This window comes from Saccopteryx bilineata, chromosome 4 (genome assembly GCF_036850765.1).
Source record: "Saccopteryx bilineata isolate mSacBil1 chromosome 4, mSacBil1_pri_phased_curated, whole genome shotgun sequence".
In the NCBI taxonomy this organism is placed as follows: domain Eukaryota; kingdom Metazoa; phylum Chordata; class Mammalia; order Chiroptera; family Emballonuridae; genus Saccopteryx; species Saccopteryx bilineata.
Window position 1 is genome coordinate 174,066,270 of NC_089493.1, and position 61,660 is coordinate 174,127,929.

The following is a 61,660-nucleotide window of genomic DNA, read 5'->3' on the forward strand; positions in this document are numbered from 1 at the left end:
GTCATTTAACTGTACTTCATGAGGGATACATTCTGAGAAATAAGTCTACACAATGATTCTGTCATTGTGCAAGCATCTTAGCAGGCACTTTCACAAACCTAGATGTGCAGGTATGGAGGCTGTTCATACCTCTGTGTAATTAGCTCAACCACCCTTTCTTCTCTGTCTGTTAAATACTCGTCTATCTTTTAAAACCATACCAGAAAATCACTTCTTTTGGGAAACCTTCTCAGATAGTCCCTACTCCTTATTCTGATGTTTCACTTTTCTCACTGTAGATGTTACATGGTCCTGTATTTATTCACTGAGTCTGTCTTCCCTATTAAACGCCCAGACGCTGGGTGGCTGGGGCTGTGTCTTATTTGCCTCCACCCTCAGTTCTTACTTAGGTATTTGGTATGTGGTAGGTACCCTATAAGACTTTGATAACCAGATCCTTCAGAGTGTAACTCTATTGTTATCATTGAACGATAACTTATAGTAGGCTTTAATATTGTTGTTGTTTATGCACATATGAAAGTTAACTATCTGTAATGACAAACATAACTAAAAACCTTATCATTGCTTTATAAAGGCCATGTCATTTGATCCCGGCAACAAGAAGCCTGACTGATGGAATGGCCTCTCTCAAACCCCAGACCCACTCACAGACCAGCACGCAAGTCTCAGAAAAAGCAGGGAGGGGAGGAAATACTAGAACTTCTCCTGACTTTTTTTTTAACATGGATTCTTTTTATTTTTATTTTTATTTATTTTATTTTTTATTATTAATTTTAATGGGGTGACATTGATAAATCAGGGTACATATGTTCAGAGAAAACATCTCCAGGTTATTTTGACATTTGATCATGTTGCATACCCATCACCCAAAGTCAAACTGTCTTCTGTCACCTTCTATCTGGTTTTCTTTGTGCCCCACCCTCCCCCCACTCTTGATATATATTTTTTTAATCTCAAGTCTTTTAAAGTTTTTTTCTTTTTATGTTTTATAACGTATTTGATAGTACCTTGGTGCAGGGATGCAATACACAAATAATAATATATACAGATATTGTGGGGGAGTGTTTAAAATTACTGCACTAATAGAGTGCACAATCCAAAAAAAGTCTGGAGACACTGTGGTAAGTGACACAGCTCCAGGTCCCAACACTTGTGCAAGGAAGATGAAGTCGTCTGTCCCCTGAGTTGCAGGGAGCATATTTTAGAGAGTGTGGGGACAAACCTCTGGCAGGGTCATAGGCCACGTTCAAGCCCCATCTCCCATTTTTCTCCTTCTCGTTTCCCAGGCACCATCGTGGCAGCAGTAGCAGGCAGCACAGATTGAGGGCTTGCTCTGTGCCAGGCGCTGTGTTAAGCATTTTCACACATTACCTTATTTAATCTTTATAATAACTCCATGAGGTAGGCGCTATAATCCTTGATGTACAAATGAGGCACCAGTGAGAAGACAAGCCCAAGGTCACAGCGGCAGAGCCAGGCTTCAGTCCCAGCTGCAGGGGCTCCTGGAATTAAGTAGGGTGGGGTTGAAGGTCAGTTCTGGGTTCAGACACAGACTTTGGTATTTATTAGGAAGGCTGCACAACCGTGCTGTCTCTTCTCAGAGATCAGTGACATGTTGTTGTAATATTAGTCCAACCCTCACAAAGACCCTCCCAGCCAGAGGCCCCTGAAACACGATGCACAGGGACATTGCATTGCTGAAGGATGTTGTACACCTCACAGTACCAACGGGAAACCACTCTCATAAACAGCATAATCCCTCACACCACTACCCGGCCACCACCCCGTTGTGGCAAGGTGCCCAAAGTCATTAGCAGTGTTTAAAGTGAGCTTCAAATGAAAAGCGCAGCAAACCAGTGCACCCTGCCTTCTGATGGTGCAGCCTCACCGAACTGTTTACTTAACGCGACAACTGAGAGGAGGCAGGGAGGGTGAAGTGTCTCCCGAAGAGAAGAGCAAAGCAAGCACCAGAGCCGCTCACAGTGGCTCTAACAAGCGGCGTGTCCGGCAGCCCCCACACAGGTCCTGGGCGGCTCTCCTCATGTCCTGGTCTGCTCACTTCATACCTCAAGATGACCCCAGGGATTCCCGGTCCCTGAGGGTAATGCCAAACAAGGCTCACTGTCCCACCTGGCATCTGTGTCTCATACACTGTTAGCCAGCTTTTCCCATCTCCCAAAGGCCTGTTGGCATGTGACACCATGCCACTGCACCAAGGAAATATTCAGCCAGGAGAGAGGAGGTCAGCAAATCTAGAGTCCCTAGGATGATGACAATGACTTGGCTAAGATCACTGTATAACTCCAGCTTGTGTCTGTCTCCCCCCCCCCCCCGGATTCAGAAGCCAGAGTATCAGGTTCCTAATGTCCTTGAGCAGCTTGGCTGACACAGGAATTCTCTCTTCCTCCTCTCTTCTCCTGGAGGAATGTGGTCTGGCTTAGGGGTGTAGTGGTCGTGTCCCGGGCATCCAAGCTCGGGTTGATTTATTTCTGCTGTCCAAGAGTGCAGCAGACCAAAGACCCCACCGAGAAGGACACGCCATCCTGCTGCTAGAAATAGAATGAGGAAGCATTCCGTCTTCCGCGGAGCCCAGGCTGGGTTTGCAGCAAAGCCTAGGATGAATGTGGATCAAGATCTTCTACAGCGGGGAGTGGGTGAGTTAGGTGGTAAGCAGAGGAGAATGTAAAATAAAGGGATCTCCTGTGTCTGACTTGCGTTGCTTTTTATTAGAGACACTTGAGCTCGTTTTTTTGGTTTTTGTTTTTTAAAGATTTTATTTATTCAATTTTCAGAGAGAAGAGAGAGAGAGAGAGAGAGAGAGAGAGAGAAAGGGGAGGAGCAGGAAGCATCAACTCCCATATGTGCCTTGACCAGGCAAGCCCAGGGTATCGAACAGGTGACCTCAGCGTTCCAGTTGAGCTCATTTTTATGTTTATGGGACCTATCTTTTTGAGACGGAAACATGAAGGCATGGAGGGACAGGGAATAATCTTGGGGGGAAATTCCTTGAATGGAGAGGAGCCCAAAGTGTGAATAAAAGAGATTCTTCTTTTCTTAAGGGGAAAACAATATTTTGGGCAAATATAAATTTCACTTTGTGCAGGACTGCTTAAAGCAACCCTGGCCATAATAGGTTTTCCAATCATTGTGGCAATAAAACAAACCAACAAATAAATCCCACATGTCTCCAAATGCTCCATTGTGGGGCATAATACGGCTCCACTGAGAACCAACTGATACCTTTCTACCTGCTCAAGTCTCAGGGCAAGGTAATAGGATTTTTAAACTGAGCAATGGACGAAGGAATTGATGGAAGGGTGATACAGCAAAGCTCTGGGGGACCTGGAGTCCAAGGTGGCGGCCAGCAAAGCCCAGTGGCTGCCTGAAAACCATGGTGACCTTCCAGCTGGAGTAGCTGCACCTTAAGGATGCAATGGTCCATTGCTCTGCATGGTCCATTGTTCTGCTTCTTTCTGTGAATAGCTCGCAGCATCCACAAGAACAACTGCAAGCCATGATAAAATGTGAGATTAAAAAAAAAAAAATGTTCGCCTGGCCAGATAACTCAGTTGGTTAAAGCATCATCTGGAAGCCCAGAGGCTTCCTGTTTGATCCCCAGTCAGGGCACATACAGGAACAGATCAATGTTCCTGTCTCTCTCTCTCTCACTCACTTCCTCTCTCACTAAAATCAACAAATTAAAAAACTGTTATAAGTCACCTAAGAAGTACCAAGACTTGAGGGACAAAGATCCTAGAGAACAGATGAGCCCCGTCTGTGTTCCCACTTGGGGCATTTGCTGAGTCTTAAACTATCAGAGCAAGAGGCTAACACACCAAGCAAAAGGTGTTTGAAAGGCTCAGCAGGGATTTTAGCAATCTCACTGCACTTGGGAAACAAAAACCGATGTCCAGGAGGAGGCAAGGCAGACAGGGTCCTGAAAAACACCTCAATGCCTCGCACAGAACTCCTGGAATGCCTGACCTAGGGACAGAGGTGAGGAAGAGAGTGAGCAAACCTAATAAGGGCTGAAATGCAGTCTTGACTCCACTGAGCCCCTAACTGGGTTGAAACCAGCTAACTACCTCCTGGAATAACACACGTACCCTTAATGTTTCATGCACTAAATCAGGGGTCAGAAACCTTTTTAGCTGAGAGATCCATGAACGCCACATATTTTAAAATGTAATTCCGTGAGAGCCATACAACGACCTGTGTACATTACACATTATCCAATAAAAATTTGGTGTTGTCCCGGAGGACAGCTGTGATTGGCTCCAGCCACCCACAACCATGAATATGAGCGGTAGGAAATGAATGGATTGTAATACATGAGAATGTTTTATATTTTTAACATTATTATTTTTTTATTAAAGATTTGTCTGCGAGCCAGATGCAGCCATCAAAAGAGCCACATCTGGTTCGCGAGCCATATGTTCCCGACCCCTGCACTAAATACAGCTTGCATACCAAGAAACAGAACCAAGAGGAAGAAGACACTAGAAACCAATCTACAGGTGATGCCGGCATCAAAATTGTCGAATGGACTTTCAAACAACTGTGATAAATATGTTTAAGAAATGACAGCAAGCTGGAGAATTTCACTGTTGAACTGAAATCTATAAATAAATCGGAAGCATGTTCTAGAATTGAAAGGATGCTCATGGATCTGTGGCGTTCCCTCGATGTCTAAGCTTTGGCAGGGGTATTCATCTGCTCTAGGTTGAGAGGGACAGGGGGAGAAAAATTTTCCCAGATTCATAAGATGCCCCAAATTCCAGCTTTCTCCTCTGCTCTCCAAGTAGAACATTGAAGTCCTGGTGAGGAGGTCTTCAAGTTCACTTGAGCAATGATTCTCAAACAAATTAATATATATAAAAAAAAAAAAACCCTTGGAATTTCATGGACATGAATCAGGGCCATTGAGGGAGACAAGAGGCTCAAGGGCTTACTTCCACCTACCGGCTGACATCACTGCCAGGCAGGAAGCTCATCTGGACCTTTTACACCCAACACTCAAAACCTCTTCATAACCTTCTCAATGAGCAGTCAGAGAGCCTTGCCTGGGATTGCTTTGGGCTGGGCAGCCCCACAGTGTATGAGGTTGTTCATTCTTCTTTCTCCGAGACTCCACCTGGGGTTTTGTCTTCATGAATCATAACCCCCTATTCACGTGGCTGTTCATGATCTGGTGCTGCCTGCCTCTCCATCCTCATCTCCATCCACCCTTCCCACTCCACACCTCAGCCGCACCAATTTCCTCCAGATCCTAAGGTACCAGGGCTTGTCTCCAAGGTCTTGGATATGCCATCTTCCCATCCAGAACATTCTTATTCACCCAGCTCTTACCCGCTCTCAACTCATAATTCCCAGTTAGCCTCTGGGCTTGGCTTCAATCTTCTTTGGAGGGGAAGCTTTTGCCAATTTCCCTTCCCCTCAATCTAGATTATATGTCTCCCCTATGTTTTCAATGGTACCCTATGCCTCCTCCATGATAACAAGTATCACCCTGGGTTGTAACTGCCCAGTGGCTCATCTGTAGCTATGTGGAGGTAGGCACCTTGCCTGTACTGCTTACTGGAGGCATAGAGGCTGCAGGTGCCTGGTGGATTCTAGGGGCTTAGTAACTATGATGAATGGCGGGGCCTCTGGCACAGCACTTGTCACATAGGAGCATTTGGGCATTATTTCTTGATTTGAGCACAGGATAGGAGTCCAGAGTCCCCAGAAAACTGCCAAATCTGTCATTAAGTCTAGGATTACAGGTGACAAGAAAGTCACCTCCCTTTCTTGGGCTAGTTTCTCTGTCTGTAAAAGGACAGCATTGGGCTGGCCCCTGAATGGCCCTTCCGGCTTTCCTTTCTGTCCTTCTGCACTTGGGGAGAACACTGTCAGCTAGGCCCCCTGCAGCGAGGATGAGAGAGTCCGGGAGCCCTGAGCCACGGTGCTGGCTGCCCGCTCTCACTGTGAGTCCGCCATCTGCAGCCAACCTAAGACTTGCTGGTGACTTATAGAAACATTCTAAGAAAATGCAATCTTGACTCTTCTGCAACAAGGAGCCCAGTGAGAGAAGGCTTGGGTGAGGCTTGGGATAGCATGCCTGAAGCCAAATCTCAGATAAATAGGACTTCAGTTCCCTGGGTTTAACGTCTCCTAACCTCCCCAAAGAGAGGCCTCATGTCTTAAAGTCACAGCTACTGACTCCAACCACAGTGCTTCTTCCCTCCTCTCTTCCCCTTCCTCTTCCACTTCCACTTCCCCTTCTTTTTCCCATCACCCCCCCCCCTCCCCAGGGTCCCATTTCTTCTCTGCTGAGTCCCATTGTGGCCAAAACAAGTTTAGAATAAATCGCTTGCCTGCAGACTAAACCTTTAAGCAGGCTGTGTGGGTGGGTAGACGGGAGATCCCTCCCTGGGAAACACAAAGCCAAGTCTACATCCACCTCCCCGAAGAACGAATCTATGATGTAACCCTGAGGGTATCCCTGTCTCTCTCTGAATCTGTTTCCTCACCTATGAAAAGGGGGTGTTCTCCAATTGCTCTCTGGCACGAACATTTTCAAATTCTACGACAGCTGTGAAGGCGGTCCCTGACTAACTTCAAAGCAAAGTCCAGAGGGTCACGATCATGGTCACGCTACCGGCTCCACCTTGCTTCACAGTTATTTGACCGGATTTTCACTGCCGTCTAAGCTGAGTTTCCAAATAGTCCCGTGGAACCAATTAAGGGGCAACATGGGAATCAACAATTTAATTTTTGTCTTATAAAACATTTGGCTCCCAGGGTTAGAAGACAGTGTCAGAGAACATAATACTTTAATTAATAAGTACTACAAGCTACTAAAAATGTCCTTTACTGAGACAGATGAGGGAAACTAAAAAGGTCCCAGCTTAAACATCAGGAGTTCCAGATGCTGATCCCTGCTTAGCACAGGCCGTAGTTATGTGGCCTTGGGCAGGCACCTCTTCAACTTGACCTCAGTTTTGCCATCTGTATAATGGTATTGCTAAGTGCTTTATGACTCTGTGCTTCTGAAATTCTGTTAGGTAGAATAAATCTTGCCAACGTTGTGTGGGGCTTTCCCTGGTAGATGTGGGTGGTCTTTCCATTTGTTTGTTTGCTTTTTGGTTTGTTGTGGTTAACGTCAAGGTTTTTGCTTATCTTGCTATGGCCAGTGCATCAAATGCGCAGCACAGGTAGTAAGCTGAGAAACCTTTCTTATAGGTCAGAGCAGACCCTCTCATCTCAGTAGGCACATCAGACACTCACTTTCATTAAACTGTCATGAGCCTGACCTGTGGTGGCGCAGTGGGTAAAGCATCGACCTGGAAATGCTGAGGTCGCCGGTTCAAAACCCTGGGCTTGCCTGGTCAAGGCACATATGGGAGTTGATGCTTCCAGCTCCTCTCCCCTGTCTCTCTCTCCTCTCTAAAATGAATAAAAAAATAAAAAAATAAACTGTCATGAGGTTGATGCTGAGAAGGGCTCACGGAGCTGTCTGAGACCTGTTACTCTACCCCAAGGTCAGGATGCAGGGTGACACCCTGCTCACGCTTCTCACCGATCCCCAGTTCTGTCTTCTAAACTGGAGATGAACCCCACAGAGAGTCTGAGATCTAGTCAGGGTCCCCCAAACTCTTGCCAGGAAAGTCATCATTTAGTGCCCCATTTTCTAAATCCTACACGTGGAAAATAAAACCCAGAGGCATGTGGATTTTATTAAAACATGAGCAAAGCTCCCTGAGAATGATGGAAAAAATGCTCACAAAGTTCCCTGAAGGTCCCTGAGGGTCTCTTTCTGCAGGTATAGCCTTTACACAGTTTAGGAAATGACATTCTTCTAAATATGATACACCTGACATGTATGTACACACACACACACACACACACACGCCATATACATATATTTTTAAGGCAAAAATTTTACAAATTATCAATACTTTTAATTTTTTTTTTAACCACATGTTTCTTGCAAAACAACTCACAACAGATCATAGCATCCTTTGTGTCACGGCACTAAGATAGAGGACTCCACCTGAAATTTTATTTAGTGAGTCCCTGGAGCTGGGCACAAGAGATCTCTCCAGAGCAGCTGACACAGGGGTCCAATTAGAAAGCATGTGATTTGATTGGAATCAAAAGAGACATGGCCTGTGGGTAAGTGGTTGATTTCTCACGAAGTTAAACATAATCTTCACCATATGACCCAGCCATTTCACAACTAGATGCTTGCCCAACAGATACAAAAACCTTTGTCCAAAAAGAGGACTTGTACATGTATATTTGGAGAACTTCATCCAAGTAGCCAAACACAGGGAGCAGCCCAGATAGCCATGTACAGGAGACAGGGTCATCAGACGGTGATGCACACAATGCCACGCTTCTCAGCAAGTTAAAGGACTGGACTGCAATCCAGACATTGGAGGGGAAGCTCACAAACACTGGTGAGGGGAAGGAGCCAGGCCTCAAAGCGTGCATTCTGGATGAGCCCATTTATGGGACATTCCCGAAGAAGCCAAACCAATCAACAGGAACAGGAAGCAGACCAGTTAAGCCGCCGGTGAAAGTGGGGATTAATTGCGAAGGAGCACAGGGGATCTTTCTGAATGGAACTGTTTTATACCATCATTAGGGTGGTGATCTAACAAGCGCATTCATTGTCAAAATTCACCCAGCTGTACACTGAAAATCAGTGCACTTTATTGTATGGAAATTTATTTTAATAAAGTTGATTTTAAAGTGTTTTGTTTTTAATTACCAAGCTAAACAGAAAAAAGTGCGTTAGAGAAAGAAGGCAAATAGTGGTTTGAAATAGGGATCCCACATTTAATGTTAGAAGGGCAGGTGCCCTGAAATACAGGCGCTTTTTTAAAGCAAGTTGCTTCTTTCGTGAGCGCTCTGGATAGTGAGGCTCCAAGAGGAGAAGCAGCGGTGCCTGATTTGAATCCTTGATTGATTGATTGATTGATTGATTGAAAAAGAGCTGCCAGTGGGGAACAGCGAGCCAATGAGGGAACACTTGCTTGAGGGTGACACAGACCCCTAAGCCAGCGCTTCTCAAAATCATCCGTGGGGAAGACTAGGTGTTTTTGTTGTTGTCATTGGTTGTTTGTTTTGTCAAATAAAACAATCATTTATACTACACAGTCTGTCAAATTGCTACGAAGGTCTCTAAACACTGCCCAGTGTATGTGCCGGCCTGGTCATGGACCGTTAGCAAGCACGCACAGGCTGGCCCAGGGGCCCTGACGTCCACCCCGAGCTCCGCCCTGGGGTTTCAGGCATCCCCAAACTACGGCCCATGGGCCGCATGTGGCCCCCTGAGGCCATTTATCCCCCCCCCCCCCGCCGCACTTCCAGAAGGGGCACCTCTTTCATTGGTGGTCAGTGAGAGGAGCACTGTATGTGGCCGCCCTCCAACTGTCTGAGGGACAGTGAACTGGCCCCTCTGTAAAAAGTTTGGGGGCCCCTGATTGAGAGACCTAGGTCCCCTGGAAGCAGAGAGGCAAGAGCCACAGGCAGTTGGGTTATGACGATGGATGTGGCCTTGTTTGCACACAGCGGGTGGTGAGGTCTGAGGAAATGTGCTCAGGAAGGTTTCAGAAAAGGTACATGAGGTCGGCCAGGCCCTGCTGTGGAAAGGCCCATCTGGCAGCACCCGCAGGACGCCGAGGGATGGAGGGACCTGGGTCACAGGACGGCGGAGGAGGTGCTGCAGCCAAGCAGGTGGGGGATGACCAGGACCTGAACCGTCACAGCAGCTGCAGAACTGGAAAGGGGAGTGGTGACCAGAGGGCTAGGAAGGGATGGACAGCGTCCAGCGGCGGACTGCAAAGGGTTCTGGGAACTGAAGACAGGGTCAGAGCCGGTGCTCTGACACAGCAGGAGGCTGGCATCCTGAGCAATGAGAAGAAAAGGAAGGCAGCTTGTGTGTGGGGTCTCCATCTGCTCTGGGAAATAGGAAGTGTCCCTGGGTGTGCCAGGGCCACCTGGGACGGGCAGTCTCTGGAGGGCTCACTCTGCCTGCCTTGGCCTCTGGCCCAGCAATTCTTGACCCTCCGCTGCTCACAGTGCCACCCACAGTGCTGGAAGGGCTGGGACACAGCTTGGGCTTCCATGTGCCATTTTCTGAGGCTGGCATGCCGGCTTCCTCCCACTCATATTCCACCTGTAGCTCCTCCTCACCTCCCAGGCCCAGCCCAGATGTCCCCCTGGCAGAATACATTACCCTCTGGATGCTTCCCTGGCACTCAGAGATGCCAGGGCACACAAGCCACATCACAGGACAGCCGCTTGTATGGTGGTCTGCCCACCACACGGTAGCACCACTGTAGGGTCGTATCCAACTTCTTATTCACCAATCTTTACCACTGAGCCTGACGGGCAGTCACATTCAATGGGCTCAGCAGGTGTGGAGGTGAATGACAGCCCAAGGTCACCTGAGCTTTCTTCCCTCCGCCCTCTGATGTATGCACGGTAGCCATCATTCAAAATTTTCAACTTCTTCAATCCCAAATACTATCAGGGCTCCTCTCCAAGTGCAAAAACAACTGGTCACCCAGCAAGGTGGATTTCTCTGGGTTTAAGCAGCAATGCTCAGAGCAGGCTCACCTTTAAAAGCTGGACGCAGCCTGATCTGACCGGTGATCTGGGAAGTCACCACCTTTTGTGTAAGAATAAGACTCGAAAGAGAAGGTGGGTGATCCTTCAGATCTGCTGGTCCTGTAGTCACTGGCATGACTACAGAAAGGTGGAATCATCACAGACCTGGGGACGCAACTCAGTTTTGAGGGGGGTGGCCCATCCCTGAGGGGCGGGAGTCATCAGCCAGGACAGCCTGGGATTTCCTGCCCGGTAGGAAAACCTACCTGTGGGGTTTCTGTGGGGTTGGTGCCTTGCTAAAAAGAATGTTCCAGGTTTTGAATAGCATCTCTGTTCACACCCTTTAAGGAGAAAGATCTATCCCACTGATTTTCTAATCCAGAGAAGAGACTTCTACAGCTGTGAGAGCAAAGGGATTGAAATCTCAGAGGGAAGTTACAAGAACAATCAAGAAACAGAAATTTTAGTTGGAAGCAGGGATTCCTGGATGTGAAATATTCAGTAGTAAAGCCAGACAGTCCCAGACGAACTGGGAGGGTTGGTCAGCCTAGTTGGAAGGGACCTCAGAAATCATTGCCTAACCCTCTTTCATAAAACATAACCCCACAGAGGGCAAGCAACTTGGCCAAGGTCACGCAGAAGCAGTGGCCGGGTTGGAACTGCAGCCCGGGTCTGCAGTTCGCCCTGTAGGCCCCGCCCTTCGCGGGGGTTTTTGTCAGCATCCTCTGGTCGGCTGCCCTTTTCACTTCCATGACTGCGGCTACTAACCTGGTGCCACCTCAGCAAGGGCTTACCCAACAGCCATAGGACTGCTAATTGTTAGACAGGAGGGATGTCGATGTCTCCACACTCCTGTTTCCATGATGGGAGACCTCTGAGAGCCATCGTGTGTCCTGCAGTCCCTCCGCCTAACCAGTGGCAGGCAGTGTCTCTGGAAGTCTTGATGACCCCTGGAGGCCTCTGTATTCTAAGTCACGACAGGCTCTTGTCCCAAGCCTGGACAAGCGGGTCTGCTTCTTTCTTTCCCCCTTGGGTCCCCACCTATACACAAAATCTCAGAAGGAATAAAATCCTCGTCCTGAGCCATCCTTAGCACAACTGGGCGAAAGAAGAGAGATTGATGTGCAAATGGAAAACTCAGCGATGATAGCGCACAGCTCCTCCCTCCCCCTGCGCATGGCACCTTCGGGTGTCCTCTCCTCTCCGTCCTTGCAAGGCTGAACATTTAGGTCAGAAAGGGTTTCCCCTGCCTACCCCGACTGGAATCAGTGGTCTGAGAGTGCAAAGCCCTGGGATGAGGGGTTCTGCAGACAGGTGACAATGCGTGCTTTCCGAGGGACGATCAGACCCGATGGTGATGGGTGGGTACCTACCCTTCCACTGACTTCCTGCGCAAGTGCTCCTCTCCTAAGCCCCGGGCTGTCTCTTTACAAATGTTGTGTTTTCTTCCTCTCTTTTCTCATGCCTGAATCTGTTCAGGAATGTCACATTCCAGCCTTTCCATGTCATGGTGTTAAACGTCATAACGCCACACATTCCGGAATGTGGCATTTCTAAATGAGTCTGGCAGGAGTATTGGGCATTTGAGAGCAAAACCCAACTCACAGCACTTCATTGGGGGACCCCAAGGTCTGTACCATCAGATAGTGTCTCTCACATTTCTTGAAGGCAATGTGCTATTCCCGGTCCAGCTTGGTGAGTGACACAAGCAGAGAAGTAAGATTACAATAACAATGAGGCTCCTTTCATCACTTTTTAATGTATAAAGTCCTGCTCTCAAATGACTCCCACAATATCTTTGCCAGGGAAGCAAGGCTGGTAAAGTTCAGAGAGTGGATCAGATGCACTGATGAAGGTCAGGTCGTTCTAGAAGCTGAATCGTTGGTGGCGGACATACCTTAGGGCTTTTCCTGCAGTAACATCCAGTGTCCACCATCTCCACCCTCCATCAGAAGTGCACGCACCTGTTAATCCGGAAAGGGGCCCTGCCAGACGCTTCTCTGCAGGGCTGAAGTGCAAGCTTTGAAATAAAGCAAATGAGGATTTAAGTGAAGGTTAAGTCAAATAAAGTGTGAGAGATGGCGAGTGCAGGGGCTGAGACCCAGAGCTTTGGAGTCAGTAGTCCTGGGTTCAAGCCCCAGATTTGTCACTTGCTAGCTGTGTGACCCTGGGTAAGTCATATCACCTCTCTGAATTTCAGTTTCCTGATCAGCAAAGTGGGGATAAAGTTAATCCCTGTTTTATAAGATCATGAGGAGTATTAAAAGTGATAATGTATGCAAAGTAGCTCAGTTTAGCACCATGCCTGGCAGAAAAAGGCTCCTTTCAAAATTTGCTGAATAATGAACTGAAATAATTGGCAAGGTTGAGATATGGAAGGAGACTGGCTAAGTCTGAAGCCAGCACTCCGAACTTTGATGAAATCCGAGCACCTCTTACCAGACAACTGAAGAGGCATTCTAGAAATAGCTGGGGGGGGGGGGGGGGGGGCATTGCTCCTCAAAGCCCCTTCCAAGCCTGAAGCACCATGTGGCTCGTTTGCTTGTTTTTTTCAGAGAGGAGAAGCTTGGGAATGGGAATTAAACTTCCAACCAAAGATACATCTCTACACAAGGGAAGGAATGGACTAACAAAAGATTATTGGGGTAGATCTAGCCCCATTCTACACCCAAGATGGACCACTGCTGTCTCAGGACTGAGCGTTGTGGTATGTCTGGGGAGCAAGAGCCCATAGAGAGCAGCTTTATGAGAAGACTGAGGCCCAGAGAGCTGAAGCAGCTTGCTCAAGAGGACACAGCCAGTCAGTCACAAAGCCAGGGCTGGAACCCAGGTCTCATGATGACCCCCCTGCCACCAAGACCCCAATTACGTGACTGGCTTTCAAAATCATTGAGGCACAGAATGAGCTCAGCACTAAGCTTTCAAAATCCTCGTAGGCCCTCCCACAGTTTCTCTTGAAGACAAAAATCACTCAGGGAGAAAAAGGTATTAAAAAGTCTTCGGAAATGGTAGAGGAGGTGTACCCTCTGCCAGGAGCTCCTAAACAGAAGAGTTGGGATGCAGGTTTGATCAGGAATCCCTGGTTTGTCTGGACTCCATCGCTTGTGCAATTTTTATGTTTTGGTTCTCGGATGGCTCTGGATGGTGAAGTGTCAGGTTTATGAGCCTGATGGCCTCTGATAAGTGCATTCCACAGGTCCCTGCAGCAATGCCAAAGGCGTGCAGGCCTCCTTGGGCCGCACCTGGGGTTTGGACAAACAGGTTGCTCCAATCTCCAGTTGAGTTTATCATTAGGAGATGACCCACCCACCCCACCCATGAATTCCAAGCAAAGCTCTATTCTCACTATACTTCACAACTAAGTCACGGGCCTGGCTGGGCAATGCATTCTGGGACAATGGCTCAGAAATGCTCAGATGAAATTCTTTGCCTCTAGATTGAGGGAATTGAGGCCCAGACAGAAGCAGCTTATCCAAGGTCACACTGGGCTCAGGGTGAGAGTTTTGGCTATTTGGCTTAGAATCTTCTTTGACCTAAAGGCAGTAGCCTGCACAGTTCCGATCACAGAACATCTGACAAAGAAACCAGGGCACCAAGTCAGCGGCAAGGAGGAGCACCCAGCAGACCCCGAGTAACAAGCTGCTAGCAGCACCTGGCGTGCAGAAGGCTTAGCCCCTGATATCAGGTATCCTAGGGCGTGCAGCCTGGTGTTTGCATAACCTGAAGCCACACCTACTTCAGACACTCACCAAAGAAGTGAGTCTTTCCCTCTTAGTGTCTCTCTGTATCCCTGAAGCGAGATGTCCTGACCAGGTGTGTCACCTAGAGAAGGGACACCCTAGTTTGTAATAGGAGACATGAAATTTCAGTGCAAGGAAAGACAATCCCCAGTTCTGGAGCTGAGTGGCATTACCAAGGAATTGTCTCTTTTCTGGATAACTTGCTTACACAGTAGGTGTGGTTCTCTGAGAACATATGTTTCCGGAATTGAATAATTTCTAGACTAAGTCTAGAAAGCTTGTCCTGAGTCATTTGTTGTTGGCATTTGAGTTCAGGGTTGAAGAACATTTGGCTCAATTTTTTTTTTATTTGTTTGTTTCAGCAGTCAGGGGTAGGGTCCTTCCCAATTAGAGTATTTGGAAAGACAAAAACCAAACACAAACAAAACAACAAACCATCTAAAAAATTAACACTTGGATGTGGGTAGGAACAGTGTGCAGAACCATGAAACAAGGGCTGATCCCTGAAGTCACCTTCGGAGCTGCTGACAGAGGAGAACTTCGTTTTCCAGAGAACAAAGACAGTACAAGCACCTCTATGAATCAGAGTGTAGTAGCTACCTTCAGGTATCAAGGAACAAAGCCTTGAGATTTTCGTGAGAAAATGGTTTAAAACAAATCCTCGACGTTTGAAAAGAAAAACAGGTGTATTTTTCAGAGAATCGAGTAATGTTCTCAAATGGAAAAAGGGGGTTTGACACCTGCCCCACCCCCCACCCCAGGACTATGCTGACCAGCTAGCCAGGGCAATGCTGACCTCCCTACTAGAGACTGCCCAACAGGTGAAGGACCAACCGCAAAGGAGCCTGGGAAACAGAAGGCACTCAACAAATGTTTCTTTTACAAGTAAGGGCAAGAAAGAGGATTTATATAAAATTTGAAAGTTTAAAAAAAATCATCCTATTCAAAGCTTTGGGGAGAGGTAGGGGGAATGAGTACTAGTCACCATGAAGAGCTAATACGGGTCCCAATGACCATAGTGCAACTAACATGTATGGAGTGCCGTCTACGTGCGGGCTGCGGGTTAGGCATTTCATATTAACTTCCTCAGATAATCCTCATGAAAACCTCATTAACAAGTAACTGTCAGTGGCTCAATTTCACTGGTTGGGTAACTGAGGATTATGGAAGTTGAAGAACTCGCCTAATAAGTGGCAGGGCTGGAATCAGGAGCTAGGCCACCTTACTTCAGAGCCTATTTCTTAAATCATTCTGTTCTACTGCTTTGCCTGCCAATCCAAAGAGCTTCTTACAATTTCGTTAATTTGGGGCCTGGAAAGAGGGTATGTTCTTTTCGTATATTAGCAGGATACAAACTCCAAACTCAGCATGTGTTGCCGAGTGCTGAAGTTGGGCTCCTGACCTAGTCCAAGGAGGGCTGGCTTTCTTCATTTAATTTAACAAACACAGGTTCGTTCGTTCAAATTCATGTCAGCACCTGCTATGTGAGAGGCTCTGTACTCAACATGGGAAAGGCAGAGAGAAGAGACACAGGGTCTACCCCCAGTGGAAGGAAACAGACCTGTGATAGAGTCCACACTTCAGCTTGTTAGGTGCAGTAGTAAGTGCGCATGCGCGCTCCTGTGAGCACCTGAGCCAAAGACACAGTAGCATGATGGTTGTGTAAATTCACAGATTACTGTATACAGTAGGAGGGGCCTGAGATTGAACTCTGGCTCCTCCTCCATTTAATGAACTGAGAGCCCTGGACAAGTTTCTTAACTTTCTAAGGTTCAGTTTTTATCACTTTTAAAATGCTGACAATAGCTCCCCCGCACCCCACCCCCGCCGTTACTGGATGAGAAGATAAAGGTCTGCTCTAACACACAGCCTGACACATCCTAAGGGCTGCATGAATAGGAGCCATCAGAAAAGATTGGACTAGGGACTCAGGGATGGCTCTACACCAGCCTGGGCTGGAAGGAGGGGCAGGAAGTGGGTATTTCAGGAGGGGAGACTTTGGAAAGCAGGAAGAGGTGAAACGTGCTTTCTATACTCAGGGGAGAGAGAGGTTTGCTATGGCAGAGAGAACCAAGAAGCTAGAGGTGCACAAAGTGTTAAGAAGGAGTGACAAGCTGGATCGGGGACTCTGAGCACGAGTTTGCAAAGGCAAATGTACAAGGAGTTCATTGCAGCATTGTTTGTAGTGGGAATGAATGCAGACCTGAATGAACGTGCCAACACATCAATACAGAAATCAGTAAGTAAAAACCACTCAGTATTCATAAAAAAAAAGATTGTCTAAATAAATTATGCCATAGCCATATAATGGAACACTGTATATTTTTTAAATGATACGTATCTCTACATACTTACAAGGAAAGACACCTACACCATCATGTTAAATGAAAATGTCGATGGCAGAAGGGTATGTTGAGATGATCTCAAATTTGTAAATTCATGAGCAGCAGTGTAGAGAAATTTTCACCAAGTTATTTCTAGCGGTTGCCTCTGGGGAATGGCATGGTGGCGAGGTTGCTGATGTTTCTCCCCTATAAAAAGAGGTATTATCTGGGTATCATTTTTATAATAAAAATGGTTTTAAATGTTAATGCCCCAAAGGAAGTTGAATGGGATTAAAAAAAAAAAAAAGAGGCTATCAGGAGGTCATTGGTTAGCCATAAAGAAGCAGGTTCGGTGGCAGCACGGTGGCATGGAGATTAACAAAGGAGAACAATGAAAAGTGGGCTCAACAAATGGCTGCATTTCTTTGCCTGAATGCCAGGTGGAGGAGAAGAAGCCAGAGAAAAGAAGAAATGGGGGGGGGGGGGTAGCAGGAGCCCCAAAGGAATGTGCAGGGAGGTACAAGGAAGAATGAGATCCATCTGGTGAAAGAATATATTTAGTGACGAAGGAAGGAAGGAAGGAAGAAGGAAGGAAGGAAGGAAGGAAGGAAGGAAGGAAGGAAGGAAGGAAGGAAGGAAGGAAGGAAGGAAAGGAGGGAGGGAGGGAGGGAGGGAGGGAGGGAGGGAGGGAGGGAGGGAGGGAGGGAGGGAGGGAGGAAGGGAGGAAGGAAGGGGAGAGGGAAGGAAGCAGGGAAGGAAACAGGGAAGGAGATGGTAGTTAACACTTGAAAGTTCGGAGAAAGTGTTGGGTGGCCTCAGACTTATCAGTAAAGCAGGCAGAAGGCAGGGTGGAGTGGGTAGTGTGAGCTCAGGGTGGAAGCTGGAGGGGATTAGAGGACCCCACTTCTGACTACACTCAGGAGGGATGGCAAGGAGGCCACCCTCATTACCCCCAGCTGAGGCGCGCCCAGCTGGTAGAACAGGGTGACCCTCCCATTCCTAACTCCCCGTTCCAGGTTTCCTGGTGCTAACCCACCCTCGGCCTGGCCCGCTGGCCCCAAATCTTTGTGTTCTATCACCTCCCTGGGGATGTGAAGGTGAGGAAGGGCAGAGGGTGGGTGGCCGGTAGCTGCAGCTACGAACAATGCTGCTTCCGGGTATTTTGTCCCTGGTGGAATAGGATTTTTTTGTTTTGTTTTGTTTGTTGTGGTTATGGGAGGGAGAATGGTGGAGGCTTTCTAGAGTATTCTAGTAGTGCCTGAAGGCTCTCAGAGCCGGTCTGGTCTTTCCTCACACCCTGGGTCAGCTGGGGATTAGCGGACGTGTGTCCCCATTTCCCTGAGACTGCAACCAGAAACTTGTTAGTATTAATAATTGCATTATTCTCAGCAAATGGTATTTGGAATGTGGAAGGAGAGAAGAGGAGGGGAAAGAAGAGGATGTGAGAAATAAGAACAGGGAAGGGGACTCTGAGTGTCTAGATCTCAGCTGGAGGTAGAGAGGTAGGTGCTAAAGCAGAAGATGTGTCTGCCCTGCAGCAACTGGCTTGGGTTGAGAATAGAGGAGGAATTTCAGTTACTGCCTAGGCCATGAGAGGAGGTAGGAATCTGGGGTTTCCCTGCAGGGACCCATCCTGGTCCTCTCACAGTGGGAGGCTCGCCCTGGAGGATGAGTGACAAACTCACAGTTAACACTCCATGTCTCGGGTAACCTTGTGGTCTAGGGGAGCGTCCACTTCTACCAGCATCCACACCTACTTGGGGGAGTGGGACAGGATGGCCCCGCTGGGCTGGGCTAAGTCAAGGTCTCTGTCAGATCAAGTTTAGTCATCTAGTACTCAAAAGGCAGCGATATTGGACCTTCTCTGCTGTTTGGAGAATCAGAAGTCTCTGGGCCAAATACAAGCAGAAAAGACCTTGAAGGCACAATGCTATTCCAGAATACCAGCGCTGGAAGGAATCTTAACGATCATCCAGGCAGAATTCAGCCCTTCCTCTTCCCTGTCTCTGTGACACTTCTCTCAGATAACGTGCTGTATTATAATTTATTGGCATACATCTATCCAAAAACAGCACCTATGTTGCATTGCCAAAAAATGGGTTCTAGCTCAGGAGAGATATACTGAATGCTAGTCTTACCCCCTCATTTACTGAAGAGAAAAAGAAAAAAAAAAAGTGAGTCCAAAAACCTAGAGAGACACTCCAAACTTGCTTGGGCTAATAACATACTGGCCAAAGGTTTAGCTCCAGGCTGCAGTGTTCAGGCCAAAACATGAAGGCTTTCCACAGTGCTCGGGGAGCTGGAGAGAAGTTAATTCCAACAGTGTTTCCTGTGCAGGACAGCCTGGCAGCTATGTCTTAGGAACTGCCTCATAAGCAAAAGAGATTTATAAGAGTATCCGGCCACGGAGGCAAGTCCCCCAAAGATGCTCTAACTTTAAGGCAATGTGAATGAGGTAGCAGCTTTCCTTTAGGTATTAAGAAGTGGTCCCATCTCCTCCCCAAGAGTGGCCCTTTAAATCTTCGTAGATATGTTCAGAAAGTACCTTAAGTAGAGTTAGGTGAGTGGCTGAGTAGGGTATCATGGGCAATGAAGGTTCAATCTTTGGATTAACCCTTCGTGCACACACCCTTTAAATTGCAGGTGAAATCCTCCTGGAAAAGTATCTCCCAAAGGATTTCCTCAGAACACTAGTCCCCACATAACATTCTTGAAAAGAAAACTTGGCTCTAACCAAGAGATCGCTAAATGTCGCATTCTACACCTGCTCTGAGAGAGTCACCATATTTGTTAGCACAGTAAAGGCACTGAGAAATCTTGCAGTGAGGAATCAGGCTCAACTTTGTTCAGCTCAGCATTGCACATCATCGTGTCACCAGGGAACACTTTGTTCCATGCCACACTCAGGACAATGGCTTTCGGGCTTCCTTGTTACAGTAGACTTTTAATTTCTGGAACTTGAGGCAGCAAGCTTGAAATCAGTCATATGGGCCATGGGCCGGGGCGGATCTCGTGTTTAACAACAGTCAGAATTGCATGGTTCTCTCAGGACCCCTCAGTCCTGAGCTGAAGGTGGGCTTGAACTTGGCTCTGCCCTGATTATGCTTTCTTATAAATCCCCCACACCAAGTCCCCACTTATTCCAGAAAAGTCTTCCATGAAATGCCTTGTCATCACACCACACATCTTTGCAACCAGTTGACCCCACCCTACAAGACATCATGCCATTCACTTAGCTCAACGTTCTCCCCACCAGGCATCATTACAATAGTGTGATATGCGGCTGAAGCAAAAAGAAATTTTGCACACCCTGGAAATTGTTTGGTAACACGCCTGCAAATGATTTAAGCCACACAAGCTGAGAGCACTGGTCCTGGAACTGGTATTCAAAGAAGTAATCTAGGAGGACTGTTAGGAGGAGGCGTTGACACAAGATTATCTCAGGTTGGCCCTTATTTTTCAGAGGCATGGAGGGCTGGTACTTTCTGAACTTATCTGAGGGCTGCTGGACCCCAGAGAGCCAATGTCTGATATGCTCTGAAACAAAGAAACAGAAAGTAGCATATATTTGATATATCCTATCAACATAAGAAATATCCAAATCTGTAGAGAATTTTTGTGAGTTTATTTGAGCCAAACTGATGACAATTCCTGGGAAGCAAAATCTCAACAGATTGAGAAAATGCTCCGGAGGATGGCAGTTTTCCCACTTATTTTATGCATTGATGGAGGAGAGGTAAGGAGGGTTACATGAAACCCATCAGTGGTAGGGAAGGGGGCGGGAGAAAGAAAGTGGGGACATCTCTAAGACTGGAGAAAAAGGCAGTAGAGTAACACTTCTTTTACGTTGGTGGGAACAGGATAGTATTTACAACATGTAGATGATATGTGAGCAACAAGATAATGAGGGGTTTTGTGGTTGTGCTCTGGGGCCTGCGGTTGCGCCCTGAGGGGGTCAAGAAAATAAGATTACGCTGAGGTTTCAAGGATACATTATCTTAGATGCAAAAAGACAAGAGACAGAGTCACTTCAGGTCAAGATTGACGTTTGCAAAGGAAGCTACAGTTTAGGACGTGACGACCGCCCTGACCTGCTCTTGGTGAGGAATTTTTATGTTCAAACCAATCCAGGAGATAACTTTTGATCTCTGAGTTTCTAGGAAGGACCTGCTATGCTGACCTCCCTTGAGTTTGTCCCTTTTAGCATGTGACCTCTATTTTTTGTCCACAATCCCATTTTCTTCTTTCCAATCATTTAAATATTTAATTGCATGCTTGTGATTTTTTTTTATTTTTTAAAGCAACCTACCAGAAAATTATGGTAACCCTTAATTAATTCTCATTAGGGAGATTATGGTGCGTGAAAGGACATCAGTCAAGAGCAAAGCGCCTCCCCCCCCCCCCCCCATATTCTCTTCCTGGCTCTGCCACTAGAGAAGCAAGTAGCTTCACCCCCGAGGCTCAATTTCCTTAGCAGCAAAAAGCTGAGTTGGATTAGGAAACTTCTGGAAACTTTTTAAAGCCAATGTGATTCTGATTTCTAAAGGGTTCAAGAAATAGTTCTAAATTAATATATAAAAAGAAAATGAAGGATTATGAACTGTTAAAAAAAAAAAAGAAAGAAAGAAAGAAAGGAAAGAAAAGAAGCAACAGGCCAAAATGGAGTCACTTTTGCTAAGCCAGGTCACCAAACCAAAACTTAATAATTAAGCTAATTAACTAACTTAATTGCAGTTGAAGCCTTTTTAAGGACTGGAATTTTAAATCCATCAGTCTAGAATCTTCTGATCAATACTGATGAGGTATAAAATCCCTGCCATTCCCCTCCTCCCAAAAGATGACCTGATTTAATTTTTTTTTTCTTTTTGCTAGTACATAACTCCTCTTCCCCACTCTCCTGTCCACAAAAACTTTCCAGTTTGTATAACTTTTAGGACCGCCCTGCTTATTGCTAGATGGGATGCCGTTAAATTCATGAATCACTTAATAAAACCAATTAGATCTTCAAATTTACTCGGTTGGATTTTGTTCTAAGTTCTTTGTCTGTTATTACCTATTGAGTCTCACAGCATTCCTATGAGCTAGATGTTATTATTATCTGGTTTTATAGATGTTGAGATACAAATCTGTTTCAGAGGTTAAGGGACATGACCAGGATGATATTGACAGTAAGTAGTGAGACTAGGATTTGAATCCTGACTGTAGAGCTGATGGATTTTCTAAAATATTAAACTTAAGAGTATAGTAACAGGTGCTGGTGTGTGTATCTTTTTATGACATGAGAAATGTGTGAAAGGTAAGTCTAAGAAAGAAAATACAAATACCTAAAGAGGGAAGATTTCTAACAGGGGCTGACACAATAACAAAACTAAATTGTCCAGCCAGAGCACAGATTGGAAACTGCATTGCGCATGCCCCAGCAGCCGGACAGGTTCGACCCAGGGTTGGTCAGTTGCCAAAATGGTGGGTCGGTTTGGAGCTGGGTTCAGGAAGGAGTGAATTAAGCTGCAGGGTGATCCCCGGAGGGAGGAAGCTGGTAAGCATCCAAGGGGAGGTGGTCAGAGCCTGACTGTGAACACTTGGAAGCCTTGCACCTCCCAGCTATTTGGAAGCCTAGAGGTCATCCCATTAAACCTCCCACCCAGAGCAGGAATTCCTTTTACAACACCCTGGTGGGTGTTCACACAGCCTTGCCTGAGCACTGCCTGAGATGGGGCTTGCTCTGATGGTCAGACAGCCTTTTCTATTGCTGTACACCCGAAGATAAAAGAAATCCATACTTTCTAGTTATTTTTTAAATTAAATGTATTGGGGTGACTTAGTTAATAAAATTATGTGGGTATCAAATGCACCATATTATGTCATCTGTATGTTGCACTGTGTGATCACCACCCCAAGTCCTCTCCTTCCATCACCATTAATCTCCCCTATATCCTCTTCTGCCTCCCCCAAAAAGCTACTTTCCCTTTAATGAGACCAACTATGAGTTATGGCGATTCCTGTATCCACGGCCACAACACAGCCGCCTGGCCCATGCAGGTTCACATTGGATTCAGACAGACAGTAATGAAAGAACAGAGCCACGAACTGGTGGGCCATTAGCTTTAATCCTAGCTTGCACCTGGCAGGCAAGTAAAAACACACACTGGGCTCCAAAACCCACTCATTCAGCGCTCACAGAGCTACTGACTTATCCGAGTTTCCTAGAATCAAAGGTTTCTATGCACAAACTCTGCACAAACTGGCTTCTCACTCAGCACTCCACCATCTTGGCTACTTCTCCTGGCCTCCACATGGCCTTTCTTTGCTCTCCTCTCTAATGCTAATCTCAGGAACTGAGAGAGCAAGCTCCCGGTCTGCCCCACTTTATAGTGCAGAAATCAAAACCTTTAATCCAATATACAAATAAGGAAATCTCTGATACAAAGTCACTTATCTGAGGCATGATGGTATTGTACCACCTCACATCAAAAAGGGTGGGAAAGGCTTAGTCCTAAAACCAAGCCCCAGGCTATAAGGATCCTGCCTTCCCACAGCCTGCCCCCAATACACATTAATATAATCACGCCCATTCCAAGCAAGAAGGGCAACTAATATCACCTGGGCAATGGGCTTCCATGTGGGCAGCACCATCTTTAACAAAGTGAGCATAATATAGTTTATCTGCCCAACACTACCACAGGCTCTGGTTCTGCCTCCAGGGGACCCAAAAATGACATGCAACCCCCTTTCCTATGATAGGCTTCAGAAATTAGGAGACTTACTGTTAGGCAGATAAAATAAGTGACTTTTTATCAGAGACTTCCTTGTTTGTATATTGGATTAAAGGTTTTGGTTTCTACATTATAAAGTGGGGCAGACCCGGGAGCTTGCTCTCTTGGTTCCTGAGATTAGCATTAGAGAGGAGAGCAAAGAAAGGCCACGTGGAGGAGACCAGGAGAAGTAGCCAAGATGGCAGAGTGCTGAGTGAGAAGCCAGTTTGTGCAGAGAGGAGATGGGGAACAGAGGTGAATAAGGCTAGTGAGCTAGAAACCTTTGATTCTAGGAAACTCGGATAAGTCAGTAGCTCTGTGAGCGCTGAATGAGTGGGTTTTGGAGCCCAGTGTGTGTTTTTACTTGCCCACCGGATGCAAGCTAGGATTAAAGGTAATGGCCCACCAGTTTTTGGCAACGTTGTTTCATTACCGTCTGTCCGAATCCAATGGGAACCTGCATGGGCCAGGCGGCTGTGATGGTGGCCAAGTATACTGGCTTTACACTCACAAAGTCTTCTAGCACCAGAGACTGGCTCCTGCTGACATTCCTCGTGGTCAGGTCTTGTCCTATCGTCATGTCAGCCGCCATCTCGTTGGCATTACCAGACCAGCCAAGGCCCATAACTTACCTTGGTATCTGGCACAGAACCTGGCTCATGGCCTGCCATGTGACAGTAGGCACAGTGTGGTTGATTATTTGAATAGAACCAAATGAAGAAACTGAAAGAGGAAAATATGGCAAAAAAAGGAGCCAGGCATCACCAAACTACGGCCCGCGGGCCGCATGTGGCCCCCTGAAACCATTTATACAGCTCCCGCCACACTTCCGGAAAGGGGCACCTCTTTCACTGGTGGTCAGTGAGAGGAGCACTGTATGTGGTGGCCCCCCAACGGTCTGAGGGACAGTGAACTGGCCCCCTCTGTAAAAAGTTTGGGGACCTCTGGAACTTAGACCCTTCTCAGAGTTGCTTAGACAGCATCTAGATTTATCTCCAGATTTGGGCCCATTTTCCAAACCTTTCTTGGGAGGAGTCATTTTTCCTACATGATACCCTAGGACACACAGAGACACTGATCCCTGCTCAAGACCTGAAAGGGGTGTTTTAGGGATCAGCATTATGACCCCACTGCTGAGCATGGAGCCTGGTCCACAGCAGTTACCAGATAAACACTCAACAAATGAATGAGCTTATTGTACACCTACTGTGCATCAAGTTCTTATGTGTATGACACCTATTGCCTGATTCAAACCTTACAACTCCATGATCAAGATGTTAATATGCCTATTTTACCGATGAGGAGACTGAGAATCCAAGAGATGAGGAAATGTGCCCAAAGGGACTCAATTGGTGCATGGAAAAGCCATAATTCAAACCCAGACTTTATTTCTAAAGCCCATGCTTTTAACGGCATCAGACTGCCTTCAATGGCAAAAAAAAAAGGAAAGACAGACAGGGAGGCAGATAAAAAGACAGATGCTGGGGGGAAAAAGAGCATGTAAAACAGCCTTGTAAACAGTAAAACTCTGCAAAAAGGAAGCTTTGGGACCAGTGTGAGAAATAAGGGATGGAAAATTCCAGATTCTGATGTTCCTGCTTGGCATGCAGAAACTGTTTGGGGCAGTGTTTCATAGCTCTGGGGCTCCCTGCACACACAGACACTTGAAGACACTCGCCTCTTTCTCTGGCTGCAGGTTGGCAAGCACAGTTTTGCCCTCCTCCAAGTCAAGAGACTGAGGCCGGGCCAGCCAGCAAAGTCCACCAGGTTGTACCTCGCCCCTTTGGCATCCTCTCCTCCATCCAGGCCTTGCCCGTTTCACTATGTCCCTTGAACACCAGCAAGGACACCATTATATGGCTTTTGTCCCAATTTAAACCACAAGGGTTTTAATGAGCCTGTGCCCAGCTTTGTGCTTGCCACCTGCCCTAAAAGAAGTCATTGCTGGTATCCCCTATCCCCGCTGTGCATACGCTAATGAGGAGGCTGAGGCAGGGAGGCCACTTTGCACAGGGTACGAGGCCAGTCTCTACATCAAGTGCTCCCCAGCTCCTTCCCGTCGGTGTAGCGGAGAGCTCTGGCTCACAAAGTGACCCAAACCTCATCCCTTCTCTGTGTGCTGCTGGAAACTGCCACAGCTCTCCACTGTGTTTAGAATATGCACTAAACTCCCACGAGACCCACCAGATCTCCTGTCCCAGTCCTCAGCCCTGTCTCGTGTCCCCAGCTCCCGCATTGGCCAATGTTCAGAGCCTCCAACTTGTTCCCCCACCTGTCACAAGTGCACGCTGGTCCCACTGTCCAGACAAGGTATCTCCTGCTGCTCCACGGACCAATACGCCTCCATCTAAACCTCAGGCCCTCGAGGCAGTCATCACTCAGCCCTCAACCAGGTTGCTCCTGTTGTTATAAGCCCTGAAACTACCTCTAATCCTTCTGTGCATATTTTCAACTATTTATTGAAAATCGATCTCTCCTAATAGAGTCTAAGCTCCATAGATCTGCTGTGCTCACAGTTCCCTCTTCAGGGCTATAGAAACCAATAGAAGAAATATTTGAGGGTATGTAGGCGTTCCGGCCAGATGCTGGGCCTACCGGGCTATTTGCCTCAGGTGACTGGCTTCTGCTGTCTAAGCCTCAGTTTCACCAACTATCAAATGAGGTACCCAGGCTGGGTAACTTTTGAGGCCTCTCGCCTTGCTAACGTTCTAGGTTCAACAACTTGAGAACTCTTCCATTGTTGTACCAGCAAGATAATTTTAGAGCAATCCCACCCATGAAGGAAGACCCTGGGAATGTAACTCCCTCCCAGCGGTATGGGCTGTGTTTACAAAACAAATCCAAATCATCATAAATCATTCCAAGTGGAGCTGCCTGGGTTGAAGCAACAAGACAAAAATACCTCTGGGCACAGCTCCTCCGGGCCCCCACCCAGCCCAGGAAGAGCGGAGCCAGCCAGCACCGTGCCCTCCACCGAGCAGTGGCCTGGTTCCCCTGTGCACTCTGAGCCACTCTGTGGAACTTCTCTCCTACCCTTCAGACTTCTCATCCCTTCTAGTACCTTCAGTGTTCCAGTACCTGGCAGAGAGAAAATTACCTAAGAAGACAAGGGGCTGAATCCCAGGTCAGCCACCTCTGAGATACGTGTAACCTTCCATAAATGTTTTCTTTGTTCTGATCCAAGCTTTCAAATGGGTGTTCTAACATCTGCCCAGATGACCTTGCCGAAACACAGGGTGGAGCGGGTTTGAAAACCTCAAAGGGCTATATACATGCAGGGATTACTTTCAGCCACTGTTTCCTACTTGGTCACTGACTGAAACATGGCCATCAGGAGTCAACATTTTGTCTCTAAGGGAATAGAAGGCTTGGTCCTCAGGTCAGTGACTCCAGCATCATCTAAGTAGGAGGTGGTTGAATCACCCTACCAGCTCAGCCAGCGTATAAAGGTACATCGAATGCAAGCCTGCCACAGTTTCTGAGTCGAGGTCAGGGGCCTTAGCGCTAAGCCAAACTCAGTCCCAAGAGATGCTGCTGAAGACCTCTGAATCCCTGTGAGCCTGGAGCTTTGAAGTTGTCACGGCGTAGCTAGGGGGTTCAGCTCATGCGCTCTGATGCCAGATAGGCCTTGGTTGAATTTCTCTTAGCTGTTTACCAGCTCTGTCAGCTTCCACTTCCTCTCCAAGGAAACAGAAGGAGTTGATTGGCCTCAACATTAAAAGTGATGATGCATTTAAAGCATTTAGCTTTGCGAGCATGTCCCAGCTTAGGCATGCAAAAAAAACATTATTGTTATTGTCATTTTTATTGCAGGGCCAGAAGCCTGCCCATGTTGGCAGATCTTCACCTGTGCCCACCTCCATGCACACCCTGGTCTTCGTTCTATTCCCCAACTTTTCTTTCCACTCCCTGCCTCGTCCTTCCTGTTTTCCTCTTTCACAACCCTGCGAGACAAATATTTCTTAACGTAGTTTGGTTTACTCAGTGTTGCTCAGGATATACCTCTGAAAACAAAAGTTCTGGACAAAGAGGTCTTGGTCAATGAGTGTACCAAATGCAAGTGTCGTTATGGAGACATTAGGGCATCCGGTAACACGGCACTGGAAATAGATTCTCAGACTATGGGATGTTGAGATTTTTGGACCAGGCTTGGTCACTAATGCCAATTGCAACTTCACATCCCTGAAATCTTAGTTTTCTTACCTGTGAAACAAAAATATATAATTTCTTTTTATTTATAAGCCTTTTTCTTTTTTCTTTTTTTTTAAGTTTTTTAATTTTTATTTATTCATTTTTAGAGAGGAGAGAGGGAAAGAGAGAGATAGAGAGGAGAGAGAGAGACAGAGAGAGAGAAGGGGGGAGGAGCTGGAAGCATCAACTCCCATATGTGCCTTGACCAGGCAAGCCCAGGGTTTCAAACAGGCAACCTCAGCATTTCCAGGTTGTTGGGCAGATAAAATATATTATGCTCATTTTGTTGAAGATGGTGCTGCCCATGAGGGGGCTGTCGCCCAAGTGATATTAATGTGTGTTTGGGGCGGGCTGTGGGCAGGCAGAATCCTTGTAGCCTGGGGCTTGGTTTTGGGATTAAGCCTTTCCCACCCTTTTTGATGTGGGGTGGTATAATCCCATCATGCCTCAGATAAGTGACTTTGTATTAGAGACTTCCCTATTTTGTATATTGGATTAAAGGTTTTGATTTCTACACTATAAAATGGGGGCAGAACGGGAGCTTGGGCTCTTGGTTCCTGAGATTAATATTAGAGGAGAGAGCAGAGCAGAGAGAGGCCACGTGGAGGAGGCCAGGAGAAGCAGCCAAGATGGCGGAGTGTTGAGTGAGAAGCCAGTTTGTGCAGAGTTTGTACAGGAAGAAGGAAGGAGATGGGGAACAGAGGTGAATAAGGGTGGTGAGCTAGAAACCTTTGATTCTAGGAAACTCGGATAAGTCAGTAGCTTTGTGAGCACTGAATGTGAGTGGGTGTAAAGCCAGGAGCCAAGGCCAGGGCCACCATCACAGCAGGCCAGCCCATGCAGGTTCGCATTGGATTCGGACAGTCGGCAAAGAAACAGCGGACACAAAAACTGGTGGGCCATAGTCTTTAATTCTAGCTTTGCACCTGGCGGGCAAGTAAAAATACACACTGGGCTCCAAAACCCAGTCACATTCAGTGCTCACAAAGCTACTGACTTATCCGAGTTTCCTAGAATCAAAGGTTTCTAGCTCACCAGACTTATTCACCTCTGTTCCCCATCTCCTTTCCTTATCCCAGATACAAACTCTACACAAACTGGCATCTCACTCAGCACTCCACCATCTTGGCTGCTTCTCCTGGCCTCCTCCACGTGGCCTTTCTCTGCTCTCCTCTGCTCTCACTTCTAATACTAGTCTCAGGAACCAAGAACCCAAGCTCCCACTTCGTCCCCATTTTATAGTGTAGCAATCCAAACTCTTAATCCAATATACAAAACAGGGAAGTCTCTAATACAAAGTCACTTCTCTGAGGCATGATTGGATTGTACCGCCCTACATCAAAAAGGGTAGGAAAGGCTTAATCCCAAAACCAAGCCCCAGGCTACAAGGATTCTCCCTGCCTTTAGCCCACCCCAACACACATTAATATCACCTGGGCAATGGCCTCTTTAACAAAGTGAGCATAATACATTTTATCTGCCCAACAGTGGGTTTTGGAGCCCAGTGTGTTTTTACTTGCCTGCCGGATGCAAGCTAGGATTAAAGAAGATAGCTCATCAGTTTTTGGCTCTGTTGTTTCTTTACCGACTGTCCAAATCCAATGCGAACCTGCACGGGCCAGGCTGCTTTGATAGTGGTGGCCCTAGCCATGGGTACTGGCTTTACACAGGTTGACACTTTATCCACTGCGCCACCATAGGTCAGGCTATAAGCCTTTTTCTTAGCTAGACAAAACCCCATTCCTCTAAGCCAGGGGTCGGTAACCTTTTTGGCTGAGAGAGCCATGAACGCCACATATATTGAATCAAAAATCCTAGTATGTCCGGAGCCCCTCCTTGGGGCGGCTTGTCAGTTTTTGGAATTCCTCTGTCTCAGGGTCAATAGTCCAGTAAGGGTGAGGTCTGACAGATAAGCGGAACATCAAGAGGGCAGTTTGGAATTTACATATCTATCACCAGTGCATTACGCATTATCCAATAAAAATTTGGTGTCGTCCCGGAGGACAGCTGTGATTGGCTCCAACCACCTGCAACCATGAACATGAGCGGTAGGAAATGAATGGATTGTAACACATGAGAATGTTTTATATTTTTAATGTTACTATTTTTTTATTAAAGATTTGTCTGTGAGCCAGATGCAGCCATCAAAAGAGCCACATCTGGCTCACGAGCCATAGGTTCCCGACCCCTGCTCTAAGAAGTCTTTTGCAGAAGCCCAATATATAAAATATCTAACTGAGTGACTGCTCTAAATATAGGTGGAAATATAATTTATCAGGCTCTTGCCCAATAGCCTTCCCAGACTTCACACCATCTTGCCCCTTCCCCTCACTCCCAGGGCAGCTGAGATGTGAGCGCGCACGCGCGCGCGCACACACACAGCCACAGGCATCTTGAAACCCTGTGTACATAACTCTTTGTGCCTCAGTTTCCTCCCCTATTGAATGAGGACAATATCTAGTCCTCCTCACAGGATGGTGGTAGGAATTAAATAAAGTAATGCAGATAAAAGCCCTTGGCACAGTACCTGGACTAGAGTAAATGTTCACTAACAGCTCAGCATCACTATTATTACTACTGCCACTCAATTGTGATGCTGTCAATCAGCCAGAAGCCTTAGGAAACAGTGGTCTTGAGGTGCACCATACAAACATGCCCATGTATAGAGATAGTAAATTACTCCCCCACCCACCACCACCCCCACCACCATCTCATAGACATAAGAAGAGAAACGGTGTTACTTCACAAGATGGAAAAATTCTGTTTCTACTGAAAGCTGTGTTCTGTAAGACAGTGTCTCAATATTACTTTCACTCCTTGATTCCTTGGGCAAGCGTTTACAGAGCTCCATTCTGTGTGCCAGGGTTGGTGCTAGGTATATAAATAAAAGAGACAAGTAATAGGAAGAGAGAACTCACAGTCACAATGCCAGCCAGTCTGGGTTTAGCAGCTGGTGACCCGGGCAGACATTCATCTAGCAAATATTTATTGTGCAACTACTATGAACCAGGCAGCCTGGTTCACAAAGAAAGACCACCCCTGGCCCCTGTGGAGTGCGGGTCCAGAGAAGAAGGGCGGCATGAACTTCAGAAAAACAAAGAAACACAGGACTTGAGGGTGTGGGAGCTGGAGTGGGGGAAGGGAAGGCAACCAGAATTCAGAGAACAAGATAAGACTCCTGCAAAGTTCCAGTCAAAAGAGCGACAAGGGTGTAGCCCCAGGTGAGGTGGGGCAAAGGGAACAGCATGTACAAAATTATTTATCCAAGAGATTTCCAAGAACACGACTGTTTGTTTCTATTAACTAGCTCCTGGGAGGACAGAGACACGCTTTACTTTTTTGGGAACCAATTTTTTTAATGTCTTAAATAAGCTCTTTTATAAACAATTATTAAGGGGACATAGGACATAAGCAATATGATTTCCTTTTTTATATTGCTTTTAGAGAGAGAGAGAGAAACATCGATTTATTGTTCCACTTATTTATGCATTCACTGGTTGATTCTTGTGTGCTTCCTGACCAGGGATTGAACCTGCAAACTTGGTATATTGGGACAATGTTCTAACCAGCTGAGCTACCCATATGGCTACAGTATGGTTTTAAAAATGATCTTAGCATTAATCTTTTCTTCATGTGTAATAAACAGGTTAGGGTCTTTTTCCATAGAACTTTGTATTCTGGGAATTTTATTTGAAAAAACAAAACAAAAACGTCATTGCATTTAAGGGAACCTGAGCATGACTTTGAATACAGTGCACAGGAAAGAACTAAAGATCTGATGACCCAAGTTTAGATTCCAGATTCCGACTAATTGAACTTCCTCTCTCTGAACCTTTTTATTACAATAGGGAACAGCACATGGCATATGGATGTGAAAGTGACCTGTGGATGTTAAGACACAGAGAAACCATTTGTATTTATGTCAATAACTTCCTTTCTTTGTTTTTGTTTTCCTTGTCCCTAGGCATAATGAATAGGATAATATTTGTGGCTCCTGTATGAGTCGTGTGAAGACGGAAGGCTCCATATCTAACAATGGCATTGTATTTCTCTTGGGCTCATGTGTCACTGCAAAATCTCTGTACAACCTGTCAGAAAATCCCACCCAAGCCAAGAGCCTTCTTGAGCTGATGCTAAGATCCCAGGTGAGTAGGCTGGGCTCTCGCCTCTGCTTAACGATTATCCCTGTGAAGCAGATTTTAGCTTCTAGGAACCTGCTGTCCGTCCCCCACACCTTGGCATTGTTATGCTTATAGACCTTACCTCTGTCCTGCCCATGGTCCTTGCCTTTCCATCCCAACCACCACACCAGCTCTTTCCCCACCTTTTGCATTCAAATCCACCACTTCTACCATTTGTCCTTAGATAAGTTAAAATCTTCATGCCTCATATTTTATCCTTTATCCACAAAAAGGACCCGATAGAAAAAACCACCCCATACAGTTACTTTCAGGATTAAAGGTGATTGTGCATCGTAGGGACTTCATACAACTGAAGAAATGGTCACTACTCGGAAAGTATTTATTACTGTTACTGTTCCCTGTATTTTCTTCCTCCTTCTCTCTCTTGCTTCCTTCTTGCCTGTTCTCACCCTTTTCCCTCTTCCCTTCCACTTTCCCTTTCCTTCTCTTTCCTCTCTTTTCTCTTCTAGTGCCCTCATGTGTCCCCGCCTCCCCTCACCCTGACAGCTTCCCCAGCCATGAGTCATGGGAGTTTGCTCCCACACTGGCTCCCAAAAGGCTCTGGTTGGCACAGGCGGGACGCAGGCCCAGGGTGAGAGGCGGCAGCTGCCAGGGCCAGGGTTTACCAGAAGAAGCAGCCTGGTACTTGACTTTAGGGTACTTCTAGGACTTGAACATGCATTTGGGGGCTGTCAGCCATTATTTTGGGAACTATAAGAAGCTTAAATTCCCTGAGGGCTGGAGGGGATAAATGCTGTATTCTCATCTTTGCTAAAAGGGGAGAAAGATTAATTCTGGTCATTTCAAGCTATTCTTTTAATATCTGGGAAACTCTCCACAACGTCCTCTCCCAACCTGCACACGCCAGGACTCCCGGCTCGGCCCTGATACTCTTCTCTTCTTTTCCTTCTGTCTCTCATTTCTTCCCCAGTTTGAATTTGGCATCAGACCTGGACAACTACTGACTTGTTACCACTTCTCTTGTCTTCTACACTCAGAACTCCTAAAGGACCATCCTCTGTCTCAATACACTGAACTGTCTTAGCTCTGTGTGTGTGTGTGGGGGGGGGGGGGGGGTTGAGAGCATGACCCTATGACCCCTGGGGGAGAGGAACTGGCTCATAATCTTGTCTAGGTCCCCAGCCCACAGTAAAGAAGCCAGGGTTCCCAACAGACCTGGGAACCCCTGCAGCATAAATCTAAAGTCCCCCGCACAGAGCTAGGACAGATGTAGCCAATGCCATGGCAATGAGTGTGGCTCTGATTTGATCTCAGGTAGACCCGGTTCTCACTGATGTGATATCTGATTATAATTTGGCTTTTTTAGTGAAGAACAAGGCGGTTCCTCCCTGCCCTGCTATGAGAAGGCTGTGCTCTGTGGACAGCTCATTCCCCCACAGGGAGTGCCTATTGAAAGATAATATTGCTTTTGGTCCTTCTCTTCTCCCCCAACAGTTGAAGGGGCCTTTTGTTTTGCCGTCCGGCTGGTTTTAAGCCTTTGTGGCTCGGCCAGCAGACTGAGGGGCAGTTGTTTTCAGATTTCAGCACCAATCTGGGGGAAGCAGGTTGGCATCTTGTTGAACGTCCCATTCTTCTTGAACACTTTATGAACTAGTCTCCATCCCCACAGAACTAGACCCCATGTGATCACAGGGGTCCTTAAAAGTGGAAAAGGGAGGTGAGGAGGTCAGAGTGATGCCACGTGAGAAGGACTCAACCCACGCTGCTGCCTTGGAAGATGGAAAAAGGGGCCACAAGCCAAGGAATGCAGACCAGCCTCTGGACAGAAATGCAGCTGTGTTGGCATCTTGAGTTTAGTCCAACGAGGCCTGTGTCGGACTTGTAAGCTACAGAGCCATGAGATGATTAATTTGTGCTGTTTAACAAGCCACTAAGTTTGTGGGACTGTGTTACAGCAGCAGCAATGGAAGACAACCATGCCATGCACCTGTTTTGTGCAAGGATTGGGCTGGAAGTGGTTTCTGAGGCTTTTCTACCTCTGACCTCCTCTGAGTTAGGGCTCTGTATTAACACACAAATCTTCCTAAAGCAGGGGAAGGAACACAGAAATAAGTGGTAAGAAGTTACTTGTTTCTGGCACATAATAGGGAACCAGCCCAGGGCCAGAATCTCAGCTCATGCCTATCTACCCTCACCTATTATCCTCCTTGGCCCCCCAAACTTACTTGTCTAGGTCCTCAGCCTAGTAAGCAGAGCTTCTTCCCCTCCAAGACCCGTGCTCAGGCTGGTGGCAGCTCGCTGGGTCTGGAGCCAGCGAGAACTGGAACATCCGCGCATTGATCCACACACCTTCAGTCCCTGCAAAGCGGCAGAGTGACCCTTTATTTTAAAACATGAGGAATGAGAAGAAATATGAAGCATTGAGAGCGAGAAGCAAGGACTTCCTCCTCCCACTCTTTCTCCCTTCCCCCCACAGCAGCTCCATTTTCTGGCTGCATTCCCGAACTTAAAACAGAACCCTGCCAAAAGAACACGCGAACCTCATCAGCCCGAAGCGTGGTTTCAGATCGTATTTTCAGGAGTCGTGGGAGATGTGGGTGGGAAGGAGTCAGCCAGGTGTGGGGACTGATTGTGACGAGCAAGAGGCCATTACTGGGGAGCTAAGGTAGAGGAGTCTTAGTATGGACTACTCGGGAGAGGACTTCAGGGAGGGGACTGGTAACTGAGGCTTCTAAGCAGAGAGGGAGGGGACATGAGGCCAGCACCCCTCTCCGCTGGACCTCCTGGAAAACTTGGGGTGGGGGGACACCTAGCAGCAGCGGGCTTGGAGCTCTCTGCAGGAAGGTGCCTACACAGCCTTTGTCATTAAACCTGGAAGGTCCGTGGGAGCACAGGGTGACAGTTCGTCCAGGCTGGGAAGTCACCACCTCCTCTATTTTTGCCTGAAGCATATGCCCTCACCATTCTTGGCATTAATTTTTTTTCTTTAAATGATTCCACTTTTTCCTTCAAGAAATTAATTTCTCAAGAGACATTTTTTTTATCAGTATCTGTGGGAGGAGCTTCTAAAGGCTCACCCTTTACAGTCCTCCTCTCTCTCCGGTCACGTGGGGAGATGATAATCCCATCCCCACCACGCATGCTCCCTTGTGTCAGGTGGAGCTTCATGATGTTTCTGGCCAATGGATTGTGGAGAAAGTGATATGTGTTTATTTTTTATTTCTATAAAATATTTGTATTAACTTTTCAAAATATGTTTCAGGTACATAGCATTATAATTTGACATCTGTCTATATTACAGAGCGACCATCACCACAAGTTCAGTTGCCATGCATCACCATATGGTTGACTCCCTTTATCCATGTGACCCATCCCTCAGTTCCTTTCTCCTCTGGTCACCACTAAGATGTGTGTTTATTAAATAAATAAAAGTGATTCTATAGCTTTCCTATAGTTTTATACACTCTTCAGATGTATACATAGTCTACTGATGCTTGGAGTACTGACAGCAAATTGACTGTAGTAGTTTTACCTTTGGGTAAGCGCCTGAGATGGAGAAGGGGAAGGGGGCAGTGGTAAACAGGAACTTTAAACTTCCCTGTATTGTTTTCAGTCTTCAGGAGGAAAATAGATTCATACATTACTTATAGAAATAAAAATTATTTTCAAGGTGTACAGCAAAATTTGAAAAGGAAATATTATGTTGGAACTCTATTTGGAAGCATCTGAACTGTCAAGCTAAGAGGTTGTGCTTCGAGGGAGGTGTGTGAATGGTCGTGATCATCCCCAACGCCTCCTCCAAGAGCAGGCACAAAACCTGCATGAAGAGACAGACACAAAGTGACCAGAAGAGAATCTGACCTCAAGAGAGTGGTTTGTAAGTGTTAGCTGCTAGCTGCTACTATTCCCCTCTTCCTACGCCTGCCACAGGGGCCTTCCTCATTCTCATGAACAGGCCAAGTTCTTTCTGCCTCAAGGTTTTCATACATTTCTATCCTTCCTTCCTTCCTTCCTTCCTTCCTTCCTTCCTTCCTTCCTTCCTTCCTTCCTTCCTTCTTGTTCTCAGCCTTCAGAGATCAGCCTACATATCAACAGCTCAGTGACGGACGTCTTCCATGGCCTGTCCCTCTAAGTCCTCCCCCAGCCCACTGCATGTGTTTCCCTCGAAGCACCCTATTGAACAGCTTCAGAACACTCATCACAATTTTTAATCACGTCTGTGGTATTTTTTTTTATTTTACCTGTTAATTATTTTTCTCCCTGCTCACAAGTATATAAACATCACAAAGGCAGGGACAGACTGTGTTCACTGCTGTTTCCCCAATGCCCAATGGAGTCTCTGGCTAACATAAAGGAAGAAGCAGCAGTAGTAATATATTAATAATAATAGTAATAGCTACTATTTATTCAACACTGAAGTGTTGAATGTTCTGTCATGCTTTACATACATTAACTCACTCAAATGTGGATTTTAATATTGTTCTCATTCTACAGATGAACAAACTAAGGTATGAGAGAGTGATAAAACTTGACCTAGGTCACATAGCTGCTAAATGTCGGAACTGGGATTCTAGCCTTTAGTACATGACAATGTCTTATTGAATGAAGAATTGATTAACTAACACAATGCTGGTTTGTGTGGCAATCCTGGTGTTCTTAAACACCAAGTATAAATAGTGCAATTTGTTTTAGAATAAATGAGAATGATTAGACTAATTGATACAGTGTTTATAGGGAGGTCATCACCCCCAGGAGGAGAAGGCAGCTATTTCTCATCAAGAAGCAGTAAATCAATCTCTGTGTGATAGGAGTGATGTCAGGCCAGCAGATGGGGAGCAGGGTGCACTGGCAGAGACGTGGGGAGCTCACCCAGCTCCAGACCACATTACCTGGTTTTTTAGAGAAGGCTCCCTGCCAAGCCCCGTCAGGGCCAGAACGTTGAAAAAGGAGTTCTGGGAACAGCAGGGACGTGGCAGCCCTGAGGACAATGCCAAGGAAGTAAGAAAAACCAGCCTCTCAATCAGGCAAGAGATTTCTGTCCTGTCCCGTCCTTTAGAAGCAAGACCTTCCTGGAAGCCACATCTTACCGAATCTTGTTAGATGGGTCCCGGCGGCTGCCAGGAGTGACTCTGCCTGCAGATGTCAAGAGGAAAAATAATCATAGGAGAAGCAGCTAAATTCACCGGGTTCTCACCACATGCCAGGGACTGTGTGAGGGTCTTCAGGTAAATTCTGTCCTTTAATCTCATAGCCTGATAGGTTCCTTTAACACTCATTTTGTCAGTAGATCTTTATCAAGGTCCTGCTTACCTCTGTTGATGAGGTAAGCACTGTTTTTCATTCTGTTTTACAGATGAGGAAAGAGACTTGGAAAGATTAGATAATTTACTCAAATCAGATACTAGCAGCATTAGAACTTGAACTCAGGTCGGCCCAATGCCAAAACCCTCCTTCGTCACCTGTACTCCAAATTATCTTTGAAATGTGAAACGAGCATGTATCTCTCTCTATGTGTCAGGCACTGTACTGTAATTAGTATTAGAAATCATTCAATGAGATTATATTGCCTGGCCCATAATAAACGGTCAGTAAATATTAGTTGTGCTATTCTACATATTATATGTTCATATATTGTGATGGTTAGTTCCATGTGCCAACTTGGCTAGACCACAGCACCTGGATGTTTGGTTAGACACATCTAGGTATTGCTCTAAAGGTTATTTTTTAGGTTTGGATCACATTGATTTCAGTGGACCCAGTAAAGCAGATTACCCTCCATACTGGGTGGGCCTCATGCAAGCAGTCCCAGGCCTGAAGAGAAAAAGACTGACCTCCCCCAGGGGACCAGGAGCTCTCTCTCCAGATGGCCTTCAGACTCAAACGACAACATCAACTCTGACCTGGATCTTCCTCCTGCTGGCCGGCCTTCAGATTTTGGAATTGGCGACTTCCACAGTCACATGGGGCGGTTTCTTAAAATAATCTCACTCGCATGCTCTCTCTCTCTCTCTCTCTCCATACACATTCCCTTTATATATATTACATCCTATTCATCTGTTTCTCCAGAGAAATCTGACTACTAAAGATCTATATAATAATGGCAATCATTGGACGAGCAGATAAAAGCTGGGCAGGTCTTTATTAGCAGGAAGGAATGCAGACTGTTTGAATTCTTCTAGAATTCTTCAAGGGATCCTCCCTTGCCAGTTCTGTAGCCCCATGCAGGATGGGTGGTGACAGAGGAGGTGTCCCCGTCTAAGAGCCAGAAACCCCATAGGCTGGTCCCCAGGGCAGTACTCATCCACCAGCCATGTGACCGGGAGCAGATCTCTCTCACAGGTGTCAGCATTAGTGCCCTCCCTACCAGAACAGTGATGATAATAATTACTGAAGATTATTGCAAAAATCGATCAGGTAAGCCCAGCTCACAGTCAGAACTTAACCTAATGGTTCAAGGGCCAGAGAGCCAATGACTCAGTTGCAAATCTTCATTCTCAAGCCAAAGGCTTCTCTCCAAGGCAAAAGGTCTGGGAGGCGGATGAAGACTAGGAAGAGAAATTAATTTGAAAAAAAAAAACAGGGAAAGCTTCAGCAAGATTCTAATCAGAGTCAGGCAGCCAGCAGAACTGAGAAGCATTTGTCAAATGTCACTCGGAACTCAGACTTGATGGATCACTTTCCTGTTATCTTAGGGTTTGGGAGAAATGAAATACATTTTTATATGACTAAACTTGGTCACCAACACGTTCTGTGACACTGAGCAAGTCATTTAGTATTTCTGAGTCTCAGTTTTCTCTTCCATTAGAATAAATTTTAAATAAAAGAAAGAACCCTACCCAGGTCACTCTATTGGTTATAGCATCATCCTGATATGCCAAGGTTGTAGGTTCAATCCCTAGTCAGGGCACATACAGGAATCAACCAGTGAATGCATAAATAAACAAAACAACAAATCAGTGGGGGGGGGGTTTCTCTCGCTCTCTCCCAAATCAATAAATAAGAATTTTTTTAAATAATAAGAAAAATAAAGAAAAAGTCATACAAAATCAGTTTCCCACACTTCAGGAACTAGACGTCTGGGATCCTGATTTTGCCTTTATAGGCAGCCCCACAATCACTGTTACTTACGTAATATTGTCCTGTACGTGTATTTGTATTTGTACATTTTAAAAGGAAGTTCCCTATCACCTCATAAATGTAAAACATGTGTTAATAATTTATAATGAACACATAATTGTTGAAACTCTTTAAATCCTCGCCACGCCGAGCCCAAGCACGTCGCTCGCCCAGTCTGTGGGAATCGCTGGCCACAGTGCCACGTCCCTCCAGTGGAAAGACCCTGTCCCCGCAGTGTCGCTGATGCTCAGGGAACCTTCCTGGCCCGATGTCAGCCTGGTAACCTCAGCACATCCCTGTGCAGGTGTTTACAGGCTCTCTCGTCACCTCAGGCAGCCTGTCTGCCCTGCTCAGAGGCTGTACGTCCCTGTGCAGGTGTTTACAGGCTCTCTCGTCACCTCAGGCAGCCTGTCTGCCCTGCTCAGAGGCTGTACGTCCCTGTGCAGGTGTTTACAGGCTCTCTCGTCACCTCAGGCAGCCTGTCTGCCCTGCTCAGAGGCTGTACGTCCCTGTGCAGGTGTTTACAGGCTCTCTCGTCACCTCAGGCAGCCTGTCTGCCCTGCTCAGAGGCTGTACGTCCCTGTGCAGGTGTTTACAGGCTCTCTCGTCACCTCAGGCAGCCTGTCTGCCCTGCTCAGAGGCTGTACGTCCCTGTGCAGGTGTTTACAGGCTCTCTCGTCACCTCAGGCAGCCTGTCTGTCCTGCTCAGAGGCTGTACGTCCCTGTGCAGGTGTTTACAGGCTCTCTCGTCACCTCAGGCAGCCTGTCTGCCCTGCTCAGAGGCTGTACGTCCCTGTGCAGGTGTTTACAGGCCCTCTCGTCACCTCAGGCAGCCTGTCTGCCCTGCTCAGAGGCTGTACGTCCCTGTGCAGGTGTTTACAGGCTCTCTCGTCACCTCAGGCAGCCTGTCTGCCCTGCTCAGAGGCTGTACGTCCCTGTGCAGGTGTTTACAGGCTCTCTCGTCACCTCAGGCAGCCTGTCTGCCCTGCTCAGAGGCTGTGGCTGAGTCCGCAGGCTGCATGGCCGGGGTGTGAGCAGCGGCGCAGACATGCCTCCGTGTGTCAGCCTTGTCACCTCATCAACACTGTCACCTCACATCTCCAAGACTCAGTGACTTCATCCTCAGCATGAGGTTAATTTTTCTTCACTGAATAGAATCTGGAAAAAGAAAAGTTACAAGAAATTTGAGTGAGAAAGGTTAAGATGGTAATCCAGGGAGTCAAACTCAAGGGAAGAATTTGTCAGTTGGAAGAGACAGGAGCATGATCACTGTAATACAATTCCCTCCATTTGTGTTATTCAGTACAGGTATGATGGCCACACCGATATTTATTCAGTGGTTACTATTATGTTGAGTGCTTTTTAAGCACAATTTCATTTCATCTTCACAATCATTATTATTCCCACTGTACAGATAAAGAAATTAAAGTTTCAGTGAGATTACTTGTGTCGTCCAAGGACACAACTAGAAAGTAGCAGAGACTTGAACTTGAGTCTGTCTGACTCCAGGGCCCATGCTCCCATCCTCAAGGGCAGGGGTTCCTGAACCAGGCATCATGATCACTATTTCTCAAGCTTGAGATGACCACCCACTCTTCCCATAGGCTCTGTTGCTCGTCCCGGGACCAACTGAATATGATTCCTGGTAAGACTGCAGCACATGCCATATCTCTTTTGCAACCATCAACTTCCTTTGAGCCGTTCCCTTCCTATCTTTCCCTTCCTGATCTTCCCTGCGTGCATCACCAGATTAAATTACCCTGAGCACAGCCTTCATCACTGTGTTGCAGCAAGCCAGCGCCCCACCCCTTCCAAGGAGTGACAGTGGCTCTGGGTGACCTACGCTACAAGGCACCAGTAACGCCTGCTGGTTTCTAAACAGATTTCCAAGGTGGTGCCTCAGGGCAGAGTGTCTGAGGGCGTGGGTCAGCTTCAGCTTCATTAGACAATTGCTCTCTGCATAGCATATCATGTCATTTAAATAAGGTTAAACTTGGCCCTGGCTGGTTGGCTCAGTAGTAGAGCGTCGGCCCAGCATGTGGAAGTCCCAGGGTCGATTCCTGGTCAAGGCATACAGGAGAAGCACCCATCTGCTTCTCCACCCCTCCCCCTCTCCTTTCTCTCTATCTCTCTTTTCCCCTCTCCAGCCAAGGCTCCATTGGAGCAAAGTTGGCCCGGGTACTGAGGACGGCTCATGACCTCCAGGACCTTAGGCGCTAGAATGGCTCCAGCCAAAATGGAGCAACACCCTAGATGGGCAGAGCATTGCCTCCTGGTGGGTATGCCAGGTGGATCCCAAACAGGTACACACGGGAGTCTGTCTGACTGCCTCCCCGCTTCTAACTTTGGAAAAATATAAATAAATAAATAAATAAATAAATAAATAAATAAGTAAAATAAGGCTAAACTTGGGGAACCAACTAACAGGATGGCACTGGGCATGGAGTTGGGAATTTCAGCCTTTCTCCTGGCCTGCCACTAAGTAGCTGTCTCTGGGCCTCAGTTTCCTCATTGGAGATATGGAAACGACCAGCCTGCCTTACAGCAGTGGTGGGGATCCAAAGAGAGTTTGGGAGCAATACTTACATACGCATATACAGTATGCATGAAGTGAGCAGGTCAACAAACCCATGTGAGGAATTATGATTAAAATCAACACCTCTTTCTAGCATTGGGACCCACCTTTCTTCCCTTCCTCCCTTTCCTGGTTCCTGGACTCCTTTAATGCTGATCTCCTGTTCATGCTATTTTTATTTTGTTTTCCCAGTTCTTCCAGATGTCATCTTCTCTCTCTGCATCAATGCAACTTAGAGGGGGTCTTTGGACCCCAAATCCAACTCATTGCCTTTTCTATTCAACAACCTGGGCTTCTAATACAGAGTGACCTGCAGTAGCCACTGGCATCAACGGACTTGCAGCCTCTGGGGTTATTTACATTATGTGGTCCCTCATTAACTCCCTACCTCTGCCCCAGAGATCTCTGGCCAGCCTGGGACAGAGGACAGTTGAAAGGGGCAACATCTCCATTGTTACAACTCGGAGGACTGCTGTCCTGGGACAGCCTGGGCACCTACTACAACTGCCCCCACGAATGGGAAAAAGATGGACAAGCCAAGGACTAGAGCCATAGATCAAGAAGATAAGGGTTCTGAATGCAGTATTTCTTGTCAAGGGCCAAGACATGTGCATGATGCAAGGTGTCTCTGCCTAAGCCCCCTTTCCACCCTAAATGAAGGAAATTAGAGTGTCCCCTTGCCCCACAGATGGCCGTCCCGGGCAGGAGCCATGGGGCTGTAGCCTCCTCAGCAAACTCAAGAGCATTAGGTTTTTAACTGCATTCCAGGGACAGTGGGTCAGAGCTCACCTGTCCCAGCTGGGCAGTGGTTAGAAATTTGACAATAAATAAATGCTTTAGCCTAGAAGAGCTTAACTCTGGGCTTCTAAATTTAATTCTTTGTGCTTCCTGCCACAAATCTTCTCCATCTCTCCACCTTCTAGAAATTAAGACTGCCGATCTTCCACAAAGCTGAATTCTAGGTGTTTCTAATTAATGAACAAATTTGTCTGTGCAGCATAGCGAGGCATGACCCTCATTTAGGAACATTAACACACATGAAAGAACCTCATTGGAATGAAAACTCGCATCCCAAATGGTTGGCTCTTTAGTCCGATGTGTGTTGAGGATATAATTTGAATTGCAAAATTTGAGGTTAGCCATGACTTTTCTGGAATACACAAAATATAAATCAAGGCCAATTAGAAGCCTGAGTCATAAGTCCTTTGTGTGGAAATATCAAGGGTAATGATTTCCAGACTTTAATGTGCATAGAACCACCTGGAGGACTCATGTTCATGCAGATTCTGGGGTCTTCTTCCAAACCTACCTACCCCGGGGGTGGACCCGGGGATCTGTGTACTTAATCAGCTCCTGGATAAGTCAAAGCTTTGAGTTTGAGCCACCCAGTGGGAGCTCAGTGCTAGGTCTGAAGGCAGCATCCTCCCGTGCCTGAACGCAGCTTCCCCGGAGCTTATAAAGCTTAGTGGCAGTTCCCGGCCACTGCTGAGTGGGAGGCCATCTGGGCAGATGTCCTTTTTAACCCAAGGGTTGGACCCTCGGCTCCTGTGCCTAAGAAACTCGCCCATGAGTCCCCCAGATGTCTAACATACAACCCCCTCCTAGTCAAAACTCAGGTTCAAATGCTACTCCTATTATATGGGTGGAGGAACAGAAGACAACAAGCAGAGAGGACTTGCCCAATAGCACCTGCAGCCCAGAAGGGCACATGGGCAGACAGCCTGGTCTTCACACCTTTTGCCAGTGGCTGCTCAGCCCCTGGGTCTCCACCTAATGGCCCTTCCTCTGAGAGTGAGCCTGAGAAGAATCAGGGCTCCCTCATACCCTGACCCCTCCTCGGAACTAAACACAATGAGTAGCTGTATCTTACTTCTCCATGTTCACCTTCTCAACTAGACAGTAGACTCCGTGAGGCAGGGACTATTTTGTACGCTGAGATTTCCAGCAGCTAACCCAGTGTCCAGCAAATTTTCATTGACAGACAGAGGTAACAGAAATGTGTCCTACATAGTGGAAAATACAAATAGTGAAAAAGGAGTAGCCATTGGCTAGGAACCAGTCTATCGCTGGGGCCAGGGAAAGCCAGGAGCTCACTTTCTCTGGGGTCCCAGAGTTCAGGATTGGATCACACTCTCTGACAAGCCTTTCTACTCATATCAGTCTAAGTATTGTTAAATTTTAATCTATGAGCCCTAGAGGATGGAGAGAACAGACTTCTACTTCTCAGCAATGGGCTGGGGGTCCCTGAGGCCACCCAGCTTTATGGTTTCACATCGCCCTCTAGTGACCAGTATTTGTCACTATGGTTTATGATGTAAAACAGCTTAAGCTTATAGGGCTGGCTTGAGTATAACTATGTAGTACCTCGCATACATATGAGACGTATTAAATCTATTGAGATGTCACTTAGCCATCCAACAGCTACTCACCCAGTGCCTAGTATGTGCCCAGCACAGTGCCAGGTGAAAAGATATAACAGTGAGCATGTTGGATCTACTCCCTGCCCTGCGTATACCTTACCAGGGGCAGTGGGCACTCCGTAACCACACAATGTGGGGTACACTGCCACCATGACAAGGGCTGGGAAGGAAATGTACAGAGTGTGACTATAGAATACAGACCCTCCTGAGGAAGGCTTCCCTGAAGAAAACATGCTTATGCTTGGGTTTGAAAGACGGGGAAGATTTAACCAGGCAGAAGTGAGGAGGGCACAGGAGAGAAGGAAGGGTCAAAGAAATCTAGACAAGAATTCTAGAGTGAGGAGGCCAGGCACATGGTGTGGAGAAGGGCACACAGAGGACTGGAGAAGCACGTGGCAATGTCACCCCATCACTTTTGTGTGAATGTGGAAACTGAGGCCCAGAGAGGCAACGTGAGTTGCTTGTGTGACAGCTGGGTGGTGATAGAGGAAGCATGGCCGGGGTGGCCTGGTGGACACCACAGGATAGGGAGCTGCGGGGACAACACGAGGCAGAGGCACAGAGTGGCCTGTGGGAAGGAGGGGTGCACACGGCTCACGCAGCCTGACAAGAGCTCAGGAAGCCGCTGCTGGGAAGTGTGTGAAAGGTCACCCCGGCCTCCCTGTCCACTTGACAGGAAAGAAAACAGGCCCGGGGGATGGCGGGCCACCTAGCAGTGAATGACACAGCTCCTTCTCCTTGTCTGGTACGCTCTGGTCTGGAGGAGTTCACTGTTCTGAGATGCTCCAGCCTGCTTACCTCTACTCCCCACCTCCACCGCCTACCCCACCCAGCCTCAGATAAGCTCATTTCATTGAGGAAATGGTCCTCTCTCCGCCTGTGACTACTTTAGTCCTAAGGTTCATCTGCCATCAGCCTGGGGCGGGGGCTTCAGGAGCCACATGGATGAGCTATGCATCCCACTGGACCCTGCTCTCCATGCCACTCCATCCCAGACCCCAGCTTCTGCCACCCTGAATTCCTGCCATGTGCCTTGCGGCTCTCTCTCCCCTTAAAGCCTGCCCACAAGCTCTCTGCCCCCAGGTCCCTCTCTCTTTCCTCGTCTCCCAGCCTGCACAAGAGCCGCCCATTCTCCAGGTCTCAGTTTAGGCACCTTCCTCTGCCCACGCCATCCACACCCCTCCCCCGCAGAGCTTCTCTTTTGCGCATGCTCACGGAGCACTGACCACATTGCTTTCTGCCTGCTTGTTTCCTTGTCCATTTCTCCGGCAGACTTGAACACGTTGGCAGCAAGAAGGTGCCCAGAACTTTTCCTTAAATAAGTAAGTGAAGAAAAATAAAATTACAGCTGCTCTTCAGTTTACAATGGGGTGAAGTTTCCATAAATCCATCGTAAGTCAAAAATGTATTTACTACTCCTAACTTATTAAAACATCATGGCTTAGCCCGACCTGTGGTGGCACAGTGGATAAAGCATCGACCTGGAAATGCTGAGGTCGCCGGTTCAAAACCCTGGGCTTGCCTGGTCAAGGCACATATGGGAGTTGATGCTTCCAGCTCCTCCCCCTTCTCTCGCTCTGTCTCTCCTCTCTCTCTCTCTCTCTCTCTCTCTCTCTCTCTCTCCCTCTCCTCTCTAAAATGAATAAATAAATAAATAAATAAATAAAAATAATAAAATAAATAAATAAAACATCATGGCTTACCCTAGCCTACCTTCAACATGCTCCAAACACGTATATTACTGGGACATAACGCCATCATAAGTCAAGAAGCATCTATAATTGCCATCTTCTTGTTCTCACCAGAAGCGGGAGTTGTGTAGGTGGTGGGTGTTGTGTAGACGCGATGGGACGCAAAAACAAAATGCAAAGTTCAAAAATCACTGGTAACGCTGGACACTGCAGAGAATCGGTTGTTTACGCCTGTGATCACGTGGCTGACACTGCCCTGCATCATGAGAGAGTACAGTACTGCATACTGCTAACTGCATGTTGCCTTCACACCACAGTGAAGTCATAAAAAATCATTAAGAGACGATCGTGAGCCAGGGACCACCCCAAATCCCCTGCTTGTCCCCGCCCTGCACTGCGTTTCTCATTCCCATCAATCCCTTGTCCTCTGGCCTTGTTATGTCTAAAGCGGCTGGCTTACCGCTAGTTGCCAGAACTGAGAGAGAGAAAACAGTTCTGTCCCAACCCAGGCAATGACTCGTCAACCTTATTACTTGTGGCAGCTCCTTGTGTCCCCCTAACCTCCCCAGGGAAAGCGGAGCAATATGGAGCTGTCCACATTTCAGACTTCCTAGACATCCTATCTGCCACCAACACTTGTTTTCCTGGTGACTAGGAAGGCACTTGACAGTTGGGTTTTGTTTTTTGCCAATTTCCACAGCATTCTGAGGTGTGGATCTCTCAGGGCGAGCCTAGGAGCCATCACAGACCCTGAGGCCCAAAATCCTGTGCAAAGTAGCCCCTCTGTAAATCAGTTCATTCTCCAGCGTGCATGTAAATGGATCTTGCTGGTTCTATTCAATCTATAGCCCCAGTCTATCAGGGCCTATAATGTGTCAGGCTAAGGGAGATGCTTGGCTCAGTGGAAAATACGTAGTCTGGCTCTGTCCCTGCCTTCTGCAGAGATAACATTCTAGCATGAAAAACAGAGCTAAGCAACTTATTACATGATTATTCAATGACAATTGAGATGTAGGCAGAGGAGGAAAAATGCAAGATGCCAAGAGAGCACAGCCTGAGTGACCTGGTGTCACCTGGGAGGGTAGGGCAGCTGCCCTGAGGCTGTGACCTTCCAAGCAGGTGTTAGCTGGGCAAAGCAGGGGAGGAGTGTGCTATTTCAATGTGTGTGCATGAGCACATATATCTGTGGGTGCATGCAGCTGTGTGTTAGCATGTTTTTCATAAATGTGCTGTGTGTCACATGTGCACATATGGCCATGCACATGCGTGAACACATATATGCTGTATATATTGCATGTGTGTGCCATTAGTATGTTGTGCCCAGGTGTGCAGGTGCGTGTGCGTGTCCCAAGTACACACGTATCTCTGGTAGCATCTGACAGTCTTCAGCCTCTGGGCCTCCTTCCCATCATAATAAGTCATCACTGTGAAGCAGATTTCTGGGCTTCTCTGGACGGAGCAATGGAGCACTGGTTCTCCAACCTGTTTTAGTTGGCAGGTCATCTCACCAACAGTGACAGCTACTCTGTGTTAACTGTGCGGCCCTCATTGGTCATCAGGACAGACACTTAAAGTGTGTTCTCTCATTTCCTGCTCCAGCAACCGCAGGAGGCAGCCATGGTTATTGTCCCATTTTGCAGGAGATGAAAGAAAGACTCAGAGAGAAAAAGGGTCTTCCCTAAGGTCATTCAGCAAGTTAGCTCTGCAGCTGTGTCCTCTCACCCTAGGACAAGGGACATGGCAGGGCAACCCTATGGCAATGCCCTACCATCACTGAATGGAAAAGGTCTTCAGTGAAACCCTGTCTCCATTCAGGGTCACTTGTGTAACCCTGGTAAAGTCCCTCCCTCTTTGTGGCCCTTGAGAGTTTGCAGAGCTCTATGCCATTCTACAGGGTAGCATGGCTCCACCAGCAACACACCTCAGGAAGGTTACACCATCTCTCAAAAGCTGCTTCCTCATCTCCAGATGAAGCTAACAGTGCGCACTCCAGACAGTACTGTTGTAGGGACTGAGTTCATGCACACAGCGTCCAGCCAGGGACTGCCTATAGACAGGCTCAATACACAATCGCTGTCACTGACGCTGAGGAAACCAACCTGGGTTCAAATGTTCCTCCTGCCTGCTAATGATCATGTGACCTTGGTAAAAATTTCTTAGCTGTCAAACTTTCCTCACTTGTAAAATAGAAATAGCCTGACCTGTGGTGGTGCAGTGGATAATCGTCAACTTGGAACGCTGAGGTCGCCAGTTCGAAACCCTGGGCTTGCTTGGTCAAGGCACATATGGGAGTTGATGCTTCCTGCTCCTCCCCCTATTCTCTTTCTCTCTCTCTTTTCTAAAATGAATAAATAAAGTCTTTTTAAAACTTTTTAAAATAAATAAACAAAAGACAAAGACTTTTAAAAAATAAAATAAGTAAAATAAAATAGGAATATAAATAGTACTAACTTCATAGGCTTAGCTGAGGAATAAATGAGGTAATCCACTTAGCACAAAGTGCCCTGTGCAAGTGTTAGCTAATATTATTTGCATATATTGTGCAATATTATAAACAAGGATTACTTGGGGTCTAATTTTGTTCCAGTTCAGGGTTTTAAAAGGAAATGCAAGGGTGCACCTGGTTTAGCAGGTTTGCTAGATATTGGAATGTTTGTAGAATTCTTTTTTTAAAACCCAGACCTGGCTCATGGGTCAATGGAAAGTCAGTCTGCTCTTGGTCCGAGGCTGGAGCGCAGCACAGCTCATTCTGGTGCTGGCTCACAGTCTGGTTAGGTTCAAGGCCATGGCCATGAGTAAGTGATGCCCCTCGCCAAAAACTATAATCATGGTCACATTCTAAATATTTATACTGCAAAAAACCAAACCTGCCCATCCTTCAGGGGTCACAGGTGGCACTCACTCAATGGAGTTCATTCATTCATCCAGCTCAGAATTATTGACCACGCACCTCATGCCCGGCACTGGCCATTGCTGGTGGCTGATGAGATGGAAACCTGTGGGTAGTTTCAGTCAATTAAGGAGAAGACTGAATCGGGGTCCTCAGGGACGGTAACTGCTGGTCTCAGGGAGAATGGAGGCCAGTGTGGGTCATCTCACAGTGGGGTCTGTCCAAGCTGGAAAAGGCCCTTAAGGGCCATCTCAGCCAATACATGCATTTGACAGGTGGGGAAGCAGGAGCTCAGAGAAACAAAGGGGACCCCTGAGATTGCATCCTGCTCTCCTGACTCCTAGGTCACCACCGTTCACAGTGCGTCCCTCCCTTATTCCCAGGATTTCAGGCCCGCCTTCCACAGAATAGAGGGTTTCTGAGACGTCTGAGCTCACAGCCTCGAACACAGTGGCAGTAGGAATAAAAAATCAGCCTCACTAATAACAGTGTTTTACCATTTACTAGGTAATTACCTGATGACAGCTACTTTGTTAAGCATTTTATAGGCCCATCAACCCAATACTCAAAATTACCTCATTCTTACTCCATTTTACAAAAGAAGACACTGAGGAGAAGGGATTGTCCTACAATCACACAGCTAGAAACAAATAAGAAGGGACACAGGAATCTCTCTTGAGCATATTGCTTTCTTATGAGGAAGAAAAATATTTCCTAGACCCCTTTTAGAAAATCCCTGTTATCTGTCATTAGCCAGGACAGGCTCACGTGATCATGAGAGCCACTATAAAAGTCTGGAAGAGCAAGATTCCAGCATTACCAATCATTACACAGCAAGGAAGATAGGAAGGGAAGGGCTGTTCAGTGGGTAGCCCGCCTGCCTTGCAGCCTAGTCCAGGGAATAAAACAGGAGAAAAGGCACAGGAATACAGGGGGAGTGAGTTAGCCACTTCCATTACACCTGTGTAAGATATTGTTCTCATAAAGGACAACAGCCGCGCTAATTCCTGTGGGTCGGAGGGAGAGTCTACAGAAGAGCAGGATGCTCATAATTCTAGTTAGTTCCCCACAGACAAGGCAGGCAAGGGAAAAAGCAATGGAAGCCAACTGCCTAATGGCCCTGAGCACCAAAACTGACATTGTACGGCCTCGTAATAACCCAGACCCAGGGAACAATTGGTCACCGACTTCCCCCTTGGTTCGGTAGGTTATAAATAAAGCCTCAAGTGAAAGAAAACGAAGCAAAATTCTGATGAGAGGGAAATAAAAGCTTTTATTTAGAAAACACTTAGATGGGCTATTTTGTAGTGCAAAGTCAGCCCTCCGGCCCTGGTCTGCATCGGGGATTAACCAACTTTTTCTATAGAGGGCCAGAGAGTAACTACTATTTTAGGATCTGCACACTATGCAGTCTCTCTAGCAACTGCCGCACTCGGAGTAGTGTGGAAGCAGCCACGGACAGTATGTCAACAAATGAGTGTGGCCGTGTTCCAATAAAACCTTATTTATACAAACAGGAAAAGGACCAGATTTGGCCCACAGGGCTGTAGTCTGCCAACCCCTACTCCACATGGCAAGTTACATAAGACCACAGCCTAGGCTGGTGGTCTCCCAGGCGGGGGCGCACGGGGCCTGGCAGGTCCTGTAGAGAAGGGAAGCAGGCCGGGTTGGGTCTATGGCAATGTGAGGAACACGTGACTCAGAGAAAGGGGCAGTTGCAAAAACCAGTGTTGTCAGAACCTCCGATTTTTTTTTTTTTTTTTTGAGAAAACCAGAAATGCCGAGAGCTCCCAATTTTTAAATATTAGCAACCAGTTCAAAATAGTAAACCTGATGCAGACCAAACAAAATCCGTCTGAGGCTAGCACAGCTTGCGGGCAACCAGTCTGTGACCTCTGGCCTGAAAGATCATCCCTTTTTTTGTTGGGTTGTTGTGTTGTGTTTTTTTTTTTTTGAGCAACACGCTATGACAACCAAGTACACATGACACATTTGAGTGACATGATCCAGGAAACTTAACAATAAAGTCAGTCTGACCTATTGGGAATGGAATGCATAACCACTGCCTAGTGGCCAGGCATGTGTGGGAGGCTCACGCCAGAAAACATGGCCATTGGCCTGTCTGCACCGTATTTCTCTTCCTACCTCAACAATGCCCTGCTTTCTCTCCACGGTGGTGGCACCCGCCGGTGTCCTGTGACATCAGGCACTGGGTAACCTTCCTCATATAGAGCTTCCCGGCATACCTCAGAGGAACTTTAAGGTCGTGTGTACAGAAGTACTTTGCAAACCATCAAAACCACATATACATCAACTTGACTGGCTTCTGGCTTCCATGGCCCCAAACACTAACTTAAAAGCTCCTATAATGAGAAGTTCTGTAGAGAAAGGCTGAACACTCCCAGCACCATGGCAAGCAGGACGGACACACAGCAGAAGGACTCGCCCAGCTTTCCTGGTGGCACAAGGGCCCTTCCGCTGTGTCTGACACTGCTCTGAGGAGGCCTGGCCGCCCCCTAAGTGCCCCAGGCTGCAGACAGCTCAGCGTGTGCCACCTTCTCCTTGGCTGTCTTTTAGCTGGTCAACTATTCCGTGACTTCTTTGCTCTTCCCACCAGTTCCTGTAAACCTGAGGCATCCCACATACTGTGCCAGGAGCACCTCTGTCGCCCAGCTGAGCTCTCCATCAACTTGCTGTTTTCTGCCTGCTGTTTGCCCAAGGCCTGAGCTGACTTTTCTCACCTCTCTGTAAAATACCTTCTTGATTCCCTCAGCCATATCTTGGTGGGAGTGGGGGTGGGGGACGAGAGAACAGCACAGAGGAAGAGAGAGAGAGCAACAGTGCGAGCGTTCTAGCTGACCGGTGGTTCAGCCTTATGTCCACAGACTCCGACTCAGTTCAAATAAGCCGCTGGGTCAGCTGTTTTCCAATCCTTCTCCACTTTGTGCTTTCTCAGGCAGGAGAATGGAGGGGATGCCACAGGGCGGGCCTGGCTCACAGAGCAGCTCTCTCATATCTATTTGATATATTGTAGTCCCACATAAAACTGTCATTGAGGAAACGACCCCATTGCTAAAAAATTTAAAAAGGCACCATGCCCAGATTAAGACTTGTATATTTGCGCCTGACCAGGTGGTGGCGCAGTGGATAGAGCGTCGGACTGGGATGCGGAAGGACCCAGGTTCGAGACCCCGAGCTCACCAGCTTGAGCGCGGGCTCATCTGGCTTGAGCAAAGAGCTCACCAGCTTGGACCCAAGGTCGCTGGCTCCAGCAGGGGGTTACTCGGTCTGCTGAAGGCCCACGGTCAAGGCACATGTGAGAAAGCAATCAATGAACAACTAAGAAGTCGCAACGCGCAACGAGAAACTGATGATTGATGCTTCTCATCTCTCTCCGTTCCTGTCTGTCTGTCCCTGTCTATCTCTGCCTCTGAAAAAGAAAAAAAAAAAGAATAAAAGACTTGTATATTTGCATATGGAAGAAGTCTATAGATTAACGTGAGGGAGAAGTCTATAGATCAGCATGAGTGAAGTGAGATTATTTGGCAAAGGGCAACTCAGGAACAATTGGACTTAATTTTTGTTCAAAATAAAAATAGCTTTACTGAGTTCCCTGTGGGGGAAATAAAGTCTTCACACAAATCAAATGATCTACTTTGTTGAATGAAGAACAATATCAAGGAAATGAGTACTACTTTCTAACCACTTAAATATAAATATCAGTTTGTATCTGCCCAGGGGTGATATGGGGGACCTTATCTAACCTTTGATGCTGAGAGTAGATTATGAAGCTTTTCTTGAAGCGGCTATGAGGCCCTGGTCATCGCTGCTTAGTGGATGGACCACCTGCCACCTGGGCACTGCAGGGGATTGTCAACAGGGCGAAAACTCTGGTTGCTCCGTTCAGCTTTCTCCTGTGTGGTCTACACATTTCTCCTGGGAAAGGTAAACCCCAGGTCTTATGGGCAAGCCAAGGAACTAGGCTGGCAGGGCCTTCTGATGTGGCAAATACAGGGAGACACCAGCGTGAGTAAAGGGATGTGTCTGTCAGCTGAGCTCATGTCTGAAAGCCCTCACACACCCCAGCTGCTGACTCAGCCACCAGCTCAAGCTGTCCGGATTTGCAGGTGTGAACCCTGACCAGCTCTGAAAGAACAGAAAGGGAATTAATCAGATCATTTTAGAATCGGACGTTCTCAGACTTTCAGAAGCAGAGCCTCTCAGAACCTCACCCTGAGGAGGAAACAGGCTTTGACATTGCATAATAGTCAGTTCGTGGGCTGTGGAGGCAGACACACGGGAATTCAAGACCCCTCAATGGCTCTGGCTAAGAGGAAATTTACTGGAGAGGGTGGGGCAGCGCACAGAAGGGAAGAGAAGAGAAGGTTTAGGATGAACTCAGAGCAGATAGCAGAAGTTACCTGGCAACCGGACCTGGAACTTGAGCCGTAATCAACAAGTCCTGAAATTTCTGCTCTTGAATGATAAGCTCAAGATTCCAAGTCCTGGAGGAGGGAAACGCCAGTTGAACTTTCCCTGGTCTCACCAGGGCGATTGAAAGAAACCTACAAGCACTGTAGGGAGAGAGGAAGACATCTGATTCATCATTCTATCAAGACCATAAACAGTGAGAATGAGAGAACCCCCAAAGGGAGATCAGGGGCTCTTGGGAAGTAGGAAAGCTGCCTGGGACTATAACCAATGAACACGTATGACCACACACCGCAGGGCTGCTCAAGGGATTGGCAGTGATGACCCCCTAGAGGGCTAAGTACATTGCCTGGCACACAGTAAGCCCTCCATCACCAACCGTGCCTTTCATTGTAAATCATACTGCTGCCGAAACCCCTCCACAGAACGCCCACCCAACAATTACCTCTAACTGAGACCCCTGCACTCTGGGAATGGTGGTCCTAAGCTACCTTGAATGTAGAGACCATTTGACTGGGGAAGTTTAGAAGAGTTACTGACCACCAGTACATCCCATACCACTGGGAGGCCAACAATATCCAGATGGCTCACAAAGAGACTGCCACATGGACTTCATCCTCTTCATTATTCTGATAATGTCCTCTCTGCCGTCCCCCTCTCCTCCCATCCATCTGAGTAAAGTACTGGGTTCTGGCAGCTTAGCCTCATCACGCCCTTAGGTCAGGAGAGGAGAAACAGAAATTCTTAACAGAGATCAACTCAGCGACCTTATCGTCTCCTTCATATTCTCAGACGTCAGGAACAGACTCCTTGGATTTTCATGCCAAACCTCAAAAACTCATTTGCCAGATAAGAACTGCCCACCTCTTCCCTGCTCCCAACTACTGCCCTATAAAGCTCTGCTGTAAAACTCTGGTTTCTGAATCATGTTGACTTAATTGGACACATAGTCTAACTTTAAAATCAATTATGCAGAAAGGGGAGGATAACTAGAAAGTCATCCTGCAGTTGTCTGGCCGTTCAGAGCCAACCCTGCCCTGAAGGCCGTCAGCTGGGCTGATGGGTGCAGAGCTAAAGCATTGGCCCTGAGCTCCCTTTCATTTCTGCTTTGATATTTGGAGGGAGTATCAGGACCATGAGTCAGTAACATACATCTTCAGCTTGTATGTTGAATGTTCAGCTAGCTTTCTCCCTCTAAGGCGGCCAGTTCCATCATTTGCTCATTCAACAAACATATCCTGAAACCCATGAAGAGCCACTCACAGCCTGAGGAGTTAAGTAATCACCTCAGCTATTATTTATGGAGCGTCCCCGATGAGCGGGGCACAGCTGTCCTGTTTTATCCGCACTGTTTCCATTCATCACCACAGCAGCCCTGTGGAGTGTATATCACTGTATTCCTTTTGTAATAACTATTGCTGCTGCTTGACGAGCTGGAAAGATTTTCAGTACCCTGCAATAATTCTGCTTCCATTTACCTTGCCTGTGATGCTCCTTTGCCCCCAGGAAAAGCAAATGAATGAAAAGGAGTTGGCTGGAATTGGGCTCAGGGGGCAGGGATGACCCTATCAGAAAGGCAGTCTCCAACCCTCGGTCCTTCCCCTTGTCAGGGCAAGACTTCACCTGAAATATGAGGTGGATTGACAAGAAAGTCCAGTCTCTGTCTCTCTGTTCCACCGACTCTGGTTCCCAACCAAGTCTGAGCCAATGATAGCTCCTGGAGGAGAAAGGAATAGAAAATAGGGGGGTGAGGGTTATCAATGGCTGCCCTGAATCCAGTGGTCGCCCTTGGGCCTGAGGACACCACCCGGCTCCTCAGCTCCCCCTCCAGAGCCCAGGACATTGTTTCTGTGGAATCTGCCCACCAGCGACTCTCCCAGCAGGACCAGCTGTCCGGCTGTGTTTAAACTGTCACCCGGCCAAAGCAACTTGGTGGCACGCCCAAACTCCAACCCAGCAAACACACCAGGTCGGTAGCCCGCGCCAAAACTTTTTAAAAACATAATTTGAACCAAACAGCCAGTCAATTTAAAAATACTCCAAGCAGAGAGCCAATGAGATTTGAAAATAAGAAAAACTGAAAGTAAACAGTAAATTGATTTATTCACTCATTCATTATTGAAACTTTGCCTTTTTCCAGGGAGGATTTCAGATGTCAAGAGGCAAATTACGTTTTAAAAAACAGTATAACGTATGTTCTGCAAATTTTAATGTCATAAAAATTCAACTTGGATTATCATTCAAATCATAGTGTGCTTGCATATGTGGGTGTGCATGTGTGTGTATGTGTGTGTGTTCATGTGTATATGTGTATGCATGTGTGTGCATATGTGCACGGGTGTGTGTCTGCCCATCTGTGCTTGTGCCTGTTCACTACTCCAAGGGTCTAAATGCGGGGGTTTCCTTCCCTTTTGCTCCCAAACATTAAAAGATGTCATATCCCTGTATTTCCCCCTTGATTTATGCATTCATTCCTTCAATATTATTTGCTGAAATCCTATCAGGTGCTACCCACTAAGCCAGATGTTTTGATACAGTAGCCAAAAAGCCACATAGAATCGCTGCCCACACAAAGCTTACAGTTAAGACAGCTGGTGACCAGCAATGTATGCCCTGGAGCATTACCAGCCACGGGCCCCCAGAGCGGGAAAGCACTTAGGAGTCATCGAGACCAGGGTTTTTCAAAATGCATATACCAACCACACAGTTTTTGCCAGATGCCAGTATCACCTTCATAGATTTCTTTAAATGGTCCCATCATCAGGAACACATGTCTTTTATGAGAAAACCCTACCTTGCTACTGTAAATGGAAAACCAGGATGACTTGTCATTAAAAATAATAACTAGCCCTGGCCGGCTGGCTCAGCAGTAGAGCGTCAGCCCAGCGTGTGGAAGTCCCGGGTTCAATCTTCAGCCAGGGCACACAGGAGAAGCGCCCATCTGCTTCTCCGCCCTTCCCCCTCTCCTTCCTCTCTGTCTCTCTCTTCCCCTCTGCCAGTCAAGGCTCCATTGGAGCAAAGTTAGCCCGGGTGCTGAGGACGGATCCATGGCCTCCACCTCAGGCACTAGAATGGCTCCAGTGGCATTGGAGCAACAGCCCAGATGGGCAGAGCATCGCCCCCTGGTGGGCATGCTGGGTGGATCCCAGTTGGGCGCATGCAGGAGTCTGTGTCTACCTCCCCACTTTTCACTTCCGAAAAATACATAAAAAAAAATAGTAGCCATAAAAATCAACTGAAAACAAAACAATGTGACTAAATTCTCATCTAGATGGACAGGTGCAGCTAAGGAAGGCTGAGTTTGAAGTCTGCTCTCACTTCTTCATGAAACAGTAAGATCAGAAGGTGTTTAAAGGTGTTAAAAATACATCCATCAACACTACGCTGAGACGTTCACCTTTCCTTAATCAGAAAAATGAAACGGTGCTCAATTTGCCACGACATGATTTAATTGTTTTTAATGCTATGATCATTAGTCACAGAATTAGAGAAATTATGATCTAATCCAGCCTTCATTTTCCAGAGAAAGCAGAGCCCAGAGACAGGTGGCAACTTGTTCAAGGACACACAGCACATGAACGGCAGACCAGGTACCACACCCAAAAGCATGTTCTGTGACAGTGGCCTGCAGCTCACCAAACTGCCGTTTATATTAATTCTCCTATTTGCTCTTCACCAGGGTCAAAGGCCGGTCTCGATCCACTCTATTTAGGATGAGAAGAAACCGAACTCCACTTCCAATGGGCAGACCCGGCTATCCCTCTCATTAGCACAGATCAAAATGTTTCATTTTTTTCCCCATTTTCTCCAATCACTCATTTTCCATGTGTTATGGCAGTTCCTGTACCAGAAATACCAACTAAGATCCCAAGTAAAACCTAGAAAGTTTGTAGAGACTTCTAAACATTCAAGATTTTAAATAGGATCCTTAGCCTGACCAGGAGGTGGCGCAGTGGATAGAGCATCAGACTGGGATGCAGAGGATCTAGGTTCGAGACCCTGAGGTCGCCAGCTTGAGCGCGGGCTCATCTGGTTTGAGCAAAAAGCCCACCAGCTTGGACCCAAGGTCGCTGGCTCCAGCAAGGGGTTACTCGGTCTGCTGAAGGCCCGCGGTCAAGGCACATATGAGAAAGCAATCAATGAACAACTAAGGTGTTGCAACGCGCAATGAAAAACTAATGATTGATGCTTCTCATCTCTCTGTTCCCATCTGTCTGTCCCTGTCTATCCCTCTCTCTGACTCTCTGTCTCTGTAAAAAATAAATAAATAAATAATTAAAAAAAAAAATAAATAGGATCCTTAAACAATGTGCTAGGATAAGGAATTCAGGGAGTGGATACCCAGACCCACCCAGTAAAGACCCTTCATCCTATAAAACTCTCAGGGGCGGGCATTCTGGGCTCAGCGGCCCTGGCTGCTTATTGACTATAACAGTTTACATTAAGCCTACGAGAGAGAGGAGGGGAAAATCCTCTCTCCACCGAGAAGGTCACCTGCACTGTGCCTGCCTCCAATCCACCTCAAAGAGCAGTGTCCCGCCGTGGTCCCAGGAAACAAGCAGATGTCGGAGCACTCAGAAGCCATCAGCGGCCCAGCAGGTGCATCCCAACGCCTTGCTCAGCTGCTTCTCTGGGATGAGGCTGGGATTTCCGAGTTCCTCTCCCAGCACAGGAGGGAGGGAAAGGAGGATACGACAGTCCATGGAATCTGGCCACTTTCTCCTCTCTCCTTTGAGGCTGGCACAGGAATATTTTAAGGCCCCTCTGAAAGACTGAAGTTCATGTGTTATGGTGACAAGTCTCGAGTCCAGCTTCTCCCTGCCCGAGAGAAGGAAGCCCACTTAACCCCCCAGGGTTTGCTGTACCCGTCCCGCCTTACTATGTGAGCAGCTTAACAACCCTGAGCCCTCCAGGTGCCGGAGAGCACCCACAGCAGAGAGAAGTGACTCTTGTTCCTAATGTGGAGAGTGCAGGACTTCCTATAATGCAGCTGGCGTTTCCAGAAATAGAACAGGATTTGAGCAAGGGTTTTCACTAGGCGGGCAGGAAGAGCCGAGTGTGGTTCACGTTTCACTCAGTGTGACTCAGGTCCTCGCTTCGGGGCGCTCGCTCCTCCCGCCCGGGTCTGACTTCTTTCCAGACCGTGCTCGGCCCTCAGGTCCCTCTTTGCCAACACCCATTGTCTGCCCGCCTGTTTGATTTCCTGGGGAGGCCGCGCCTCGGTCCTTCCTCTTAGGTCAATTGTACTCGGTTCCAGTTTCTATTTTGAAATTGATTAGGTCTTGATCCACCCCTGGTGTTCTTTTCCAGAGCACCTCCCATTCAGCTCTGCCTCCACCTGGGAGAGAGATGGTGATTTATGTTTCCCTCATCCAGAGGACAGCCTCTTCTGGGGCCGTTTTAAAATCTGGGGCGCAGACCCAGTTACTACCGGAATTATTGAGGCAACGTGGATTGGAGGTGCTGACTCAGCAGAGACCGCCTGGGAGGGACGGGTGGCACCACCAGACTCCATTCTCACACTCTCCACCCCTGACTCTAGTTGGCCTCATTTGATCAAGTTAGTGAGCCCTGACTATAGCCAGGAACTGTTCTGGGGCTACAGACATGGAAAAGCCCAGTCCCTTACACCCTAATGACACCCCAACATGGAAAGGACCTCACAGAGTTATTACTGAGGCCCTGTGGGGGTTGCAGGGAGTCAGCACCATCTAGCCATGCCAGCCTCTCCAGCTCGGCTCACAGGACTCCTACTCACCTCCCTCTCGTCTCATTCTCTTCCTGGTTGCCTTTCTCTGCCCTCCTGCCTGGATGACCCTTCCCCATCTCTTCACTGGACCAGCTCCTTCTTGTCAGCCAGTCTCAGCTTCTACACCCTCCACAAAGAGCTCTTCCCCACCCATCTCACCATTGCCGGCAGCCGCCCCACGGACGCTGTCTCTGTCCCATTACCTCTTTCCCCCTGGAAGCATTTTCCACCATCCACCCTTACCTTGTCTGGTCATTTGTATATTGTATAGTGTCTGTTTCCCGCAAATAAAATGTGATCTCCACCAGGGCGGGGACTTGGGACCTTGTGCTCATCACTATCGTCTCAATGCCTAGAACAGACTTGGCACAGATGCTGTGTGCCAACACAAAGGCTTGATGCCTGAATGAATGAATGAATGAATGAATGAATGAATGAATGAATGAATGAATCCGGGAAGGCTTCAGAAGGATGTGACTCTAGGAGGTTGCCAGGTGAACAGTCACGCAGGTGAGCATTTCCCAACAAAGATGCGAAGCATTAGGAGAATGATAGGAGTGGGCCAGCAGCAGGGAGACAGGGCAGAGGGATCCAAATGGAGGCTGAGAAAGTAGCCAGGGACCCTGGGATGATAACCTTTGGATGCCAACCTCAGGAGATCTTTTTTTCCCTCTAGGACAGTGACAAGGTCACTCATCAATTAAACCTGAAGGCACCATGACCCCGCACTCAGAAATGGCCTCTTTATTCCAATGGTGGTGGCCACAGGTGGTGGTTGCCAGAAGCCAGCCAGGAATCAGGGCAACTCCTGGAGAAGCCATGCCTGGACTAGAACAGGGTGCTGAGGTCTGTACAGTTTAACTGTGCCAGGTTTGAGGTCGTGGCTGTTGTCAAAACAGATAGGCTATAAGCATGTGGTCTAGAGTGGGGAGAAAGAACAGACCACAAAAACATGTTTCTCTCCGGCACTGGCTGGAAAAAGGAAGCTTCTAACAGGTAACCAGCTCCCAGTACACAAATATCCTCTCGGGAACTCCACCATCCAGCTCCATCCATATTCAATTATTGCTAAATATTTTAACTCCTAACCTCATTTTCCAGCTGTGCCAAGCCTTGGTTTCCACCAACTGGTAAAGAGAGCCCCCCACTTCGGAGTCAGAGAAGCTGAACTCAGGTTCCAGAAGTTTTTTAAAAAGCTGCCAGATATTGAGCCCTTGCCATGTGCCAAGCATTATGCTGGGCACATGCCACGTTTTGTTTCATTTACTCTTCCAAGAAATGCTCTAATGCAGGCAGTAATATCATCAACCTCCCCTTGCCAATGAGAAAAACAAGCTGAGGTTCCACAGCTCGGTTTTGAGCCCTGTAAATTGTGTTTTCTGATCCATACAATGTAAAAACAAACAAAAAAATCTTACAATAGGGTGACCGATCAGTGATTATGAAACTCAAGCTGGCTACCATGGGGAGTGTCATGCAAGGCTGCGACTCTGGGCCAGCAGCATCAACATCGCCTTAGAGCTTGTTGGAAACGCAGAACTTGGGGTCCCACTCCAAACTTACTGAGTTAGAATCTGCATTTTAACAAGACTCCTGACTCCTCAGTGATGCGTATGCACCTCAAAGCTTTGGGAGGCACTGGTTTTAGAGGTTATTTGTTAGCTCCGGCTGTTCATTGTCGAGCAGGCATCTGATATTGCCTTCGTCTTCTCTGTTTGGTTAGTAAGAGTCTGTGACTCCATACTTTACTTCCAGGCTGGTCCTTCTCCAGCTTTTATGCAGACACAAATCAAATGGGGACACGGATGTTAATTTTGTCAGTCCGGCGTGGGTCCCCGGAGTAGGCATTGCCAATATCTTCCCGGTAATGCAGTGAGAGCTCACGGAGCTCGCTCTCAATGTCAAGGGCAAGAGGGGCCTGACAGACCTAATATCTGCATCAACCAGGAGGAAAAGCAGACCTTGCATGTGGGATGACTACTCCGGGGAGGCACCTCCACTCCACAAACACATCCAGAGGGCAGATAGCATCCCTAGGCCTCCTCGTGGTCTCAGCGCCTGGTCCTGTGTGCCTCACCAAGATAGCATGAGTCATCTTTGAATGAATGAATGAATGAATGAATGAATGAATGAATGAATGAATGAACGAACAAACAGGCATCAGTCAGTTCTCACCTCTCCTCTGCTCGATGCTGTCGATTGGCTTCCTACATCTAGGAAACCCCACAAGGCTCACCATGGCCCACAAAGCTGGATCAGACCTGGGACCTGCCACATCCCCCATCCCATCTGATTCTTCCCCCACCACACACACACTCATTTCCACAACATGAGCCTTTTTCTTGCTTCTCAAACAGCCCAAGCTTTTTCTTGCCCCAGGGTCTTGGCACCTGCCCTCCCTGCGACCTGGAATGCCCTTCCTCCAGCTCTTCCCATAGCTGGCTGTTTCTCATCATTTATACCTCAGCTCAAATTTCACCTCCTCAGCGCTGTCCCTGACTGACCTGTTTAACCTGGTGTGCACACACACCCCACCCCAAAACTCATTATCATGCTGTTATTTTTATTAGCTCTGTCAGCCTGAAAATATTTCATTTGTTTGCTTGCTTTATTTTTTTCTGATTCTCTTATCAGAAAGCAGACTTTATGAAAGCAGAAACCTTGCCTCCAATCCCTGACCCATAGTAGATGCTCAATAAATAGCTATGGAATGAGTGAATGATCTAACACACCCCAAGGAACCCATAATTTGCTTCTGTCTCTGCAACAAAGGAGGAAGAGACTGAGCACTATGCGAAGTGAGAAGAGGAAGCCATCACTTCCTCCTGGATGAAGAAGTAAGAGTGTTAATCAGGGCAGACTTCCTGAAGGAGGTGATATTTAAACTTCATTTTGAATAATGTAAAGGATTTTGATAGGAAATAAAAGGCAGAAGTGGCCATCCCTGGCAGAAAGAACAGCTTGGGCAGAGACTGACAGTGCAGGAAACTGGGGAGGTGACTTGGGGAACACAGTATTACAGCTAATGGCTGGAGAC

The 61,660-nt window shown here is 47.2% G+C and overlaps 1 long non-coding RNA gene across 1 annotated transcript; it reads right to left on the reverse strand.

Annotated features, from left to right (window-relative positions):
- Positions 1-39,756: 39,756 nt before the first annotated feature.
- On the reverse strand, positions 39,757-57,811 carry LOC136336018 (uncharacterized). The gene is made up of 3 exons (XR_010731354.1): positions 57,369-57,811; positions 54,498-54,591; positions 39,757-40,025 (listed from the first exon to the last, which is right to left on the reverse strand). It is a non-coding gene; the product is annotated as an uncharacterized lncRNA (long non-coding RNA).
- Between the last annotated feature and the right edge of the window lie 3,849 nt (positions 57,812-61,660).